Source organism: Nerophis lumbriciformis, linkage group LG06 (assembly GCF_033978685.3).
Source record: "Nerophis lumbriciformis linkage group LG06, RoL_Nlum_v2.1, whole genome shotgun sequence".
Lineage (NCBI taxonomy): Eukaryota > Metazoa > Chordata > Actinopteri > Syngnathiformes > Syngnathidae > Nerophis > Nerophis lumbriciformis.
This window is the reverse complement of record NC_084553.2, coordinates 24,677,289-24,749,377: the sequence shown is the minus strand read 5'-3', so window position 1 is coordinate 24,749,377 and position 72,089 is coordinate 24,677,289. Positions and strand designations below refer to the sequence as shown.

The following is a 72,089-nucleotide window of genomic DNA, read 5'->3' as shown; positions in this document are numbered from 1 at the left end:
TTAAAAAGAAGAACACTTTATTAATCGTATTATGTGACGTCTTTTTAGTGTGGTTTGCTAGCTGCACTAAAGCGAACCAACAGGCCCTCCAATGAGTGGTTAAAGCGGCAGGGAAAATTACAAGGACGATACTCCCAGAGATGAGTGCCATGTACACAACTCGCTGCCTAAAGCGAGTACACAACATCCTGAAGGACAGATACCACCCAGCACATGGCCTCTTCAACCTGCTACCCTCTGGAAGGAGGTATAGATTGATTCGCGCCAGGACCACCAGAATGTCTCACAGTCTGTATCCCCAGGCTGTGAGACTGCTAAATGAACAGCCTTCCCCTTTACTGCCCCGGACCATCTTATTACCTCACTCTTTACCACCTCAATAATTGTGCTCTGGACATTGCCTTGCTGCAACATCAACGTAACACCCATCAGACATCTGACTGTTCCCACCCCCACACCCCTCTATTCGCAATCTTCTTGACAATGCTAAACTGTAAACTATGGTCAACCTGCACTTCAATGCAGTTTCTATGCCACTGGACAAAGCTCAAACAAAATCTCGTTGACATGTATGACTTAAGTGTTATTATGACAATGACAATAAAGGAATTGATTGATTGATTGATTGATTGATTGATTGATTGCCCCTGAAAATCTTAGGGCCCCAGGCAACTGTGGACATTTGCCTAATGGTAAGCCCGTTGATGCTACAGTAAGCCAAATATTATACTGTACTGAACATGCAAGAGGGGAACTGGTTTCCGCTCACTTAATCGAGGTATGTTAATCTCATCTTTAATTTAATTTAATTTTAATTAATGCGTTTTTTCATGCAATAATGTGTTGTTTTTAGTGTATGTAAATATACTGACTGTTATTCTACCTGCTGGCTTTAGATCAGTTTCATTTTTTAACATGCTTTAACATCATTTTTATACTTGCAAAACTGAACATTTTAGAAAAGGAGTAGGAAGAAGCGGAGCTTATTTGAAAGTCTACCTAACAATGTGGCCAGTGAGGGTTTTTTTGTTTTTTTTTTACAATGGAAGAGTTTTCCTTCCTTGACTTCCTTGAACTTGAATTTTACTTGTCCACAAAAAACATACATGATCTGACTTTGGTTTATGAGTTTTTATTCATGATTGTCCACAAAGGCAAGACAAATTTAAATGGCATTCCTTGGTGACAGGGTCTGTCCTGCTGATGGTCATAAATTACAGAGAGAGTGCAGAGTGCTGACAGGCAACCATACAACTAAAAAAACTGTCAAGGTCTGGATACCATAAAGCAATTTTTTTAGCCCATTAATCCACCTCATTCACTTTTTGCCACCATCTTTTTCCCATCAGTCCACAAGGTTCATATTTGTGACAGCGTGTCCTTCATGACACTCAATATCATCAAAAGGAGGAACAAATTAAAGCCTCTCAAAATATCTACCTTATAGGAGTATATTGATTTAATATAGTTCCATAAGCCCTTGCACCTACACGCGACATGCAATTTGGAAATAAATTGGCTGATTTAGATAGAGGCATGGAGGGGAGTAGGGGGTGGTGAAAAACGATGTAAACCTGATCCGCCGCTACTGTTGAGTAAGGTGACATTGCACAACAAATCACTTGCATGAAGAGGGAAAGAAAACCATTTCTATTTCTAAAAAGTAATTTTGTTTGGGGAAGGTGCACTGATTGCCACATATGTGAATCCATTCCGCTCTCTACTGGAGGTGCTTGAGCGCTTTATAAAAGTCAATGTTATATTTTGCTGTTAGCATAATAATCAGAGGCCAGACTTTGATCCAATGAATAACACAATCTCATTTATTCCAGAGTACACAATAGAAGGCAGGCTGCAATCGACTGTCTATCCAGTGTTGTGCAGTTGCAGCAATAGTTGATTTTTTGAAGCAGCGCTTGTCTAATGTGTTTTAATCGAGTCCAATGAAGAATAATTAAGTCATTAAAGGCTTGATAGGAGAGAAGCGGTGTAAATAGCTAAAGGGCAAAGCTGGTATTAACAATATGGAAGAGTGTGGAGAGTGCGCTCAGTATACCTGCAGAGGGGCATCAGTGGAACGAGACAAAGCAGCAGCAAGAGCAGTACCAGTACAGTCTTATACAGCAGTGTTTCTTTACCATAGGGATGTGGCCCATTGTTGGGCCGACAAAAAATATCTGTCTCATAGCCGTGGTCCATATGGGCCACTGCATTACTTGGTCGTAATACACTGTTCTGCCACTTGTGGCAGTAATGGCACTATCAAACAAACAGGAGCTAAAGTCATAGATCCATCCATTTTCGACCACTTATTCCCTTCGGGGTCGCGGGGGGCGCTCAGCTACAATCGGGCTGAAGGCGGTGTACACTCTGGACAAGTCGCCACCTAATCACAGGGCCAACACAGATAGACAGACAACATTCACACTCACATTCACACACTAGGGCCAATTTAGTGTTGCCAATCAACCTATCCCCAAGTGCATGTCTTTGGAGGTGGGAGGAATTCGGAGTACCCGGAGAGAACCCACGCAGTCACGGGGAGAACATGCAAACTCCACACAGAAAGATCCCGAGCCCAGGATTGAACTCAGGACTACTCAGGACCTTCGTATTGTGAGGCAGACGCACTAACCCCTCTCTACCACCGTGCTGCCCTTAAAGAGAAGTTTCTTAAAGGGGTCATATTAAAAAACACTTCCTTATGGTCTACATCAGTGGTTCTTAACCTTGTTGGAGGCACCGAACCCCACCAGTTTCATATGCGCATTCACCGAACCCTTCTTTAGTGAAAAATAAAATGTTTTTTTTTTTCAAATTCAAGACAAAGTTATATGTTTTTGGTAACACTTTAGTATGGGGAACATATTCTAAGTAACAAAGACTTAATTTAGAGTTATTTGGTGAGGGTTAGGGTTAGGGTTAGAGGGTTAGGGTCAGGGTTAGAGGGTTAGGGTCAGGGTTAGAGGGTTAGGGTTATAATAAGGCCATACCGAATAATGCATTAATAAGTACTTAATAATGACTAGTTAAGAGCCAATATTTTACTAATTTGCATGTGAATAAGCAATTAATTAATGGTGAATATGTTCCCCTATACTAAAGTGTTACCATGTTTTATTACTGGTGCACAAAATGAACCGTGCATGAACATCACCTTGTTCAAAGAACAAAACCAACACAGTGCCCGACTCACTGAACCCCTAGGGTTCGATCAAACCCAGGTTAAGAACCACTGGTCTACATAACATGTGATGGTGGTCCTTTAGTGATATTATTATAAGCCCTAACACAGACAAACTTAGACTTAGACTTAGACTTCCTTTTTATTGTCATTAAAATTTGAACTTTACAGCACAGATAAGAACGACATTTTTTACATAAGCTCATGGTAGTTAGTGCAGGATAAAAAAGCAATAAGGTGCATATATAAATACATAAATATATATAAATAATATATAAATATATATATAAAATAAATAAATATATATAAATATATATACGTAAATAAATAGATTACTGTACAGATAAATATATTGCACTTTTTCACATGCGTCCACGTTTATGGATGTATGTTATATTGTCTTTTTTATTCTAGCGAGTTAATCCATTTTGGGGGGAGTTGAGGGGATAATTTAATTATGATGCGTTCAAGAGTCTTACGGCCTGAGGGAAGAAGCTGTTACAGAACCTGGAGGTTCTGCTTCGGAGGCTGCGGAACCTCTTTCTAGAGTCCAGCAGTGAAAACAGTCCTTGGTGGGGGTGGGAGGAGTCTTTGCAGATTTTCTGAGCCCTGATCAGGCAGCGGCTTTTTGCGATCTCCTGGATAGGAGGAAGAGGAGTCCTGATGATCTTTTCCGCCGTCCTCACCACTCTCTGGAGAGACTTCCAGTCTGAGGCATTGCAGGCTCCAGTCCAGAGAGAGATGCTGTTGGTCAGCAGGCTCTCTATAGTGCCTCTGTAGAATGTGGTGAGAATGGGGGGAGGGAGCTGTGCTCTTTTCATCCGACGCAAAAAGTGCATGCGCTGCTGAGCTCTTTTTACAAGAGCTCCGGTGTGTAGGGACCAGGTTATATTGTCAGTTATCTGCACCCCCAGGAACTTGGTGCTGCTTACTATCTCCACCGCTGTGCCGTTGATGTAGAGTGGAGTGTGGCTGGACTGGTGCTTCCTGAAGTCACCGATGATCTCCTTGGTCTTGTCGACATTCAGGACCAGGTTGTTGGTTCTGCACCAGTCAACCAGATGTTTCACCTCCTCCCTGTAGTCCATGTTGTTGTTGTCACGGATGAGGCCCACTACCGTCGTGTCGTCTGCATACTTCATAATGTGGTTAGTAGTGGACCTGGCGCAGCAGTCATGGGTCATCAACATAATCAATGCAACATTTTGGTTCAGACCAGTGATGTCATTGTGGTTTGTGCAGCCTTTTGAGGCACCTGTGATCAAGCGCTATATAAATAAAATGTGATTGATTGAAAACGTAGGCAGCGCGGTGGAACAGGAGTGTGTGCCTCACAATACGAAGGTCCTAGGTTCAATCTTGGGCTCGGGATCTTTCTGTGTGGAGTTTGCATGTTCTCCCCGTGACTGCGTGGGTTCCCTCCGGGTACTCCAACTTCCTCCCACCTCCAAAGACATGCACCTGGGGATAGGTTGATTGGCAACAGTAAATGGTCCCTAGTGTGTGAATGTTGTCTGTCTATCTATGTTGGCCCTGTGATGAGGTGGCGACTTGTCCAGGGTGTACCTCGCCTTCCGCCCGAATGCAGCTGAGATAGGGTCCAGCACCCCCTGTGAACCCGAAAGGGACAAGTGGTAGAAAATGGATGGATGGATGATTGAAAACTTTGACCACAGTATCACCATTACCTGACATGTAGACTACAAGGAAGTGTTGTAAATGTTAAAAAAATATATAATATGACACCTTTAAAGTCGAATTTGTCACACCGCGGTGAGGGATGTCTTGTCTTGGTTTCTTCTGTCTTGTGAATTGCATGTTTTACTTTGAAAAGTAACTCCTCTCGTGTGAGATCACTTGCTCTTCCTTTTGTGTCATCAGTCTGACGTCATCCCTGACCCCTGATTGTTTCCACCTGTTCCCCATTACCCTCATGTGTTTTATAAGCCCACGCCTCCCTTGTTCTGTGCCAGATTGTCTCGATTATTCATGCCTCTCCAGCGTCCATGTCCATTTCTTGCCTCGTCTCACGTTTGTATACCCTGATCCTGAATTCCTTTGTTGCTATTTTGAGTTTTCTTTTTCTCCTCCTCAGCAGAGTGATTTTGTGTTATTTAGTTTTACAACCGAAGTGGTTAGATTTCAGTTTTTCTTATAGTTCTTTCTTCCTCAAATTTTTGAGTGACATTTTTTGTTAACAATTATTAGATTAGAGAAAGTGTAGAATTTTCATGTCCATTGTTTCTTCCTCCTGTTGGAGCGTTTTGTGTTTATATAAATTTCATAGAATATACGTCGCCTATTATAGTTCGTCATTGTTTTTTTTGTGTTTTCCTCCCGTCGGAGTGATTTTCTGTTGTTCCTTTTTTTTGGAACCTTTTTCCGTCGACTAGTTAAGTTATTGTAGAATTGAATTGCCCTGATTCTGGAGGTGAAAGGAAGCTTTCAAAATAAAAGCCTGCTGATATATTCCCTCCTCTGCATCTGAGTCCTATCCTTTTGACCAAGCCTGACAGAATTGTATCCAGAAACTAATTTCCTCAGTTTGTAAACAAAAAAAAAATGTCAAAACATGTTTGTGATAATAAAGAATATTGATCTAATTACTGTGGTATTGGCCATTGTTGTTATTTGGAGCGATCTGTGCACGTTTGTTTACATTCAGGACCTCTAGCTTAGCAAATAGCATAGCTTATTGTATTCTCCTACTGTGTGTAGTGTAGCATGTTAAGCTATTCTTCTTCCTCCAGTCATAATACTTGGAAAAAACTTTTTTTTTTTTTTGCCACCAAGGAAGTGAGGATTGCTGACTTAGAAGTGGCTTTGCACTGTGTAAGCTGTTAGCTCGCTCGTATAGAGGCTATAGTGCGTTAAGGACTCGTTTGTTTGCTTGTCTCTGTCAAATTTGCGGCACACAGCTAGAATGTGTCATCAACATACATTATTGCGACACAGCGGTAGTAATAAAAACTCTATTGTCAGCCAAATGTATATCATTTATATTATATATTGTCTATATCGCGCAACCACAGTGATTGTGAATGTATTCTTCACTCAAACATGAGTTTTGTTCTTTATCTCCTAAAGAACAAACCTAAATGCAAGAAGACCACTACTTCATACTTGCCAACCCTCCCGGATTTTCCGGGAGACTCCCGAAATTCAGAGCCTCTCCCGAAAACCTCCCGGAAGAAATTTTCTCCCAAAAATCTCCCGGAATTCAGCCGGAGCTGGAGGCCACGCCCCCTCCAGCTCCATGCGGACCTGAGTCCAGTGTGCGCACACAAGGAGACGAAGCAGAAGAACGAGACCGTAGTCAAAGAGCGCAGGGGAGACACTTCTCCAGGGCCGATGTATGCTCGGGGCAACACCCTTCACCTTACCGGCAGTGGGTCTCCACAGCGGACGACTTTAGGGTGAATGATGAGTCCAGCGATTAGTTGCAAATCTTGTTTTATTGATTGCTTGCACACAGCCAATCCAACACAAAACCAACTAGTCCCTCCCCGCACTCACGCTACCGCTCCCTCTCTTCTCTCGCCCACACACTCACTGACGTCACTCACCTCACATGCTGTCACTTATTAAAAGGCCACACACACACATACTCTACTCTCATAACACAGTACAGTTAGTAGAACAACTGTGTTTTCATTACTGTGTATTTGATAGGTGCCATTGCCCCGGAATTGTATTGCATTGTACTTTCAAGTACAACAATGAGTAGATGAGTGTCATGTGTGTGTATATGTGTAAATAAATGAATACTGAAATTCAAGTATTTCTTTTATTTATATATATAATAAAATAAATAAATATATATATAGCTAGAATTCACTGAAAGTCAAGTATTTCATACATATATATATATATATATATATATATATATGAAATACTCGAGTTGGTGAATTCTAGCTGTAAATATACTCCTCCCCTCTTAACCACGCCCCCAACCACGCCCCGCCCCACCCCCGACCACGCCCCCCACCTCCCGAAATCGGAGGTCTCAAGGTTGGCAAGTATGCACTACTTTGAATTATCATTGGAAAAATTAAATTTTGATCATATGGAAAAAAGTGACATAACCTGTAGATTAAAATGAAAATGGATATCCTATTCCTTAGCCACGGTTTTTATTTGACTCTGTTAAAAAATCACAGCGATATGAGGTGACAGTAATTTTAACATTTTGTACAAAAAACAATACACTACAACAGTGTTTTTCAACCTTTTCTGAGCCAAGGGACATTTTTTTCATTGAAACAATCCCGAGGCACACTACCAGCAGAAAACAAACAATGAAACTTAGCAGCCGGTATTGACAGTAAAAAGATGTTCTCGCAATTGTTGGATATGAATTCAAACCATAACCAAGCATGCATCACTACAGCTCTTGTCTCAAAGTAGGTGTACTGTCACGACCTGTCACATCACACTGTGACTTTTTTCAAATTTTTTGGTGTTTTCCTGTGTGTAGTGTTTTAGTTCTTGTCTTGCGCTACTATTTTGGTGTTGATTGTCATGTACGGATATACTTTGTGGACGCCGTCTGCTGCACACAATGTAAGTCTTTGCTGTGGTCCAGCCTTCTGTTTTTGTTTACTTTACAGCCAGTTCAGTTTTAGTTTGGTTTTGCTTAGCCATCCCTAAGCTTCAATGCCTTTTGTCTATTTTTGGTTTAAGCATTAGATACCTTTTTACCTGCACGCTGCCTCCCGCTGTCGTCTGCATATTGTGATCACAACAAACCATATTCCGGCATCTACACTCTTAGAAATAAAAGTGCTAAGTAGAACCATATAAGGTTCTTCGGCTCGTCCTCATAGGAGAACCCTTTTTGGCTCCAGGTAGAACCTTTTTATAAAGGTTCCACCTGGAACCCTTTTGGAGGGTTCTACCTAGAACTGTGTGTGTAAGGTTCCACCCGGAACCCCCCATGAGAGGTTCTACAAAGAACCCACGCAGGGAGTTCCACTAAGAACCCTTTCATGTTTCAAGGGTTTCATCTAGAACCCACACAGGGAGTTCCACTAAGAACCCTTTCGTATTTCAAGGGTTTCATCTAGAACCCACACAGGGAGTTCCACTAAGAACCCTTTCGTATTTCAAGGGTTTCATCTAGAACCCACACAGGGAGTTCCACTAAGAACCCTTTTGTATTTCAAGACTTTCATCTAGAACCCACGCAGGGAGTTCCACTAAGAACCCTTTCGTATTTCAAGGGTTTCATCTAGAACCCACACAGGGAGTTCCACTAAGAACCCTTTCGTTTGTCAAGGGTTTCATCTAGAACCCATGCAGGGAGTTCCACTAAGAACCCTTTCATGTTTCAAGGGTTTCATCTAGAACCCACACAGGGAGTTCCACAAAGAACTCTTTCATGTTTCAAGGGTTTCATCTAGACCTGACACAGGGGGTTCTAAAAACATCCCTTTTCAAAGGTTTTCACCGATAACCGTCTTGTCTTCTGAGGGTTCTATAAAGAACCATATTGTATTCTACAGATCAGTTTAGTTCATATTATATTGTGGTCATTTATCATGTTGACATTGAACAAACATTCAAAACATTTTAAAGAGAAAAACATTTATTTAAAGATAGGCACCATTATTGGCAAATGTTTTCAGGAAGTATGTCCCTGGTGACACAGGATCTTACCCATGCTTTCAACAATCCCTGAAGAACTCTTTCTTCCAAAAACGGTTCTCTGGATCAAAATAGTTCTTACTGGAACCCTTAGTGTTAGTGAGAACCCTTTTAAAACCAATTATTCAGAAAAGGGGTTTTAAAGGGTTCTCTGGATCAAAATGGTTCTTACTGGAACCATTAGCGTTACCAAGAACCCTTGAAAAACCCTTTCTTCGGGAAAGGGTTTTTCAGAAGCAAATGGTTCCAGTTAGAACCTCAGCCCTTGTAGAAGAACCCTTTTAGAACCCTTATTTCTAAGAGTGTACAAAGCAATTAGCTACCTGCTACCACCTACTGATATGGAAGAGTATAACACGGTTACTCTGCCGAGCTCTTGACAGCGCAGACAATAATTGCTGGTTTGCAAAAAATATTTTTAACCCAACTAGGTGAAATTACATAATTTCCCACCGCACACCAAACAATATCTCACGGTACACAGTGGTTGAAAAAACACTGCACTACAATATTATAGGATTCATGAGAAAAATCAGCTTTCTTTAACTGTATTTGATTAAAATAAAATGCCTTAAGTCTAATGCTGTGAAACCTTTCATCCAATGCCAGTGAGGTTAGATGTACGTCCTGTTTAGTCTGTATCTGTTTTCTACTCTAAGGGTTTGCTGCTTTGGTCTTCCAAGATTTAGATTGTTGGCATTAGCAGTACAGTGTTAACCAGAATATAAGACAGTCTTAACTAAAAGAAGACCCTTCTTTTTTTCCCCTGTTTTTGGATGATGCGGTATTATATTTTTAGCTCTCTGACGAGGGGCCGGCTCCTGGCATGAACACTCTTTCTATGTGGTTGTTTAGGCTCACAACCACTGAGGCTGCCACATTGGAATATTTCTTTATTGGTTCAGTTGCTAAAATAGACTTTCTTCAAATAAAGAAATGAGTGAATAATATACAGTATGAATTATCTTTATTATGCATCTTAAATATGTGTTTATTTAGTAGTATTAGTAGTAGTACGCAGAGGTGTGGACTCGAGTCACATGACTTGGACTCGAGTCAGACTCGAGTCATGAATTTGATGACTCTAGACTCGACTTGACAAAATGTAAAGAGACTTGCAACTAGACTTAGACTTTAACATCAATGACTTGTGACTTCACTTGGACTTGAGCCTTTTGACTTGACAAGACTTGCTACTTTCCCCAAAACCCAAAGATTAAAAAGTTATTCAGGAGCGCTCCGTATCTTTCATTTTGTACGTTTGTGTCTATCAGTGTGTGTGTCCAACAGCGTGTGTGCTCTCAGTACAACAGCCAATCAAATTAGATCTACGTTGTTTTCATTCCACAGCATTCATCCAATCAAATTGCAGGACAACCACCGAACAAGAGTTGTCAAACAATGCGGCAGTGAGAAAAAATTATGCCAAAGTTGGTTTCGTTCGGGTATAAAAACTACGACTCGGTCAACAAAAAACGAATTGCAGTATGCTAAACATGCAGTTCGAATATTACAGACGGAGACACAACAACTTCCAACTTCGTTCGACATTTGAAAATGCATAAAGAAGGGTAAGTTTTGAATGTAAGATAACGTTTATTGGCTAAGTAACATGACTTTTATTTGATGTGTAGTTAAATCAGTGAGGCTGTAAACTCACTGCTAACGTTATAGCCATAGACATCTTATAAGTAGACGCAGCATCGAGCGCTACTGCCTACTGGCGCTGACGAGACGCGTGGCCGCCATCTTGGAGTGGTGATCCGCTCCACTCAGTGCAATTCATTTGGCAGGAGCAATGAACTGTCAGCGCATTTAATTCATCTTACCTCACTGAATACCACTGATTTTCATACGTTTTTTTGTCATTCTGTAAAGGAATGAGTTAAATGTTTAAAATGACTGGTTAATAGTGCTATTATTTAAGTGCAATGTCAGCACTATTGTTTTTCCTGCAATTTCAAATGCACTTGTTTTAATAAATAAATACAGCGTTTTAAAAGCATACACAATCTGTGTAAATATATTAGTCCGTGGTTAAAAGGACTTGAAAGTACTCGAAACTCAAAATGCAGGACTTGGGACTTGACGAGACTTTCCAGTCTTGACTTTGGACTTGACTCGGGACTTGCCTGTCTTGACTCGGGACTTGACTCGAGACTTGAGGGCAAAGACTTGAGACTTACTTGTGACTTTCACAGTTTGATGACTGTTTCATTGATCAGCATGATCTTAAAATTGGCATCAAAACTCCTCAGTTGTTTGATAACTTGCCCAACCTTTGGGACACTTTTTGGAGAGGGTTTCTGTGTTTGGGCTGCAGATTTCCAGTTTACTAGTAGTTTGAGTAACAGAAAGAAATGCTCTGACTTGTTGTTTTGCATGTATACATTTTGACACCCCCAAAAATAGGTTTACATGTCTTTTTTTGACTTTTTTTCTCAGGCAAAAACAACTGTCTCATATTGCACTCGAGAGTAATTGCCCAGCTTAGTGTGTACTCGGATGTTTTAGTTCAGTGATAGTGCAATTAATAGAACAGGAGGGAAGTACAGGTACTTTTTCAGCCATATCAAACTCTGAGTAACTAATATTAATAATACATGGGTTAACATTTAATTTCGAGTTGAAAAAAAAAATCATTACATGAACTCGTAACGTTAGTTCAGTTAGTATTGTTATGTGTTTAGCTGCTCTGCTGCCTCCTGCTCGCTGTTGCAGCACCTGTTTTTTGCAGTTCCCAGGCTGATCCACTCTAGCACACCTGCAGCCAATTTGTTTCTGGCCTCTTAAGCCGTGCAACCAACCCCTATCGTTGCCAGTTGATTGTCGATGCTTCACTCACCTCCAAGGACGTTTACACTCGCTAGGCACTCACTGTGATCCTCATTCCCGTCTTGGCTTGACTCACACTTACATTCTAAGTGGCTTTGTCACAGTATAGTTGTGCAGTTTACTTTTCCACTCGGTCTGAGTGCATTTGTGTTCCTCACTCCATTTGAGTGTGTCTTCTGTTATTTGTCCACTCCTTGTGAGTGCATCTTTTGATATTATGTTATTTTTGGAAACTCTTTGCTTTGTGAGGACAAAAGAGGGATAATGAACGTATTTTGGTTTTAAACCTAACAATACATGTGGAGCTCTAAACACTGAAGCGCTACTCCGCAAGCAGTGCTTTAAAACATAGCTAGCTAATAACTCGCGAGCGGTTATCATCTCTCCAAATTGTTTTAGCTACTTCTAAATCATTAATCCTCGCTTCCATGGGGACAAATAAACTACTTTTCTCACAAATATTATCCCTGCAGGACGAGGAATAGCTAAACAAGCTTTACTACACACCGTAGGAGGACAAAACAGCTCACTGCTAACAGCAAGCTAGCGCTTCTGAATGTAAACAAAAGGGTGGGTCTACACAAATATTGATTGTAACGATATCAAGTACAACAGCCGTATCTACTCGCTACTACAATAATTACATTGAGATATTTTATCACCACATAGACGTTTTGTCCTTTTTAAAAAAAAAAAGTGTTTATAAACTATGGAAATACTGTACGTCCCTGGACACATGAGAACTTTAAGTGTGACCAATGTATGACCTTGTAACTATATGGTATCGAATAAATACCCAAATTTGTGGTATCACCGAAAACTTATGTATCAAACAAAATTAGAAATAAATAAAACCGAATAAGTGATTCCTATATTTTAACAGAAGATTACATGAAACATATTAAAACAGAAAACAACCAGATATTAACAGCAAATGAATAAATAGATTAATAATAAATGTTCTACCGCTTGTCCCTTATAATTTTGACAAAGTAATAGAATGAAAAATGACACTATATGTTACTGCATATGTCAGCAGCTAAATTAGGAGCCTTTGTAACCTGTTTGCTTACGTACTACTAAAAGTGAAGTTACCTAGTATGTTCACTATGTTGTTTAATGCCAACATTGTTCTTGATTGTGATAAGAAACATATGGTGTTAATTGTGTCATAAGATTTTTTTTGTTAAAATAAAGCCAATAATGCCATTTGTTGTGGTCCCCTTTATTTAGAAAAGAAACAAAATATATTTTAGTACCGGTACCGGGACAACCTGAGTAACAAGAATAGAAAAAAAACAAGATAAATAAATGACATATGAATGAAATACAGTATACTATGCTTTAAAATCCCCAGAGAAAGCTAACAAAAACCCTACTCTAGAGTATTAAAAAAAGTTCCTGCTGCAAACTATTTCTTATTTTACATAAAAGTTTGTTTTTTTGCATCATCCTAATAACGTCTGAACAGTTGCAGTTATGATAACACACTGGTTTTGTGCGAAGATAATCAGCAGATAATTAACATAATATGAATTTAGTGCTCAGACTGTAGCAGATTTTTGAACCTGTGTTTTTCACCCTGTTTACAACTGGCATTAACATTAAAAACAGGTGTGAAGTGCAATCTAAAACTTGACTTTTTTTAGCCTTCCTCGATTCAAAATCATCAATTACATCATTATAGTAAATCTGTTGTGCAACTGTATGATTGATGCTGATGATGGCAAGTCCAGACTGAGGACGTCTGTGTGAATTTGCACTTGTGTTGCAAACACAAATTACACTAGTATGCCTCTGGGTGAAATTTGTTACATGACATGATGCCTCAATTCTTATAGTTGCTAGTCCAGCAAAACAAAAAACCAAATACAGTCTTCTTCTGTGGGCCAAGGCTAAGAACAACATATTAGCAAGAGGCTAATGAATAGCCTGTAGCCTACAGTCACTCACGTCACTTTATAGAAATCTGCATGGCTTTATCTGGTGCTCATTACTCTTCTTTTCCTTTCTTCTCTTTCTAAACAGGGCACTTGATGGCTTTTTTGGTCTTTTACTTTGATCCGTGGTGAAAATGAAGACTTGACATCATTATTTTTTCATTACCTTTTGCCAACGCCGTCCATTCGATCATCAATCAACCAGACTCGCTTGAGTCACGTAGATGACTGCACAGGTGGGTTGTCCCGATACCATGTATTTCGATACATTTGACACTTTTCAAAATAAAGAGGACCACAAAAAAAATTAATTACCGTATTTTTCGGAGTATAAGTCGCACCGGAGTATAAGTCGCACTTGCCGAAAATGCATAATAAAGAAGGAAAAAAACATATATAAGTTGCACTGGAGCCCGGCCAAACTATGAAAAAAAACTACGAATTATAGTCCGAAAAATACGGTACCGTACTTACTTTATTTTAACAGAAAATCTTATGATACATACATTGCTTATTGCAATTAAAGAAGAACTGTGTCATTAAATAAGATAATGAAAATACTAGACATTGTAGACAACGTATATTTTAGTAGTAAACAAACAAAGGCTCCTAATTGGTTCCTGACGTATGCAGTATCATATTGAGTCATTTCCCGTTCTATAATTTAAAAAAAAATGATGATGGATTATTTATCTATTTGTTCATTTACTGTCAACACCTGCTCACTTTCTGTTTTAACATGTTCCATCTACATTTATGTTAAAATGTAATAATCAGTTATTCCTCACTTGCGTAAGGTTCAGATGATATGACAAAGTTTACTATCAGTCCAATACCAAGTAGTAACAGGATCATACATTGGTGATATTTAAAGTCCTCATGTGTCCAGGGACATATTTCATGAGTTTATAAACAATAAAAAAAAAGACAAAAGATTTTGTCATAATAAAAGACATCAACGTAATCATTGTAATATCGACTATGTACGGCTCTTGTACTTGGTATCATTACAGTGGATGTCAGGTGTAGATCCACCCTTGGCATTTGTTTACATTGAGTAGTGCTGGCATGCTGTTAGCGGTTAGCTATTGTATCCTCCTACAGTGTGTAATGCAGCATATACTATTCTTCGTCCTTCAGGGTTGATACTTTGTCGCCATGGAGGCAAGGATTAGCAATTTACAAGTAGCTAAAACACTGCCGACTGCGGATGGACGTTAACTGCCAGCTACCCAACAGCTAACAAGAGAAAGAGCTAAGCACATCTTGCAGTGACTCTTCAGTGTTTATAGCTTCAACTTTATCATTAGTTTTTGAGACAAAATGCGTCCATTCTCCTTTTTGTTATTCCCACAATGTGACACAATGAGCAAATGTGGTGTCTTCTCTATATAAAAAGGGTCCCTGTCGTGAGTGTGGTATTTAGGGCACTGTTTTGTGTATGCGCGCATTGATCTGAGTTCATGTGTACCGGTCGAGGGAGGAGTTCCGGAAGTGTAAGACTTAATGCTGGCATTTGAGCTGCAGAACAAAATAGAGAGAGTCAAGAAGCAATGTTGCAAGTTATTCTTCGGACATAAATAACACATGGTGTCAGAAATAAAGCGACGCGGACGTGGATCATGGCAAAGTTTAATCGTCCCGAAAAACTGGACTTTACCCGACCGGAGCAGTGGCCAAAATGGCGGCAGCGGTTTCAAAGCTACCACATGTCGTCAAATTTAAACCTGAAGGAAGGGGACGTGCAGGTTAGCACGCTGCTCTACGAGCTTGGCAAAGAGGCTGAGGAAGTGTTCAACACTTTTGTGTTCGCGGAGGATGAAGATGCTGACGACTATGGGACTGCGTTGGAAAAATTAAACACCTACTTTATTCCTAAAGTGAATGTTATTCACGAGAGGGCTCGCAGAGCGCAGAATCAGCGGAGGAATATATCCGTACCCGCTACGAGCTAGCGGTAACATGCCAGTTCGGTTCGGCTAAAATAGAGAACATTCGGGATAGACTAGTCATTGGTATTGTAGACAAGGAGTTATCGGAAAAACTACAGTTGACAGCGGACCTAACACTGGAAAGAGCAGTGGAGATTGTGAGACAGTCGGAGCAGATAAAAGGACAAATAAGCCAGCAGGCTAGAGCCAGCTCGACCGACGCTAGCTACCTCCGCGATATGATGCTGTACCGTACAGCGTGAGCACTGCCAGGACAGTATCCGCACACCTGCGCCCCAAAGTTAAAGCTGAACTAGAGAGAATGGTGAAGTTTGACGTCATTGAGGAAGTAACAGCACCAACAGATGGTGCGCCTCAATGGTCCCGGTCCCTAAAGGAACAGCTGATGTAAGAATCTGTGTGGATTTTAAGAAACTGAACATCCATCCATCCATCCATCTTCAACCGCTTATCCGGAATCGGGTCGCGGCGACAACAGCTCCAGCAGAGACCCCCAGACTTCCCTCTCCAGAGCAACATTAGCGACTTCCTCCTGGGGAATCCCGAAGCATTCCCAGGACAGAGAGGAGATGTAATCCCCCCATCTGGTCCTTGGCCTGCCGCGGGGTCCCCTCCCAGTGGGACGTGCAACGAGGACCTCCCTAGGGAGACGCTCGTGAGGCATCCGCACGAGATGCCCGAACCACCTAAGCTGGCTCCTTTCCAAGCAAAGGAGCAGCGGCTCTACTCCGAGTCTCTCTCGGGTGACTGAACTTCTCACCCTATCTCTAAGGGAGATGCCAGCCACCCTTCTGAGGAAACTCATTTCGGCCGCTTATATCCGCGATCTTATTCTTTCGGTCATGACCCACACTTCATGACCATAGGTGAGAGTAGGAATGTAGATAGCTCGGTAGACCGAGAGCTTTGCCTTCTGGCTCAGCTCTCGTTTCGTCACAACAGTGCGGCAGAGAGACTGCAATACTGCCCCAGCTGCTCCGATTCTCCGGCTGATTTCCTTCTCCATCTTTCCCTCACTTTGCAGATGATGTGGTCCTGATGGCACTTTCGGTTCGTGACCTTCAGCTCTCACTGGATCGGTTCGCAGCCGAGTGTTCAGCGGCTGGAATGAGGATCAGCATCTCCAAATCTGAGGCCATGGTTTTCAGCAGGAAACAGATGGATTGTACAGTCCAGGTAGAGGACGAGACTCTGTCCCAGGTGGAGGAGTTTAAGCATCTTGGGGTCTTGTTCACGAGTGAAGAAACTGAACATGGCAGTTAAAAGGGAGAGGTATGTCTTATCCACCATAGATGACATACTGCCACGGCTGGCAGAATCCCGAGTATTCTCTCTGCTTGATGCGGATAGTGGCTTCTGGCAAATCCTGCTGGAGAAGGAAATGGCCAAGCTGACCACATTCATCACTCCCATGGGCAGGTACTTCTTCACGCGGCTCCCTTTTGGGATCTCCAGTGCACTGGAGATTTTTCAGAGGGAGATGTCGGTGCTGTTCAGATGCCAGGAAGAGGTTGAGGTGTACATGGACGATATTTTCGTCTACGGCAGGAATGACAAAGAGCACGAAGAGAGACTCCAGAATGTCCTGCAGATCCTGGAGAGTGCAGGTTTAAAGCTCAACGATAGAAAGTTCCGTCTGCGCCAAAAGCAGCTGAACTACCTGAGGCACCTCATCGATGAAGAAGGCTTCCGTCCCGACCCCTCAAAAGTAAGTACCATCACAGAACTGCAGCCGCCAGATGACATGCCAGGCCTCCGGAGGTTCCTGGGCATGGTTCATTATTTAGGTAGACACCTGCCCAACCTGTCAGAAGTGATAAAACCACGACCTGCTGAAAAGTGACATGGTATGGACCTGGGACGCAGCACAAGTCGACACTTTCAACAAGGTGAAACAACTCATCTCCACAGCACCCACACTTGCATTCTATGATGTAAACAAACCCACAATAGTGAGCGCAGAGGCAAGTAGCTTCTGGCTGGGTGGCGTGCTGTTACAGCGCCATGTCGAGGCACTAAAACCAACAACTTTGTGCTATAGAACATTGACTGACGCAGAACGGCGCTATGCGCAAATAGAGAAAGAGTGTTTGGCAGTCGTTGGGGCCTGTGAAAGATTCTCCACCTACCTGTATGGATTAGAAAGCTTCACAGTACAAACGGACCACAAACCACTAGCCCCACTAATCAACAACAAGGATCCCGATATGGTTCCCCTGAGGTGCCAACGCCTGCTCATGCGCTAGTGAGATACAACCCCACTGCAGAATATGTGCCAGGGAAAAAATTAACAGTAGCTGACACACTGTCCAGAAAGCCACTACCTGTAATACAGAGTGGAAATATCAGAACTGACCTGGGATGTTTCGGTGTTCGAGGATGCAGCTCACGCAGCACGGCCAGTGTCGCCCTCCAAGCTGGAGCGGATCAAGCGAGAGACGAACACTGACCATGACCTGCAGGTGGTGAGTAAAGTGCTGACAGATGGGTGGCCAAAACATGTGGGCAGCGTTCCAGTACAGGCCAGAGCATACCACCAATGGAGTAACAGCCTGTCAACCTCAAAAGGACTTCTGTTGTATGGTGATCCAATTGTTATCCTGCACAGTTATCCCGCACAGTATGTCGTGAGAGGGCACGAATGAGTGTGTGGTGGCCAGGATTAGAGAAGGAGATCCAAGAACTGGTGACAAAGTGCCCTGAATGCATGCAAATCAGACCGACACAGGGGGAAGGAGCCTCTGATGACAACACTGCTACCTCAAAGGCCATGGTAGAGGGTCGCAGCTGGCATCTGTGAGTATGAAAAGAGAACCTACTTTATTGTCATAGACTATTTTTCTCACTATTTGGAAAAACAAACTTACCCGACTTACCTGCGATGAGGTGGCAACTTGTCCAGGGTGGACCCCACCTTCCGCCTGAAAGCAGCTGAGATAGGCTCCAGCACCCCCCGCGACCCCGATAGGGACAAGCGGTAGAAAATGGATGGACACTTACTCGACATGACCAGGGGGACCACTTGTGCGCGTCTGAAGAACACCTTCGCCAGGTGGGGATGCCCAGGTGAGCTACACACAGACAACGGACGGCAATATATTAGTAAGGAATTTCAAAACGTTTCTGTTGCTTATGACTTTAAACACATTACCTCCAGACCGTACTTCCCCCAATCCAACAGTGAGGCTTAAAGGGCAGTTCAGACGGCGAAAAGGATTCTTCGACAGGCCGACCCCTTCCTGGCTCTTCTGAGCTACAGAGCCACACCGCTACAAGCCACGGGTGCCAGCCCTGCACAGCTCATGTTGGGCCGCCAGATTAAGACAACTGTGCCCACAGTTGACAAAATCCTCGCCCCAAGGTGGCCTGACTTCACTAAGGTGCGTAGAGCTGATGCCAAGGCGAAGGAGAATTACAGACGCACTTCCAACAGGCTCCACTGTGTCAGACCACTACCACCTCTCAGAAGAGGAGAGAGAGTAGTGGTGAAACTCGACGGGGAGTCAAAATGGGGGACAGCAGGGACAGTCCAACAACCACACACAACACCAAGGTCTAACCTGATTCAGACAGTCCGTGGAACACTACGGAGGAACAGGTGCCACCTGCACACAACCTTCTTTCCTGTTCAACAGCCAGACGAGACAGAGAGCACACAAGCGAGTGAACAACTATCATCACTTCTGTGCTCACATCCAGATTCACCTGTCAGAGAGACTGCTCCAGCAGAGCATGAGGGACATGATCAGGCTCAGGTGACTTCCAGAGGAAGGATCATCCGCCCACCTGACAGATTTAAAGACTTTGTATGTACCTAACACATAGCCAGCCAACAACGGAGCAGAATAATCTCCGGCAGCTATGGAGATGAATGGGCAGTCTAACCCACTGTGAGATACAGTCTGGTGTGCCGTGGGAGATGATCTAATTTCACCTATTTGGGTTAAAAATATTTTTTGCAAACCAGTAATTATAGTCTGCAAATTATGTGTTGTTGTTGAGTGTCGGTGCTGTCTAGAGCTCGGAAGAGTAACCATGTAATACTCTTCCATATCAGTAGGTGGCAGCAGGTAGCTAATTGCTTTGTAGATGTCGGAAACAGCGGGAGGCAGCGTGCAGGTAAAAAGTTATCTAATGCTTAAACCAAAAATAAACGAAAGGCGAGTGCCCCTAAGAAAAGGCATTGAAGCTTAGGGATGGCTATGCAGAACGAAACTAAAACTGAACTGGCTACAAAGTAAACAAAAACAGAATGCTGGACGACAGCAAAGACTTACTGTGGAGCAAAGACTGCGTCCACAATGGACAGCCGAACATGACATGACAATCAACAATGTCCCCACAAAGAAGGATAAAAACAACAGAGATATCCTTGATTGCTAACACAAAGCAGATGCGGGAAATATCGCTCAAAGGAAGACATGAAACTGCTACGAGAAAATACCAAAAAAACAGGAAAAGCCACCAAAATAGGAGCGCAAGACAAGAACTAAAACACTACACACAGGAAAACAGCAAAGAAAGTCCAAATAAGTCAGGGGGTAATGTGACAGGTGGTGACAGTACACCTACTTTGAGACAAGAGCTATAGTGATGCATGGTTGGTTATGGTTTAAAGTTGTATCCAACAATTGCGACAACGACTTTTTACTGTCAACTGAGTTTCGTTTTTTAATGATTTCTGCTGGTGGTGTGCCTCCGCATTTTTTCAACGCAAAAAATGTGCCTTGGCTCAAAAAAGGTTGAAAAACACTGCTCTAACACATAACCTCAGAGAAATAATAGAAAAAAAGGGAACAGAATGTAGATGTGTACTGTTAATGTTATTATTCTTCTTGCACTACAGCACTTTCTTGTCCTGTTTATAAATGGCTGACAAGTGAAATTGTTAATATGTTACAGTGTTCCACTAATCTACTGTATGTTAATCATACTTAGTTGAATTGCTATTCTCCCTTTTTGTTACCTTCCTCTGTGGTATAATTATTAGGATAAGGGACACTGCAGGTTATTGTCTGAATACATCTAATGTCTTTGGCTCAAAAGCGGGGAGAGTCGTGAGTGTGGTATTCAGGGGACTGTTTTGTGTATGCGGGCATTGATCTGAGTTCATGTGTACCGGTCGACGGAGGAGTTCCGGAAGTGTAAGACATACTTGCCAACCCTCCCGGATTTTCCGGGAGACTATTGAAATTCAGCGCCTCTCCCGAAAACCTCCCGGGACAAATTTTCTCCCGAAAATCTCCCGAAATTCAGGCGGAGCTGGAGGCCACGCCCCCTCCAGCTGCATGCGGACCTGAGTCCGCTTTCCCACGATATAAAGAACGTCTACAGTAAAGCAGTCCGTCTGCCGTAAACAGCAATGTTGTGACACTCTTAAACAGGACAATACTGCCATCTAGTGCATTTGATGAAAGCACTTTTGTGCGTGCCACACAGCAATGCATCATCAGCATGGTTAGAAAGATAGTGACAGAGAATAGAACAAGGATGGACAATTCAACCCTTAACTCAACAATGAGTCGATGAGTGTTATGTGTGTGTATATGTGTAAATAAATGAACACTGAAATTCAAGTATTTCTTTTATTTATATATATATATATATATATGTATGTGTGGGAATAAAAATCACAAGACTATTTTATCTCTACAGGCCTGTTTCATGAGGGGGGGTACCCTCAATCATCAGGAGATTTTAATGGGAGCATTCGCATACCATGGTTTATATAGGGCACAGAGTGGGTGGGTACAGGCTGGCCTAGGGGCGTGGTGATTGGCTCATGTGTTACCTAGGAGGTGTTTCCGTCTATGGCGGCATGTTGTTACAATTTCGCTGCGCTTGTTGAGGGATGACAGGTCTGGACGGTAAATAATAAACAGTTTCTCTTTCAAGCATAGGTTGCATCTTTTATTACCACTATTGTAAGGTGTGCTGGATGCAAGAATTTGCCATGTTATTGAATATTCAACATTATTGTCTTTGAGGTCCCAAATGTGTTTGCTGAGTTCTGTGGTATTTCGCAGGTTTTTGTTCCTGAAAGAAGCCTTGTGATTGTTCCATCTGGTTTTGAATTCACCCTCGGTTAATCCTACATATGTGTCGGATGTGTTAATGTCCTTGCGTATTACCTTAGATTGGTAGACAACTGATGTTTGTAAGCACCCCCCGTTGAGGGGGCAATCAGGTTTCTTTCGACAGTTACATGCTTTGTTGGTTTTGGAGTCGCTCTGACTGGGGGTCGACGGCTCATTTGCAATTGTTTTGTTGTGGTTTGAGATGATTTGTCGTATATTGTTCATGCAGCTGTAGCTTAATTTAATGTTATTCTTGTTGAATACTTTTCTTAGGTTGTTGTCTTTGGGAAAGTGTTTGTCAATCAGATTGAGGAATTTGTGTCCAATGTTCGTTGAGACGTTTTTGCTGTATGGGGGGTTGTACCAGATGATGTCGTTTCGTTTTCTGTTCTTTTTTGGCTGGTTTCCTGGCGTGGGTTCATAGGTGAGGGTGAAATTGTATCCGCTTTCATCAAGGGCTTTTTGGTACGGGGGGGTTGCTTGGTCAAATTCAGCTTTGCTAGATGACAGCATCGATAGCCTTTTATTGATTCCGGTAGGTATTCTTTTCGTGGTGGTGGGTGGGTGGTTGCTGTCATGGTGCACGTATTGGAGTGTTGTGTTGGGTTTCGTGAACGGTTGGTGGCTGTTATTTCTCAGGTTGAAAGTGACGTCAAGGAAGTTGACGGTTTGCTTGTTGGCTTCAATCGTGATCCGTAGGCCGTTCTCTTTGAAAATTTGGCATATGCGCTTCTTGGTATTCTCGCTGCTCCTTGGCGAGGCGCGACACACTGCCAGTCCGTCATCACGGTAAATACCAAGGTTCAGATTGAGGCTAGCGAGCTGGGAGAGGAGGAAACTCCCAACGAGTTCACACGTTTCTGCTCCGTCAAAACTTCCCATAGTGACGTCAAATGTTGCATTGTTCTTTTTTTGCCATGGTGTACTGTTGTGGATGAGAATGGAGTTTTTTGCGTGGATGATGATGTTTCTTTCGTTGCCTTTGATTGAGTCGTAGTCTGAGGCGAAGTCTAGTGCTTGAGTCAGTAGGTCTTGCGTGATGGAAGGGTAAAATTCCTCGATATCAAAGGAGATAAAGTTGTGCTGTTGTTTGTCTTGGATGTTGTTGAACCATTTGATTACTGCTGCTGTATTTCTCCATTGGTTGAGTGGTGTTTTGTCCTTGATTTTTGTGTTGACTCTGTCCAGGATTATTTTGCTGATTTTTCCTATTTCAGATTTAGTTGGGTTTATTAGTCGGCATGTTGGGTTATTTGCGAAGTTGGGTTTGTGGTCCTTCAATGTGATGAAGGCTTCCTTGTTGGCTGTGGCGTCCACCCTGTCCTCAATGTCCAGTTCAGCCGCGATCCTTTTATTTTATATATATATATATATATATATATATATATATATAGCTAGAATTCACTGAAAGTCAATTATTTCTTATCGCGGGGATATATATATATATATATATATATATGTGAAATACTTGACTTGGTGAATTCTAGCTGTAAATATACTCCTCCCCTCTTAACCACGCCCCCGCCCCAACCACGCCCCCCGCACCCACCCCCACCCCCCACCTCCCGAAATTGGAGGTCTCAAGGTTGGCAAGTATGGTGTAAGAGTTAATGCTGGCATGTGAGCTGAAGGACAAAAAAAGAGAGTCAACAAGAAGCAACGTTGCAAGTTATTCTTCGGAGATAAATAACACAGTCCCTGATGGAAATGAGTGGTAGTAGTCTAAAATACTGTCAAGTTTTGTTGTGATTTTTATTTTTTGCGCGTGCGGCCTCACTTAGATTGCTGCCTGGGTGGTCGCCCACATTGCCCATGGCAAAAACCAGCCCTGGTCACATTCTGGCTTGGGTGTAGCTGGTCGTGACCCACGGATGCAGAGACTGCAGGCCAAGTGCAGGTAAAAATGTAAAGAAGGATATAACAATGCAAAAATACGACAATACAAAAAAAGTGCAGCATTGAAGTGCATTGGAAACATCGGGAAAGCTATGCAGCATGGAGGTACACAGCAAAATCGATTCAGCCCAGTCCAAAGGACAGAGCTGGCCTAATAAGGAGCCTGATTAGAAACAAGATACAGGTGTGTCCGGATTGCCAATCAGGGATGGGTCAGGGAACCAGTTCTCAGACTAAATCGGTTGCAAATGGAGGAAAAAAGTAAGTGGAAACAATATTAAGAGCGTTGGACAGGAAGTAAAAAATACATGACACATAATGACTGTCATGTGAGATCATATAGTAACATACAGTGGACTTCAAAGTAGCAATAAAGATGTGATTAAGAAGTGCTGACTTTCCATGTTTTGCACAATTTAATGCAAATCACCCCCTTTTTTAGGGGCTTTAGAGTGATCATACAATTAACCTAATTGTAAATGCAACCATCATGCATTCATAGGCAACATGAACCCATTATTTAACATCACCAAATTATAAACTTTGTCTTTTGAGATGTTGACTGTTGTGTCTATCATTTGCTGCTTTCAACTTTGTCTTCACTAAGTGAATACTGAATACTGACTGGCTAGTCTTAAAATATTACATATATTTGCCTTCCAAAAGTGCTATTCAACTCCTGAAAAATGAGTTATTAGTTGTAATTCCCAAATGGTAAATTTACATATTTTTGTGAAAGCTTTGAAATGAAAGCTTAGAGTTCAAATCCTGGGGTGGTGTACAAAAACCCATTCTGTATCAAACATTGCAGCATGACCAATTTACTTTCAACTTTTTCCCAAAAAGAGGTATCTGCTTTATTCCACACACAGCAATAATCTGTGTTGGCATCATATGCTGCCTGGCAGTGATAATCTATAATCCATTCATCCAAAGAGGGCACACAAATGCATATTTGTTTCCTAGGATTAAAAGCTTATAGCGGCAGTACGGCATGGCCAATAATGTTCATCCATGCCAGCTACCACTACATTTGTATCACTTTTGTTGAACTTTGCATCGCATGCATTTTAAATGTAACAATATGTTTTGTCGCTATTTTCACAAAGTCAGCTGGAATAGGCCAATGCTCGCCGGTAACCCTGAACAGAATAAATGATAGAAAAATCAATGAATAGTTGTGAGAAAACTCTATCTATTATGATGTAGTGGATGCCAGGTAGTGTAGATGTGCGATAGTACGCTGTGTAGACCTTACTTCTTAAAGATTTAAGACACGAGCTGAACAATGAGTTGACAGTCCGTAGCTTTTAGCTCATTGGTTAGCACTGCTCGACTTAACTCTCAATAAGGGGGATTTGTGGCCGCTGATTCATGCAGAGCTGGACTGCGTAATATGACCACTGTTATACACACAATACGTTTTATTGGCTCATCTGTGAGTTTTTTTTTAATGACCCATTTAATGCTGCCAACATTGGCACTTATTTCATAGTTATGGATTTAAAAAAGTATGTCTTAAAGTAATAATACCCCCCAAAACAACCCTCAACTCAATTGAGAAATTCTTCTGCAAGACGCTCAGGTCCGGAGGAATCTTGCTGTCTTGACAGGACATTTGCTGCTGGATACTTGAGGGACTCTTGAGACCAGTGGAGAATCACGTGCCTGGTGGTTCTTTCCGTCAAAGACATTGAAGATATCTATCTACTTGGAACTGTACTAACAGGTCATCTGCTGATTAGATTGCGTGTTGGTCTATCGATCAAATTCGGAAGATGATGGGAGCCGGTCAAGGAGCCCAAAGACTGCCTGTCGTGATGAATGGGTTGGGCATAAGATTGGAAGCAATTTAATATTGCGTAGTATGAGTTTCGGTAGCATCTTCATCCCGAATCATGACATTTTTGCACATAATTTGTAGAAATTATTGAATATCAAACGCCCCTTTACAAAACACAACCAAAATAGAAAAACTTTGTCCTCTGCTGCGTTGTCGCTGCGATGCCAGATGCATTGTTGCAGGTTGTAGCAATACAACTTAAGAAGGGGTCAGCATGCACACATATCCAAATGATGGGAATATGAGAAAAGTATGGACCGCTTCAGTCAAATTGACAAGCCAAAATGGAATGGACCAAGCAACAGGAGTGTAATTTGGAGTGATCATTTTCATAACTCTGATTTGGTTGAAGAAGGGCTTTGGTCAGAGTTTGGATGGAAAAGATCTAACAGCCTCAAGCCAGATGCAATCTCGAAAAACAGGAGCACCCTTTAGGGGAGAAAGACTGAGTCAGAACCCACAGAAAAACAAAAAAAAGACCAGCCATGCAATCAAAAACGAGAGAAAAAGAAGGTTAGACACTAGTATTTCATTGTGTGTCCTCTTCTACTGATATATTCCTTAAGATACTTAAGGAAATGCTGAAAGAGCATGATGAAACTAGCTTTAGTGTATGTGGAAGAGCATGGGAAGTCTGGAAATGGTGATTATTTTGTAATTTGTTTTTTGCTCATAATGCTAACCATCCCAGTTTTGGAGCAATCATGAACCAGGGCAACAAACCATACAAAAAAGGATCAAAATAATAGTTTTATATTCATTTAGCGACACTGTCTTTGCAGGGAAATGGGCTCCAGTTCTGTAGATGATGTCACACCAAGAGGGGGCAGCATATCAAGTTTGGCGATGGAAGGGGTCGTTCCATGGAGAGTTAGTTATTTACCCGCTACCCAAAAAACGAATAGACATTATGGGAAATTACTGCCAGATTAATTTTCAGTGGAAAAATTTGTAATGATAACTCGTTAGTCAAATTTGTACCCCGCCTTCCGCCCGAATGCAGCTGAGATAGGCTCCAGCACCCCCCGCGACCCCGAAAGGGACAAGCGGTAGAAAATGGATGGATGGGTGGGTGTAATTTTAGTTCCAGGACATATTTTTGTCATTGACCATGTTTACTTCTGTTGATTCCTATTCACCAAAAAAACATTTCTCAGCAAAACCGAAGATTGAACCTCAAAACAAAAATTAAAACTAATATCCTTATCCATTTCCTAATGCACAAAATTCAAGACAATAATATTTTTTTAGTTTGCTGAGTCTAAACGAAGAGTTCTGAACCAGTGTTTAAACCTCGGCCTGGCCGTCTGCCTTGTGGCCAGCAAATGAAGCTGTCACACGAAGGTCACCAGTTCACGGTCCAAGATTAAAATGGTCAGCAAACCATTGCTTGAGTGAAATGAAATCTCGCTTCGCTGCAGAAATAACATAGCAATAGAGTTAAGTGGCTTTCTTGTAATATTATTATTACTAGAACAGGGCGTCAAGCAGCCCCGTAATCACTGGATCATACAATATTGATTTTGATATAGAATTTATTGTTATGGAGGATATTAATTCTTCTTAACCTCATGCAGTGTGAAAATATCTGTTAAAAAAACCCTGCTTTTTCTTACTTCAGGCATATATATATATATATGTTACATATTACACATTTTATTAAAAGGATCTGTGTGATGATAATAATCCTGACTTTTATGTCATACATCTTTACCTATACATTACAAGCTACACTTAGCTATTATTTAACTTTTTGTCTCATCTTTTTTTTTTAACGACAAGCGTAAATGCAACCTTAGCAAACAATAGTGAAGACGTTTTGATGCTACATTGATGCTAACAGTGATCAGCAAAGCAGGATAATCAGAAATATACTGTAAGTCATCAACAAATATGATCGATTAAATATGATTTTGTTGCGCTTGTAACGCGAAAACAAGACAACTTGAAGTACCTTTTGAGACACAAAAACATGTGTCGTTTATTCCATCAAAGACGAGACTGAATGGCTGCTTACATCAAAGAGACTCAAAATGGCGGTCACAACCAAACCCCACCTTTGGGTAAATCTCCTGATAGTCACTTAAAGGGGCCGCACCGAATTAGATAGATAGATAGATAGATAGATAGATAGATAGATAGTACTATATTGATTCCTTCAGGAGAGTTCCCTCAGGAAAATTACTCTTAACTGTATACTGTATATGAATGCTTAACAAGAACAACATTGTTATGTGCACAATAGAACAATGACAGTGAATAATGACGACAAAGTCAAGTAAACAGGTGTGGTGAATGATGTCCTTAAAGGAAACGCTACACACGCCCCCCCAAAATTCACCATCACAAAAGAACTAAACAGTCAATGAACAGGGGGACGGACTGGTCAACCAGACCGCCGGACTGGTAATAACGCCAGAGAGTCTGCAGGGGGGATTGGCAGGATATCTGCACTGTCTAAGGTCCCGGGGGCCTGCGTAGAAGGATGCAAAACATTATCATGGGGCCCAGATAGAGCGGGCAGACGACCCCGGCACAGGGGTTCTGCCATGGTAACCGGCTGACTAAGAGCCAAGTGGGCCGCTCTAAGCCGGTCCATCGTGATTCTTTCAGACCGACCCCCGATATCCAACAGGAAATGCTTGTCTCCGCTCTCCAGGACGCGATATGGCCCATCGTAAAGAGGTTGAAGGGGGCCGCGGTGGGCGTCAAGCCGAACAAAAACAAGTGCCGCTCTTCGTAAAGAAGCGGGAACATGAGACGCCGTAAGGCCATGTTGGGAAGTGGGGATGGGGGGGTAAACCTTTGGGGGCATCGAGGAGAGCAGCTCGCTGCCCATCGGCGGACCAAGGTGCCGTAGTGCTAGGAATAAAGTCATCTGGCACTTGCAAAGGCTAGCCATACACCAACTCTGCCCAGGAAAACTGCAGGTCTTCCTTGGGGGCAGTCTGAAGCCCCAGCATCACCCAAGGGAGTTTGTCTACCCAAGCGCTGTCTTTTAGGGACGCCCTGAGCGCTGCCTTCCTGGTGTGTGGCAGTGGACATTTGAGCGCTGGCATGCCACGCATGTGGCAACCCAGTCCCTAACGTCTTTTTTCAGTCCACGCCAGACAAATTTCGCAGCTACCAGACGCTGGGAAGGTTTCCTCCCAGGGTGGAAAAGGCCATGGATCGAGTCAAACACCCGCCACCTCCAAATGGCGGGCACAAGGGGCCGTGGTCGACCCGTAGCGACGTCACAAAGGAGCGTAACCCCTGTGTCCTCAAATGGCTGCAGCCTTCAGAACTCGAATGTATGGGTCGTCGGCTTGATCAACTGCCATCTGTGCAAAATCGAGCCCGACATGGACTGTGCCCGGCTCAGGAGAGGTAGTCAGGAACGACATTGGTCTTACCAGCAAGGTGCTGGATGTCTGTCGTAAACTTGGAGACGTAGGAGAGGTGCCTCTGTTGCCGAGCCGACCACGGTTCCGCCGTCTTGGCTATCGCGGAAAGTGAGAGGTTTGTGGTCCACAAAAGCTGTGAAAGGCCGTCCTTCAAGCAACGAATGGAAATGACGTATGGCCAGATAGAGGCCAAGGAACTCACGGTCAAATGTGCTATATTTCCGCTTGCAGGGGCGCAACTGCCTGCTAAAGATAGCCACAGCTTGCCAAGTGCCACCCACCCACTGCTCATGCACTGCACCTACAGCATAGTTTGACGGGTCCGTGGTGATTGCAATAGGAGCATCAGGTAATGGGTGTGCCAGCAGGGTAGCGATACTAGAGCAGACTTAACCCCCACAAAAGCACTGAGCCGCGCGTAAGACCAGTGCTTTGGAGCAGCCCCTTTAAGAGCATCAAACAGCGGCCGCATGAGGTCAGCTGCCCGGGGGGTGAAACGATGGTAAAAATGTACCATGCCAAGGAACTCCTGAAGAGCCTTAACCGTGAGCAAGCGGGGGAAGTTTGCGATGGCAGCAACCTTCGCTGGAAGGGGAACTAATCCACACTTCGTGACGCGATGTCCAAGGAAGTCGATTACAGACAACCTGAACTGGCACTTTGCCGGGTTAAGAATGTTAGCGGTTAGCCCGTGTTGGCTAAGGTGCCGAAAAAGGGTCCTGAGGTGGGGCACATGCTTGGCCTGAGAGGTGCTCGCTACCAGGATGTCATTCAAGTAGACAAACAGAAACGGCAAGTCACGTAAAACAGAGTCCATCAGCCGCTGGAAAGTCTGTGCGGCGCTCTTAAGGCCACAAGGCATCCGTAAAAATTAGACCGCTGTCTTTGGGATATCAGAGGGGTGGACTGGCACCTGATGATAGCCCTGGAGGAGATCTACCTTAGAAAAAACTGTTTTCCCAGCCAGGTTGGATGAAAAATCTTGTATGTGGGGGACCGGATAACGGTCCGGGGTAGTCGCATCGTTGAGTCTGCGGGAATCAGCGCATGGCCGCCAACCACCTCCAGGCTTCTCCACTGTGTTGAGGGGCGACGCCCATGGGCTGTCTGAGCGGCGAATGATCCCGAGGCGTTCCATGGTCTCGAATTCAGCTCTAATGATAGAGAGCTTTGCAGGGTGCAGGCGCCGGGCTCATGCATGCCCAGGGGGGCCCGTGGTGACCATGCTTGGCGGTAGCTGACGAGAACGTGGGCTGCGCCAGGGTAGGGAACTCTGCTAAGAAAGACGTCCGTGGTGGGTAGCATGCTGGAAAGCCTGATGGAGTCTGTCGCGCTGAGACTGCACTTGTACGAGCAGGACGTTATCGCATCCACCAAGCGCCTGTTTTTTACATCCACAAGAAGGCCGAAAGCACAGAGAAAATCTGCACCGTCACTTTAGCAGTCACAAAGTTCCAACTGAAACGCTGTCCACCAAAACTCAGCTCCACGTACCGTATACCGTAAGTGCGAATAGGGCTGTCATTGGCCGCTTCCATGGGGGGGCCATGGGACTCAGACCACATGTCCAACCTTGATGCTGGCAGGACGCTCCTCTGCGCGCCCGTGCCACACAGGAACTGTCGTCCAGAGAGGGAGTCCTGGATAAAGAGCAGCCTGCAAGTACTGCCGACGCTAATGGCCACTGCTAAACGCCGGCCCTGGCGTTTCCCGGCGGCGGTCCACTAAAACTGCACGGGGGACGGCACAGCCAGGCTTTGGTCCCGAACCTTGCATGGAAAAAACAAAAACGAGAATCCGGTTGCCGCCTGGGGGGCGCAGCAGCAGCAGCAGTGAGAGTGGAAGAATCTGCCATGGGTCTTTCTGCCCCAGCCGGAAAGAATGCAGCCACATAGGTCGGTTGGGAGGCTAAAAAGAACTTGTCTGCTTCAGCAGCAAGATCGCGGCAGTCCAAGGTGGCCGTGTTGGCTAAAGCAGCCCGCAAATGAGAAGGCAGGAATCTCAGGAAAAGCTACACAAAGAGGAATCCAGGCCTGTGCTCTCCTAAGAGGTCTAGCATTTTGTCCATTAGTTCAGAGGGCTGCAAGCCCCTGCAACGAAAAAAGGCGGCTAGCTCTCTCCGCGTCGGAAAGTTTGAATGTCATTATGAGGTGAGTCTTCAACGTAATATACTTGTTCCTCTCCAGTGGATACGTGAGGACGCTAATCACTCTGGTCGCCGTAGCGCTCTCGAGGGAGGAAACAACATAATAAAACTTTGTGTCGTCCTCGGTGATACCACGCAGGGGGAACTGTGCCTCGGCCTGGGCAAACCATGCAGTCGCGGAAGATTCCCAGAACTCAGGCAACTTCAGAGAAACCGCATTCACCGTCATTGTCGATAATATTCACTGAATTCGTTCAGTGAAGGTCACCAGTGTTGCGCTTGTAACGCGAAAACAAGACAACTTGAAGTATCTTTTGACACACAAAAACGTGTGCGCCGTTTTTCCATCAAAGACGAGACTGAATGACTGCTTACATCAAAGAGACTCAAAAAGGCGACCACAACAAACCCACACATTTGGGTAAATCTCCTGACGGTCACTTAAAGGGGCCGCACCGAATTACTCACTCTTAACTGCATACTGTATATGAATGCTAAACAAGAACAACATTGTTTTGTGCACAATAGAACAATGACAGTAAACAATGACGACAAAGTCAGGTAAATAGGTGTGGTGAATTATGTCCTTAAAGCAACCCCTACAATTTCACAGATTTTGAAAATATATAGGAAAGTAAAATGTCTTTGAAAACATTTTTATTTCCAAAAAACGGTCTTGAAAAAGAGGGTGTGTCCTATTGCTTGGATTTACATGACCTCACGTCCGGCTCACGTGGTGGTCAAGCCAGTGTCTGTTCCCAATGGGTACTTGGCGCCATTTAGCCTTTTTTGAACAAAAATGCCCTATACTTGCGATGTTTTCGGCTGTACGAAACATTAATAATAATAATAATAATGGATTAGATTTTATATCGCGCTTTTCTATTATTAAATACTCAAAGCGCTCACAGAGAAGTGGGAAGCCATCATTCATTCACACCTGGTGGTGGTAAGCTACATTTGTAGCCACAGCTGCCCTGGGGTAGACTGACGGAAGCGAGGCTGCCAGTTTGCACCTACGGCCCCTCCGACCACCACCTATCATTCATTCATCATTCATTCACCAGTGTGAGCGGCACCGGGGGCAAGGGTGAAGTGTCCTGCCCAAGGACACAACGGCAGCGATTTGGATGTCAAGAGGCGGGGAGCGAACCTCCAACCCTCAGGTTTCTGGCACGGCAGCTCTCCCGACTACGCCAGAGTTAATCGAGAGGTAATCAAGAAGGGCGGAAGAGTACAAGATCTTACGAAAGACGACGAGAAAGTACCGTTACACGCACTCCAGTCAAAGAGAGCAAAGTCGAGTTTGCAGTGATCGCTTCGTTAAAGGATGGTCTGATATATTTTTAACCCTGTATACTTTACTCGTTTAGTATTTCCCACTGAAGTATTATCTTGATATTGTTTGTATTCTAATTTATAACAAAGAGAAACCAGAAAGTCAGGGTTGATGATACTTTGTCAGAAAAGGTACTTCTACGTCTCCCCTCTTGTTTATTTTGCACACAAATGTGTCAGAGCACATATGGCAACAGGACAAAAATCAAATATGGTGATGATTTAGTAATTGTTAGTTTTTTAAATGGATATGCATTCACGGGTGTCAGTTTGGTGCTATATCGTCGCAGTTTTAGTTTGTTTAAATGGATGCGTCCTTGCAAGACGCAAAGTTGAATCATAAAATGCAACCTTACCCGAGCAAAATCGATGCATAATTATTAGGGATGTCCGATAATATCGGCCGATAAATGCGTTAAAATGTAATATCGGAAATTATCGGTATTGTTTTTTTTATTATCGGTATATATATATATATATATATTTTTTTTTATTTTTTTTATTTTTTTTTATTTATTAAATCAACATAAAAAACACAAGGTACACTTACAATTAGTGCACCAACCCAAAAAACCTCCCTCCCCCATTTACACTCATTCACACTCATTCACACAAAAGGGTTGTTTCTTTCTGTTATTAATATTATGGTTCCTACATTATATATCAATATATATCAATACAGTCTGCAAGGGATACAGTCCGTAAGCACACATGATTGTGCGTGCTGCTGGTCCACTAATAGTACTAACTTTTAGCAATTAATTTTACTAATTTTCATTAATTACTAGTTTCTATGTAACTGTTTTTATATTGTTTTACTTTCTTTTTTATTCAAGAAATTATTTTTTAATTTATTTATCTTATTTTATTAATTTTAAAAAAAAGTACCTTATCTTCACCATACCTGGTTGTCCAAATTAGGCATAATAATGTGTTAATTCCACGACTGCATATATCGGTTGTTATCGGTATCGGTAATTAAAGAGTTGGACAATATCGGATATCGGCAAAAAGCCATTATCGGACATCCCTAATAATTATCCAGGAGAGTCTTGATACAAATTTCCTTGACCCAGCCACACACAAAGAAGTTGTAGACCTCCATGCTTTTCCAAGTTTTCATCTGTTTTGTCATGTAGAATGGCGTCTGGAGCACAATAGTTCGATATGCCTGGCAACTCCACCAACATATAATCCTTAATATGACTTGACAAATCATTTTTTGATAAAGTATAGGGATCTATTCTATTGTATACTTTGCATTTTTTGCTTATATCTGCTTTTTGCAGGAAGATTTAAGCCTCTTTTGTACTCAGATAGTTTGCATGCCGCTTGCAACAGCCATCTTGGCTTGGTTGACCACCACTTTTTTTCACTTCCGTGAAAAAGTCACGTGACGGAATACAAGCAATATTGAGGGTCGCCTTATACTGTATCTGTGTCAATAGAGTAATATGTTTGGTTACTCAGGAGAAACAGCACAATGTAGCAATCAAGTATTTGACCAAATCATGCAATTCTAAAAGGTTTTCCTCAGTATTCAAAACACCTTTTGGTATTCTTTGAAATATACATAGGGGAGTTATCATCCCTGACCTGGTTTCTGCTAATAAGTCCCTTAGGTCCCCACCTACTTGATCTTTGTGCTTTTGGGCTTAAATTAAAGGCCTGAATGCAGGGCTGCCATATCCTTAAAATGTCTAAACATTATTGGAGCAATGTCTAGGATGGTTGAAAATTCAACAGGTTTTATTGTCGGAATTTTTATACTTTTCAGAGGTATATATATATATATATATATATATATATATATATATATATATATATATATATATATATATATATATATATATATATATATATATTTATATATATATATGTATATATATATATATATATATATATATATATATATATATATATATATATATATATATATATATATATATATATATTTGTGTGTATATATATTTATATATACACCTTGGAGACCTACTGCGGATATGGGTACGGCCTGGCGCGAGATTTACACCTTTTCCCCCGGATATATATATACACAAATGTTCGGTAAAATGAACGTAAACAATACTGAACCATCCTAGACATTGCTCCAATAATGTTTAGACATTTTAAAGGTATGGCAGCCCTGCATTCTGGCCTTTAATGCATATATATATATATATATATATATATATATATATATATATATATATCCTTATCTATACATATGTATATTTTGAATTTTGGTATATGACCCTTTCATGCTCTTTAATGTGTTTAGGACCACTAATTAGTTGACTGGCTAGACAATCAAATCGACACGCATGTTTCTCTAAAAATTTATTAATTCAAAATTTAACCTTTTGGAAGATTTGAAAAAATAAACACTGTATTTGTTAAAGTAAAAACAGCAGTATTGACATTTCTGCAGCAAAAGCAAGGAAAGGAGAATTTGGTTTGTACTAGCCTGCACTGCCACTTGCTGGTAGAAACTGCGAAGCACAACAAATATATTTCAGTATCATCTGCTTTGACCGCTCAAGTGCTGCATTCAAGTGTCCTTCTATCAAAATAGGAAATTCCAAACTCACACTAGGAAACCTAACAGTAAAATGTAAGCCTCAATTTGAGCATAGTAGTTATGTACTTGAAGGATATGGTGTCATAATTTTTAAGAAATAATCATAATTTCATACAAAACAACTAATAATAATAATACTGTGCCATAATTTGTAATAGATTATAATAAATAAATACATTAGTACATTATTTGTAATCAATACAAATAAAATAGATTGATATAAATACTATGGTGTCATATTTTTGTTATGAATAATAACACTTAAAAAATAAAAAAATGATAAAGTGTCATAATTTGTAATACATCAGTGATTCTCAAACTGTGGTACAAAGGCTTGAAGGGCACACATTGGGTAGTTATAGTCCACAACCACAGTAACCAACCATAATATATAGTGTCTCACAAAAGTGAGTATATCCAGAGGCGTAGCACCAAATTATGGGTCAACATAGAAAAGACTCCGTAATGGCCCACCAGCCCACCCTAAACCCAACATCACACACTTGGTATGTTTACATGCACTAAAGCAGCGATTCTCAAACTGGCTCCAACTAGTAATAGGCCAAAGAATCACTTGATGAAAGTACAATACAACTGTTTGACTACTCCCTGTTATTACAAACTACACAGTGAATTGTTTTGCTGATTAACAAGTCATTGACATTGTCTAAATTGTTGTAATTGGATGTTTAATTTTTACATCAGTAAATAAAATATGAATACCGATGTTGTGAATGATCTGAATGAATGAGATGGATGAGGTCTTCAAGTCCTGTGATCTGCCGCTATTTATGTTTGTCTACCCACTAACAAAACATATTTACAATATTTTTACTCTGTATAAATATTTTTTTGTCATAGACAAGTGCCAAAATACGTCTATGAAGAGGTTTGTCCAGTAGTTCTCTCTCTGGCGTCATTTTACATAGCTAAAGTGTCTTCTTTGAGAACGATCTATATACGATCTGTATACTGACAGAGAGGGGTCAGCGGATGCTGAAGCGCATACTGCAAAGAGGTCGCCGACTTTCTTCACAGTCAGTTGCTACAGAGCTCCAAACTTCATGTGACCTTCCAATTAGCCCACGTACAGTACACAGAGAGCTTCATGGAATGGGTTTCCATGGCCGAGCAGCTGCATCGAAGCTATACATCACCAAGTCCAATGCAAAGCGTTGGATGCAGTGGCGTAAAGCACGGCACCACTGGACTCTAGAGCAGTGGAGACGCGTTCTCTGGAGTGATGAATCACGCTTTTCAATCTGGCAATCTGATGGACCAGTCTGGGTTTAGAGGCTGCTGGGAGAACGGTACATTTTGGACTGCATTGTGCCGAGTGTGAAATTTGGTGGAGGAGGAATTATGGTGTGGGGTTGTTTTTCAGGAGTTGGGCTTGGCCCCTTCGTTCCAGTGAAATGAACTTTGAATGCTCCAGGATACCAAAACATTTTGGACAATTCCTTACCCCCAACCTTGTGGGAACAATTTGGAGCGGGCCCCTTCCTCTTCCAATGCGAATGTGCACCAGTGCAAAGCAAGGTCCATAAAGACATGGATGACAGAGTCGGGTGTGGATGAACTTGACTGGCCTGCACAGAGTCCTGACCTGAACCTAATAGAACACCTTTGGGATGACTTAGAACAGAGACTGAGAGCCAGGCCTTCTCGACAAATATCAGTGTGTGACCTCACCAATGCGCTTTTAGAAGAATGGTGGAAAATTCCTATAAACACACTCCGCAACCTTGTGGACAGCCTTCCCAGAAGAGTTGAAGCTGTAATAGCTGCAAAAGGTGGACCGACATCATTGAACCCTATGGGCTAGGAATGGGATGGCACTTCAAGTTCATATGCAAGTCAAGGCAGGTGGCAAAATACTTTTGGCAATATAGTGTGTATGTATATATATATATATATAATTCAATCAATCCAACCTACTTTCTTTATATAGCACATTTAAACGACAAAAATGTTTCCAAAGTGCTGCACAAAAATATTAAAAACAAGATTCAAATATTGTCCTTAGCTTGTCCCTTTTGGGGTCGCGGGGGGTGCTGGAGCCTATCTCAGCTGCATTCGGGCCAATGACTGAATAAAAACTAAATAAATGAATATAAAACCAATATAAAAATAAATATGATTAATAACAATTTTAAAGGGATATATTTATATACATATATATATATATATATATATATATATATACATACATAAATATATATATATATATATATATATATATATATATATATATATATATATATATATATATATATATATATATATATATATATATATACAGACATATACATACATACACACCAGTGACGTGCAGTCAGGGGAGGCAGGTGAGGCGGGGCCTCACGTGCCATCATGGAAAGAAAAAAAATGTAAAAAGAAAAAAAATTAATTAAATTGTTTTTGATTATACTATAAAGTTATTTTCCATTTAACTTCACCAGATTACTTTTATTCAAAATCGCTGAATTTTCATATTTGTCGGTCAAATACTTAGAAGAGACTTGCGGTGATCATCAGCCAGTTGAGCCTCACCATGGATTGCGCAATGACTCGGCTAACTCCTGGCCTGCTGTGCAGTGAGACCGTATTGCTATATGAATTATATTATACATTTCCATAGTTTAGTTAGCTGAGGTATATAATGTACAGTGTATTTTGTCAACAACTGTATGTGTGTAACGTATTTCTTGTGCCGAGCAATCATAAAACGGCTGCGAAGATGCACTGGCTGAGGCTCGCAGTAATCCCGCCTCATGGTGGTAGAGGGCGCTAGTGATCCCTTCATCCCAGGGATCATTTTTGCGACTACTCGGCTGCAGAATAAGTGACAACAAGCAGCAACAGTTAGCGATTGTTTATTTTTGTCTCTCGCCTGGACTTTTAACATGGAGGATTACATATCTAAAATAAAACAGTTTTTGTTATGCCCGTTTGATTGTGGACTATTACTGACACCTTGTGGCGATGGGAAAATGCTGCGTGTCATCAGTTTGGGCACTTTCGGTTTACGATGTTAGTTCCATTCATGAGACAATAAGAAGTAGACAAGTTGTGTTACCTCTTACAAGCCTTGGAAAAGATAAGTCTGTAAGTAAACTGTTTAACTTGTTCATGTGGCTCAATATGAAGGTGGAAAGTGGCTAAATTTGATAGTAAGATGTGTATTGAAAAACGATTTTTGTGCACTAATTTAATGGATGTTTGAGGACTTAAAATGGCTGCCGGTCATGTATTTCCACCAGAGAAATAGTTTCAACACTCAGCAGTGTTTGTTTGATGGTGGTGCTGTGTATTTGTGTGGAGCTGATGTTTACATATTGTGTATTGTATTTCAGTGTGTTGATTGAATCATATAGCTTATACATTGTCATTGTGTGTATTTCTGTTTTCCAAAAAAATAAAAAATAAAAGTCCAGTGCAAGACAAAGCAAGATCAACAACAATAAAGAGCCTAAATGGATTCATCTGCTTTGGAACTTTATTAGAACGTCCTGGATTGGTTGTTAGCTGTCTGCCAAGCTGTGTAACCTCAACACATATTGTGAGGGCAGAACAGTTTTCTAAACTGGACTTTCAATCGAAGCAGGAGGTAATAATTAAAGGAAGATCTCTGTCGAGACAGAGAGACTTTTAAAACTGAAGAAAGATAAGGAAGACTTCTATAAACAAGTTATCAATGCTTTTGTTCAGAAGGAGCGGCGCATGGACTTCATTTATAAGTAAAGGTAAGACCATAATAAAGTTTTTTTTTTATTAAATGTGCTTTTTTGTGTGCTACAGTTTGTATGTGTAAAGTTAAAGTTAAGTTAAAGTACCAATGATTGTCACACACACACTAGGTGTGGTGAAAATTGTCCTCTGCATTTGACCCATCCCCTTGATCCCCCCCTGGCAGGTGAGGGGAGCAGTGGGCAGCAGCGGCGTCGCGCCCGGGAATCATTTTTGGTGATTTAACCCCCAATTCCAACTCTTGATGCTGAGTGCCAAGCAGGGCAAAATGCTGGTATGAGCTTTTAAACATAACCCATTAACTACTGCCAATCAAATGGTGAATAAGATACTCTTTAGGGTTCATATGTTTGTAAATCTGACTGTGATGAAGTCAGTGCCTCACCAGCCATGAACCTCACCGCACGTCACTGATACACACACATATATATATATATATATATATATATATATATATATATATATATATATATATATATATATATATATATATATATATACAGACATATACATACACACACACACACACACACACACACAGGTACAGGCACACACACACACACACACACACACACACACACACACACACACACAAACACATATACACATTGGTAAACCAACAAATCCATACACAGATACACAGGCCTGCGGGGCAGCGATCATGTCCCGGCACCCGCTGCCCACTGAGAACCAGCCGATCACCTCCGCCCCCGGGCGTGAAGGACGGCGTGGCAGAGCGCAAGGGCAGGCCCACCCAACAAGCCAACCAACGTGACAATAAACGAGAACGAAGCTGGCAAGTTTGCCATCCCCGACAACCACCAAGTGCACGCACTGCCACAAGTCACAACATTGGCCACCCCCCGCACCGGACCCAGCAGCCACGGGTGCCCACACCCCAAACAAACGATAGCAGAAACAGCGGCTGCAAAACCCCCAGAGAGCCAGCACCACCCGATCAAATCAAAGCAATTGAAAAACCACGACCGACCCCATCAGGAGCAAGGGTGAAGTGTCTCGCTCAAGGACACAACCGACACGACGAGGTTGGTAGATGCTGGGGATTGAACCAGGAACCCTCAGGTTGCTGGCACGGCCACTCTCCCAAACCCCATGTATGTAAACATAAATACAATTAAACATAAAAAAATGTATAAAAGCCTCGCACCCTCAGCGAGGTTTCTGCCCGGGAATGGCAGGCCACCAGGCCCCGCAGCCCACGCCGGCTGAGGAGGCAATGAGGGCCGCGCCATACTCCCGAACCCCAACCCACCCATGCATGTGTATAAGGCCCCCAGAGTGTCTACTGTGTAGTTAAAATTAGGAGGTCAGTCGTTACAGTCGACCTTCAGTCCCTATTGATGTGTGTACTGTAGCGTGAAGGAGATATGTATGCTTGTGGGAACTAATAATGAAATTAAAATTGGGGGACATCAAGGCCATGGTGGGTCCCAACCATGCCGAGCCCCCCAAACCCTAAGTGTCTAATATGCAGCTAAAATTGAGGGATGGACGAGTAGAGGACAAGACAGGAGGACTAGAGCCCCATAGAGGCATCCTCAGCCCCCCGCAAGGCCTCCCCGCAGGACAATCCCTCAAAGTTGAAACCCAAACCAGCCAGCAAGTCAACGCCAGCCAACCCCCACAACTCCATAAGCACATAGCCACCAATCACAGTCCCCCGACCACTCCAACCCAACACAGCAATGCCAACCGCCGGTAGCACCACAGCAACCACCACCACCACCGCCCATTCACAGTACAAACACCCGCGGCCGCCGAAACCAAAAACAAAAGAGCGACCGACACCGCAAACCGCAACAATGCACACACCCAGCTACCACGTAGGCCACCAACCTACCGACCCCAAATCCATCCACAGCCCAGACAATCGAGCCATTGGACATCCACCCCGACCAACCAAACACCCCAACGTGCTGCCGACCATGCCCAGCGCCACAACCCCATAGAGAGACCAGTACGCAGCCGCTCCGGGTAGGGGAGGAAATTATCTGCAACTCAGCGCCCAGGAGACACCCAAGCCAACCCACCACCAGTCCGACCGTCCCCCAGCATGCCCGTAGATCCCACCTACATCCACTCCACTAACCCCTCTCTCAAAAAACCCCCAAAAAACAACAGGCCTGGTCGCCAACAGGTACCAGCGCCACCAAACCCTGCAACCCTTCCCGCACGTCCAGGCCCCCCCGCTCACCACCCACCAGGCATCTCATCTGGCAAAAGGCCATAAGGGCCCAGCTCAGCACCCACAGCCGGCATGCCATGGCACCTCAGCAGACTCGGCGCTGTGATCAGCAATGCACACCGGGGCAGCGACACATATATACGTACATACATACATACATACACACAGATTTCACCATATATATACATACACATACACACACACACACACACACACACACACACACACACACACAGGCACACATATACGCGCACCCATATATACACACACATTGCCATTACCGAAGGCAGTAGGCCAGCAAGAGCCGTAGTTGTGACAGCATAAATGTTGCGGCTGCTAAAGCAGTGGTTATTAGTAGCTTGTTGACAATGAGTCAGAACTTCAAATTTTATAAGGTATTGATCGGACATTACTTTAGTGTACGGGAGTACCATAACTTTGGAGGTAGTGACACCCCGGACAAGGACTAGATCTATCGTATTACCGCTGCGATGCGTGGGTTCATCTATTATTTGTGTAAGATCACAGCTGTCAATTATAGTCTGGCGCGCCATGCACGGAGGGTCTGACGGTGTATTCATATTGATATTAAAATCCCCCATTATAATCATAATATCTGCGTGCGTCACTAGATCAGCGACAAACTCTGAAAATTCACTTATAAAGTCCGAATAGTCCAATAGATAACAGCCAGATAGAGAGGTAACGGTGCGACAGACCTCATAGTAAGCATCTCAAATGATTTATATGTATTACTTAGGTTAGGGCTAAGGTTAAGGTTTTCATTGGATATTAGTGCGACCCCTTTAAAGGGGACAGGCAATATGTGCACTCGTATAGTTAGGAGGAGATGCCTCGTTAAGCAGGAAAAATTAATCTGATTTTGGCTGGGTTTCGCTGAGACCAATGACGTTAAGATTGCTGTCTCTAATGACCTCATTAACTAATAACGTTTTGGGAGACAATGATCTGATGTATAAAATACCCATATTATAGGTAGTGGGCTGTTTTGAGGAATTTTTGGTATCCGTAGTACTGATGTTAATAATGTTACGTTTATTTTGTGTAATGCGCCTTAAATAATTTTTATCACATCTAGGAATTGATTTGATGGGGGTCTTGAGATTATTTGCTTGGTGCTGCGATAGATTCAACGCGTCATAATTTGCCAACTCAGTAGAATGTATGTTCACCTCTGGCACAGTCCATCCATCCATCCATCCATCTTCTTCCGCTTATCCGAGGTCGGGTCGCGGGGGCAGCAGCCTAAGCAGGGAAGCCCAGACTTCCCTCTCCCCAGCCACTTCGTCCAGCTCCTCCCGGGGGATCCCGAGGCGTTCCCAGGCCAGCCGGGAGACATAGTCTTCCCAACGTGTCCTGGGTCTTCCTCGTGGCCTCCTACCGGTCGGACATGCCCTAAACACCTCCTTAGGGAGGCGCTCGGGTGGCATCCTGACCAGATGCCCGAACCACCTCATCTGGCTCCTCTCGATGCGGAGGAGCAGCGGCTTTACTTTGAGCTCCCCCCGGATGACAGAGCTTCTCACCCTATCTCTAAGGGAGAGCCCCGCCACCCGGCGGAGGAAACTCATTTCGGCCGCTTGTACCCGTGATCTTGTCCTTTCGGTCATAACCCAAAGCTCATGACCATAGGTGAGGATGGGAACGTAGATCGACCGGTAAATTGAGAGCTTTGCCTTCCGGCTCAGCTCCTTCTTCACCACAACGGATCGATACAGCGTCCGCATTACTGAAGACGCCGCACCGATCCGCCTGTCGATCTCACGATCCACTCTTCCCTCACTCGTGAACAAGACTCCGAGGTACTTGAACTCCTCCACTTGGGGCAAGATCTCCTCCCCAACCCGGAGATGGCACTCCACCCTTTTCCGGGCGAGAACCATAAACTCGGACTTGGAGGTGCTGATTCTCATCCCAGTCGCTTCACACTCAGCTGCGAACCGATCCAGTGAGAGCTGAAGATCCTGGCCAGATGAAGCCATCAGGACCAAATCATCTGCAAAAAGCAGAGACCTAATCCTGCAGCCACCAAACCGGATCCCCTCAACGCCTTGACTGCGCCTAGAAATTCTGTCCATAAAAGTTATGAACAGAATCGGTGACAAAGGGCAGCCTTGGCGGAGTCCAACCCTCACCGGAAACGTGTCCGACTTACTGCCGGCAATGCGAACCAAGCTCTGACACTGATCATACAGGGAGCGGACCGCCACAATCAGACAGTCCGAAACCCCATACTCTCTGAGCACTCCCCACAGGACTTCCCGAGGGACACGGTCGAATGCCTTCTCCAAGTCCACAAAGCACATGTAGACTGGTTGGGCAAACTCCCATGCACCCTCAAGGACCCTGCCGAGAGTATAGAGCTGGTCCACAGTTCCACGACCAGGACGAAAACCACACTGTTCCTCCTGAATCCGAGGTTCGACTATCCGGCGTAGCCTCCTCTCCAGTACACCTGAATAGACCCTACCGGGAAGGCTGAGGAGTGTGATCCCACGATAGTTAGAACACACCCTCCGGTTCCCCTTTTTAAAGAGAGGAACCACCACCCCGGTCTGCCAATCCAGAGGTACTGCCCCCGATGTCCACGCGATGCTGCAGAGTCTTGTCAACCAAGACAGCCCTACAGCATCCAGAGCCTTAAGGAACTCCGGGCGGATCTCATCCACCCCCGGGGCCTTGCCACCGAGGAGCTTTTTAACTACCTCAGCAACCTCAGCCCCAGAAATAGGAGAGCCCACCACAGATTCCTCAGGCACTGCTTCCTCATAGGAAGACGTGTTGGTGGGATTGAGGAGGTCTTCGAAGTATTCCCTCCACCGATCCACAACTTCCGCAGTCGAGGTCAGCAGAACACCATCCGCACCATACACGGTGTTGGTAGTGCACTGCTTCCCCTTCCTGAGGCGGTGGATGGTGGTCCAGAATCGCTTCGAAGCCGTCCGGAAGACGTTTTCCATGGCTTCCCCGAACTCCTCCCATGTCCGAGTTTTTGCCTCCGCGACCGCTGAAGCCGCACACCGCTTGGCCTGTCGGTACCTGTCCGCTGCCTCAGGAGTCCCATGAGCCAAAAGAACCCGATAGGACTCCTTCTTCAGCTTGACGGCATCCCTCACCGCCGGTGTCCACCAACGGGTTCTAGGATTACCGCCACGACAGGCACCAACTACCTTGTGGCCACAGCTCCAATCAGCCGCCTCGACAATAGAGGTGCGGAACATGGTCCACTCGGACTCAATGTCCAGCACCTCCCTCGTGACATGTTCAAAGTTCTTCCGGAGGTGGGAATTGAAACTCTCTCTGACAGGAGACTCTGCCAGACGTTCCCAGCAAACCCTCACAATGCGTTTGGGCCTGCCAGGTCTGTCCGGCATCCTCCCCCACCATCGCAGCCAACTCACCACCAGGTGGTGATCGGTAGAAAGCTCCGCCCCTCTCTTCACCCGAGTGTCCAAAACATGAGGCCGCAAATCCGATGACACAACTACAAAGTCGATCATAGAACTGCGGCCTAGGGTGTCCTGGTGCCAAGTGCACATATGGACACCCTTATGCTTGAACATGGTGTTCGTTATGGACAATCCGTGACGGGCACAAAAGTCCAATAACAAAACACCACTTGGGTTCAGATCCGGGCGGCCATTCTTCCCAATCACGCCTCTCCAGGTTTCACTGTCGTTGCCAATATGAGCGTTGAAGTCCCCCAGTAGAACGAGGGAATCACCCGGGGGAGCACTCTCAAGTACTCCCTCGAGTGAATCCAAAAAGGGTGGGTACTCTGAGCTGCTGTTTGGCGCGTAAGCGCAAACAACAGTCAGGACCCGTCCCCCCACCCGAAGGCGGAGGGAAGCTACCCTCTCGTCCACCGGGTTGAACTCCAACATGCAGGCTCTGAGCCGGGGGGCAACAAGAATTGCCACCCCAGCCCGTCGCCTCTCACTGCTGGCAACGCCAGAGTGGAAGAGAGTCCATCCCCTCTCGAGAGAACTGGTTCCAGAGCCCTTGCTGTGCGTCGAGGTGAGTCCGACTATATCCAACCGGAACTTCTCTACCTCGCGCACTAGCTCAGGCTCCTTCCCCCCCAGCGAGGTGACGTTCCACGTCCCAAGAGCTAGCTTCTGTAGCCGAGGATCGGACCGCCAAGTGCCCTGCCTTCGGCTACCGCCCAGCTCACATTGCACCCGACCTCTATGGCCCCTGCTATGGGTGGTGAGCCCATTGGAGGGGGGACCCACGTTGCCTCTTCGGGCTGTGCCCGGCCGGGCCCCATGGGGACAGGCCCGGCCACCAGGCGCTCGCCATCGTGCCCCAACTCCGGGCCTGGCTCCGGAGGGGGGCCCCGGTGACCCGCGTCCGGGCGAGGGAAATCTGAGTCTCGGTTCTTGCATTTCCATAGAAGTCTTCGAGCTGCTCTTTGTCTGATCCCTCACCTAGGACCTGTTTGTCTTGGGAGACCCTACCAGGGGGCATGGAAGCCCCCGGACAACATAGCTCCTAGGATCATTGGGACACGCAAACTCCTCTACCACGTTAAGGTGGCAGCTCAGAGAGGAGTCTGGCACAGTCACTACAGAAAAAACATTATGTGAGTTGTGTATTATTTTACGAGAAATGCTATGTGTGCAGGAATTTTCCAGCCGGTCGCTGGTTAGTTCTAACTTGACTGACTCCACACCCGGACTAACAGACGCTGTAATTGCCTGTTTTCGAGCTTGCTTTGGCATAGTTAGTCCTGGACTCAAATAGTAGTCTATATTTCTGGAGTGATGGTGCCTTCCCGGTTAGGGTGAAGGCTGTCTCTCCACAGCAATATAAAAATAAAAATTTATATTTTTTAATCTATCCTGTCCAGCCACTCAGGCAAATCATATTGTTGATATATATGTCCAAATCTGCTGTACAAATTTACTTAAGAAAAGAGAAATGTTCTCTAGTTGCCTTATTTGTATTTGACTTTCTTAAATTTTTTGTGTAGAAACCAAGCCAATTTTCTTTCAAGTAATATAGACATTTATCAGAGCTGTTTGTCTATTTAATGGAAGAATTTGGGAACCATAAAACTGGCAACCAATGTTAATAAAAAAGTATTGATTTTGAATCAAGAATTGTTTTGAATCGAGAATAAACTCTGAATCGACTCGTTACCCCCAGGAATCAAATCAAATCGTGTTGTGCCCAAAGATTCACAGCCCTAGTTGTTACAGTGGCCAAAACTATTAGATGTTATAGTTCACTGTAATAAATTAAAAATAAAATGTAAACATTAAAAAAATGATATGGTGTCATAATTGTTCATAAAATAATACAAAAAAATAAAATCATTAATATTAATAATTTGTAAAGAACAAAAAAGTTTCCCATTGTAATGCAAATAACACATTTTTTTGTGTCCGATTTCCCATCAAAGTGACCAGCATCCTGTTTAAAATGGCCAGCGATGTCCCTCTTTGTGGATTAGTCAATAATACGCCAACCATCTTCTGAAGGCCGCTCATTTAATCTGTTCTAATCTGAGCAGGACATCAGCAGATGAGTGAGGACAGCTGTGTACACTGGATTTGATGTTCAAAGGAAATCAACGCATGACAGTTGTCAAGTGAGGCAACATGTCCATCACTACCTGTCAGAAGGTTACTTTGATATCATGCTCCGTCCTTTGCGTGTCTCTCTTCTTGCCCAGGCTATTTTTACCCAGAGCCAAAAAAGAAATGGGACAGCCACAGGGTAAGTACACTTTATCACAGCATCCTCCATCCACCTTCAGTGCTGTTATTAGAGCTGCTGCCAGCTGTTACATTAGACAGCAGAGAGTGCTAGGTCATCATAATGTGCACATCATGATGTTACGTAAACACCAATGGGTTCTATTATGATCATTATTCATTGTATCATTTGAATAGCTATATCTATTATACATAACATATTTCAGTGACTGCATGCTGTAATCATTTATTATGATCCTTATTGTCATTCTGTTAAAGTAGTTAGAAAAAAACATGACTATGATTATGCCTATGAATGTATAGTGTGATTGTACATTCTGCTACAATGTAATGTTCATAAACAATGATTACAATAAGGTACACACTGCGCCTTCAAACATCGATATTATACTACAAATGTTGCACATGACAATACATTTGTACAATTAAAAGACCACCCCTGTTTTATTTATGTCATTTAATAGCAAAACATTGCTGAAAACAAAGGGCTACCTAGAGATATAAAAAGCAAAACACAAGAAAACACAACAGAAAAGGAACATTTTCAAATACTGTGTGTCGATATGCATATATTTGATCATTATTATTATTACTATTATTTAGCCAAACAGAGGGGTTCCCAAATCAACATAGAAAAACGACAACAATAAAGCATATAAAAACATTCCAATCAGCAGAGTAAACAAAAATCTCAGATAAAAATGACAAAGCCCTCCGCAATATTAAAATTATTTTTATTATTTCTATTTTTGTTGTTGGAGTGCGGTCTTATATATGCCACACTCCCTGGAATACCAGACTTGGAGGATGTTCATTCATTCATTTAATTTTATAGAAAAAAGGAGATACTCTGCTGTAATAGACATTATCCAAAACTATAGTCATTTCAAATGACGACTTTCTGATTTTAAGAAACACTAAAATAAAAAATCAAGACAAAAATTGTGGTTGTCAGTAAATGTTCAATTTTTAGATCAAGCTGAGTGGAAAAAAAAAACATGGCATCGTTCAGTACAGAGGAAAACATTTATGGAATCTTGAAAAACAAACAAACACTACAACACATCACTGGCACTTGGTTGCACCATCTGTGGCTTTTAAAAAAAATCAAATCAATCAAATCAACTTTATTTATAAAGCAGCTTGCCGTCTCAGAGGCATGAAGTGACAAACAGTACTCTTCATCAATTAACTGTAAAGACGAGGGAAAAATGCTTGCAGCGTGATCCCAGAGGCCTGGTTCACACAGCAGGTCAATTCAGATTTTTGTGCCCATATGTAACATGTATCAGACTTTTTATGTCAATGGGAACAGTGCAATTCCGAATGTTGTATATCCAACCCAGGCCTCTTTTGTTATGTGGATATAAAAGTGAAAATTAAAGTACCACTGATAGTCACACAAACACTAGGTGTGGTGAAATTACTCTCTGCATTTGACCCATCCCCTTGTTCACCCCCTGGGAGGTGAGGGGAGCAGTGAGCAGCAGCAGTGGCCGCGCTCAGGAATTATTTTGGTGATTTAACCCCCAATTCCAACCCTTGATGCTGAGTGCCAAGCAGAGAGGTAATGGGTCCCATTTTTATAGTCTTTGGTATGACTCGGATATTAATAAATCTGATACAGTATAAGCGATGCGACTGCAGTGTGAACGCTCCGGTCGCATTCATCCAACCAGAACGCCATCACAAAGCGATAAACGTCGTAATTCTTTGCCAAAATTGCTGGTTAAAAATAATTAGTTGACAAATGAGCAGAAAACAGACTAAATGTAATGTTTCAGGAAGTCATGTCAATGTTCCACCACTCATGTTTCCGAGTGCTCACCGACACGCTCTTCAAAGCAGACGTGAAAGTAAAATGTGCCGCAAACAGCCAGAGCCAAAATACTTGCCCTCTTCTGTTTTAAAATTCTACGCACAGTAATTCAAATGTTGACTGTAATTGCACGCAATCCTTGAAGTTGCCACGAATGCGCCAAGGCTGAGATGGACTAGAATTAAAGCCATGTTTACTTCGGTAAACACTGCAGCACGTGTGATGTCATGACGTCATGTCTGCATGCAGGTCAGATTGTGTTCACTTTAGACATTGCACTTTTTTGTAATGTGAACGACGACATAAAAAGATTGGATTTGACAAAAAAAAAATACGAATAGGACATCCGACCCGGCAGTGGGAACGTAGCCAGATACAAAATAGGCAGGGCTGGAAAAAATAGGAGCCGGTTTCACAACCAGGAACAGGTGTGTCCAAATTGTCAACCAGGAACAGGTGTGGGAGCCAGCGTTCAGAGGGCAGGAAAAAACACACACAAGAAGTCAAACACAGAAAACCAGAATACAGGAACTGAAAATAACACCATGCACAAGAAAAACTACACAAGTCCAACCACAGCCATGGAGGGTCATGACATTACCAAGTCTGATGATTCCATAATTTTTGTGCATTATATTTGTCAGGTTCAAACACTGATGACATCTGTTAAACAGACAAGGAGCAAGGAATCATGCAGAGACAGAGTTCAATTTGGCTCAATGAGGAGAGACGTTTGGGACTGTACTCTTAGTTACAGAACCAACCTGCGCTCTAAGGCAGTGGTTCTCAAATGGGGGTACCCACTACGCGGCATGGCGTAGTGGGTAGAGCAACCGTGCCAGAAACCTGAGGGTTGTAGGTTCGCTCCCCGCCTCTTACCATCCAAAAAAAAAAAAAATCGCTGCCGTTGTGTCCTTGGGCGGGACACTTCCCCCTTTGCCCCCGGTGCCACTCACACCGAATGATGAATGATAGGTGGTGGTCGGAGGGGCCGTTGGCGCAAATTGCAGCCACGCTTCTGTCAGTCTACCCCAGGGCAGCTGTGGCTATGAAAGTAGCTTACCACCACCAGGTGTGAATGAATGATGGGTTCTACATGTAAAGCGACTTTGGGTACTTAGAAAAGCGCTATATAAATCCCAGTTATTATTACTTGAAGGTATACCAAGGGGTATGTGAGATTTTTTTTAAATATTCTAAAAATAGCAACAATTCAAAAATCCTTTATAAATATATTTATTGAATAATACTTCGACAAAATATGAATGTAAGTTCATAAACTGAGCATCAAATCAAGTATGCTATTCCATTCATTACCATAAACCCAGAGTTTCCCCCATGCCATGATGGTTTGACCCTCACTAAAATGTCTGTCAAAAAGAACTGTGAAAAGAAATGCAACAATGCAATATTCAGTGTTGACAGCTAGATTTTTTGTGGACATGTTCCATAAATATTGATGTTAAAGATTTCTTTTTTTGTGAAGAAATGTTTAGAATTAAGTTCATGAATCCAGATGGATCTCTATTACAATCCCCAAAGAGGGCACTTTAAGTTGATGATTACTTCTATGTGTAGAAATCTTTATTTATAATTGAATCACTTGTTTATTTTTCAACAAGTTTTTAGTTATTTGTATATCTTTTTTTCCAAATAGTTAAAAAAAGACCACTACAAATGAGCAATATTTTGCACTGTTATACAATTTAATAAATCAGAAACTGATGACATAGTGCTGTATTTTACTTCTTTATCTCTTTTTTTCAACCAAAAATGCTTTGCTCTGATTAGGGGGTACTTGAATTAAAAAAATGTTCACGGGGGTACATCACTGAAAAAAGGTTGAGAACCACTGCTCTAAGGTAATAGTCCCACGTGCTCCTCTATTTATTTGGGAGGTCCCTGGTTACATCACTGAGGCCGCCTCTAAAAGGAGTGGTCACACATATCATGCAAAGCAGCTCCAGTACGCACTATACGTTACAGAATGTGCTGGGGGCCTTGTGGTTTCGCCTTGTCTCTGCTTCGTCTGCGTGCTGTCGTCTTATCTTTGTTGAGGTCCTTGAAGTCCTTGGCTGTTAGTGGGCTAAGACAAACTAAATATCTGCGGTGAGGCCACCCCTCATATGCCGTGGCTGATAACAAGTTTTGTCCTTGCACAGATAGAAAAGTACGACTTGAGCGCATTAGCTAATAACTACAGCAACGACCTTTAAGAATAAGAGTTGTGTGATAACTTCCACATAATTATTCTAACAATATTACTGTACTATTATAGTTTTGGTAATTTGTAGTTATTTTATATATGCTTCACAATATTCAAATGTTCTATTTACTTTTTTTATTTAGAATACTTGTTTTAACATTGCTCTATTATCAACCACTTGTTGTCCTCTGTAGCAGGCCCTGGGTTCCACCCTCCAAGGATGCATCAGGTGTCCTTGTCGGATGACCCGGAGCAGTGGGCTGTGGACCCTTTCCACTCCCTGACACAGAGCATGGAGGCCACTGCCAGAATCAAAGGGATCGGACGTGGGAAAAAATACAACCTGATGGCCCAAGTTATACCCATTTATGGATTTGGAATTCTTCTTTACATTCTCTATATCATTTACAAGGTTAGCGTCAACACAAAGTCCTGATTGAGGTTTTGATAAAATGGACGTTTACTTCTACTTTTCTATGTTTACAGTTGACCTGCAAGGGCAAGAGTACTAAATCAGGAAAGTACATTATGAGCACAGTAGAGAGGAATACCAGTAAGTACTTCTGTCTTGTAACCTGTCAATTAAAAGTTGTGTGAAATAGATTCCATGCCAATATTGAGTTTTCTCTTTTGACAAACACTGAAGCACACGATGACGAGTTTGCCAGACTCCAGGAGCAATTACTTCAGACAGAAAGGATGATGGCGAGGATAGCTGCCAAAAACAGTCGGGCTTCTGGAAGGTCAGTTGTACGGGGGCCCAAACGCTCCACACAGAGAAATAATACACACAAACGTAAAATAAATGCAAAGAGAAAATGCTGCAAATTAAAAATGACACAAATAAAAATGGTAAATAACATGATTTTATTGTTATTGCTCGCAGTATACAAAAAACTTGGTTCAGAGCTCCAGGTACACTGACATGTGAATTGGATTACACACGCACAGATTGAGATACATATAAATTATTTTGCGACAATAATACTACTTCCACCCCTGTTTTTAGCAGCATTAGGACATGTTAAGAGAAATACTATAAATGTAGAAATAAAGTAAACCTAAAATATGTTAAAAAATGTAATTTGTATAAAACATGTTAAGAAAGTACTCTTAAAATTAAATTAATGCAAATATACTGTACAGTACATATAAAAGAGTTAGGCAGTGATAGAAAGGTGCGGCAGACTATAGCAGCATTAAAATATTGTACACAATAAAATGCATAACGTACCTACTGTAGAGTATCTATGTATGTATCTATAGAAACACTGCAGGAACAAAAACAAATGTAAAATAGTGAAGTGAAGTGAAATACATTTATATAGCGCTTTTTCTCAAGTGACTCAAAGCGTTTTACATTGTGAAACCCAATATCTAAGTTACATTTAAACCAGTGTGGGTGGCACTGGGAGCAGGTGGGTAAAGTGTCTTGCTCAAAGACACAACAGCAGTGACTAGGATGGCGGAAGCGGGGATCGAACCTGCAACCCTAAAGTTGCTGGCACGGCTGCTCTACCAACCGAACTATACCGTCCCAATAACAATGTTGAAACTTTACAGAATACAAATAGAAGTTTACCAGGAGAGTCACACCAACATTATTAATCAATTGTTCTTTTATATTGTAAAAAATGAAGGCTAAATGTTGAACAAAAACATAAACATGTAAAATGTACCTTTTCATTTTGCCTCTTCAAAAGTCAGCCAATGTTCTTCCGGGCATTCTGCTTAAAAACGGACAACTTCAGTTATTTTGTTCCGTGAACTCGCTGCATTTTTCTTATGCGGTTTGATTTTTGGGGGTTTGTGTGTGTGTTTAGTGTTTGCAGCTTTTATGTTCTGATCTTTCAGCATTTATGTGATCCTAGTATTTTTCAATTGCATTTGTTTTATTGTATTTTGATCATTTCTGTATTTTGGAGCGTTTGGAAGTTGCTGCACATGTGCCCCTTATTAGCAACTCTTAGCAATTGTACAACTCTGAACACACACAAAAAACAAAAAGCTTTATCGTTCTGGTGAATTGATCTCGTTAAATTACAAATACATGTTAAATATTGACCAAACAGAGGGATATGTTGTGTCAAATACTAATTAATAGCAGTAAGCATTAAGGGAAACTGCACATTGTCATGTCTGTGTGATCATGTTTTGTTTTAGTCATGTTCGGTTTTGTTTTTGGCCTCTTTGTGCACTTTTGTTTGGTTTGTCACCATAGCAACCCATTTGTTTTCACCTGTCATGTCACGCACCTGTTTCACGTTTTGAGTCACGCACCTGTTTTCACTGATCATGTCACTGCTATTTAAGCCGGTCTGTTTCTGTTGTTCGTCCTGGTGACATTATCTATCCTTTCTACCTCTGCTACCTTTCATTCCATGCCATAGTTTTCATGCTGTTTAATGCCACAGTAAGTGTTGTTTTCGTTTTCACGTTCATCGTCTCTGCCTTTGTGCAAGTTTTGTTTCATTAGTCAAGTTTGTTCTCCGCCATTGTGCGCGCCTTTTGTTTGCTTCCTTTTTTTGTAGTCTGTTAGTGTTTAAAATAGAAATGTACTTACATTGACGCCTTGCCCGTGCCAACTTTCCGTTGCATTCCGGGAAAACAAACCCCAAGGTCCACGTATTGACACACATTGTCAGAATGTTTTATCAATCACAATCCTTATGTCAGACAAGCACACATAAGTAGTTGTTGTTTTTTTATGCATTCTGACTTGCAAATAAACACTAGCAAGAGTCAGCTAACAATGAAGGTAGAGAGATTTGCTCTATTCCGCCTATGAAGCGCCCTGAAAAACATTAAAAAACTCCCATCATTTTCTTATATACACTGTAAGTATATATGTAATGTAGTAACAAGCCCACTCATAATAGCATGTAATATTTACGTATTTTTCTCATTTTAAGTATATGGTGGCGCATTAGAAAGTCCGCCCTGAGATCGGTAGGTCGTGAGTTCAAACCCCGGCCGAGTCATACCAAAGACTATAAAAAAATGGGACCCATTACCTCCCTGATTGGCATTTAGCACCAAGGGTTGGAATTGGGGGTTAAATCACCAAAATAATTCACGGGCGTGGCAACCGCTGCTGCTCACTGATCCCATCATCTGAGGGTGATGGGTCAAATGCAGAGGATAATTTCACCATACCTACTAGTGTGTGTGTGACAATCATTGGAACTTTACCTTTAACTTTAACAAATTTCACAGACGCATCGCAACGTTCTGTATTTACTTCAACAAAATACAACTATTCCTAACATTGGAACACTTCATGAGAGCCAACAATAAACACTACTTTGGGACACATGATTATGCAGAACCTTATATCTTAGAGCCTGAATATACAGAGGATGAGCTACAAGTTTTAGAAGCTGACTGATAAGTAGATCCAGCAAGTAGCACGATTGCTAAGTGCTAAACAAAAAATACAAACTATGAACATGTAAAAATGATCCCTTACTGTGCAATGGCTGCTCTCAGTGGGATGCCGACTGATGGGATGTTGATATCTCCCCGTTTGGATGAAGAATCAATCATATTCCTCACGCAGGTAGAAAAAAAAGGGTTTGTGTCTTTGTCGTGTTCTCCTGGTCTAAGTTGAATGTCAAAGTTGACCAACTTCTCAGTTTATGGCCAAAACCCTCTACTATACAAGTGAGAGGTATAATTTATAATCTAGAATACACTTTTACCAACTCAGAGGCGATACAGCAGCTCACCAGTTTAGTATGTCAATACTGTAGCTGCATAAGTTACTGTAACTCACTGGGATCACGGTGCCACTAAAAGTAGTTCCTCTGCGTTAGCGCTTATAATAACAATATCACTCATATTTGGTTAATATGCAGGTCACAACATGTCAATGGAATATTGTGGGTGTACAAAAAAAAATAGAAAGACATTTGAGTTTATGTCTTACATAGGGATTGTGAATGATGGGGACAATTCCAAAAGAGTGCATTCCCCTTTTAAATCTTGCACATAATGCAGGAGCGTTTCTGTTTTGCACCACTGTTGCCCTCCAGTGGCAGACGCAGGAAAAGTAAGACGGCGCCATCAAAGAAAGAAGAGAAGCTCCTCAGACAGCTGAGACAAATCACACAGAACATACAAGAAGGTCGTCTGGAAGCTGCGTCCCCAGAGATGGAAGCTGAAGAAGTCCCTTATGGCGTTGATTGGGAAGGTACAATACCTGTCCTCTGTCACACACACACACACACACACACACACACACACACACAAACACACACACACACACACACACACACACACACACACACACACACACAAATATGCTTTGCGTTTGTAATACGCAAATAGCAAACACTTTTCATTCTTTTACAATCACAGATTTTAACAAAAATTTGATCTTCGGCTTAGTACATGTCAAAAAAAAAGTCTGAGGTTAAGCGAACTGCAATGCCAAAGAACAACCTTATTTTTTTCTGTAAATCTTAACCATAGTTGTCTCCAAATTTGTAGACGTATTGGAAGTAGATAAATACTCATTCGTTTTTGGATTTAATTGCCCTTGATTTTAGGGGGCTCTATTACAGTTTTTTACAGTCGCTAGGACACATTTCCCAATACTTAGGTCACTTTTTCAGAACTCTTCACACAGTGAGCACAACTGAAGTATCAATGGGCTAAACTGAGGATCAATTGCTTTGGCACAAAATGCATTCAATGACTACATCTTTCAAATTACATTAATTATTTTCTCAATTCGACACAACAACCGCCAAAACTCTGTGTACTTACAGGCTAATTTGCACATGCTTACATACTGTTTTCAAAACTGTTCAACTTATGTTCAAAACAATAGCATAATACAAACTTGAATAAGACAGGAATTTGCTACAATTCTACAGTAATATTTTAATGAAATATATTTTAAATCGTAACATTAGATGCTATAATTGAATGCAATGAACGCAATGAATGCTGGATGCCTGGACGTATCAGCAGAAGATTGCCAGGGATGGATCAGAAGATTATTTCCGAGGTGTATTGCCCTATAGTTGACATAAGATGTGATGTGGATGACAACCTGTGGCCAAATGGAGAAGACTGAGTAGATTAGCACTACTATTGTATCTGTATCAGTGGATGGTGTGTATACAAATTATTGTATTTTGGAATTACTCAGTGCCAAAAAAAATACAAAATAATAAAAGACATAAAATATATTGAAGCATTCTGCATCAAGTCTGATTCATTCCAGTAACATATATTTTGCTGTGAATTATGAACAGAGATGTCCTTGTTTTACACAAGAAAACATGTAAAATACTAACTGTTAGTGTTTTTTAAGTCATTGTTTTGTGGGTGAAAAAGTGTTTGTTGTCTGTCAACCTGTGTTAGTGTTCTGGAAGAATGAGTTGATTTGAGACATGTATGAAGTGATTTGGTAGTTTTAGTGCATTTTGAAAGGGAAATGAACTGATGTGACGAGCTGAAAGTTGGTTTGGAGAACTGTGTGAAGAGCAGTGTTGGGTTAGTTACTGAAAACCAGTAACTACTTACAGCTACTAGTTACTTTATTTCAAAAGTAACTCAGTTACTAACTCAGTTACTTACACCAAAAAGTAATGCGTTACTGTGAAAAGTAACTATTTAGTTACTTTTTTTCTCCCCCTTTTTTTAAGGTTCCCATTAATGCCCTTTTAGCCTTCATTTCAGTACTGTTATTGCACTGGAGAATAATACAATCTGTTGATCAACTTGGCATGTATTTGCATCACTGAACTCAGAAAGCAATGTGGTCTACATACAACACACAAAGACAAAGATATGTTTCAAAGGGCCAATTTATTTCAGGCCAGAACAAATTGACAAAACTATTTTAAACAGCTGCAACATAATGGCACTTTGACTTTAACTTTAAGTAGATAGGATCTTTGATCCAAGACACAACTTACTTTTAACTAAAATGTTCGTTTCTTTGTGCTCGACAAAAGAAAAGTATTGAGAATGTCTCCATGTTAAAAAACTCTACTTTGTTAGTTGTTATGAGAGTAGCGTATGTTTGTGTGTGGCCCTTTAAGATATGACAGCATGTGAAGTGAGTGACGCGAGCGACGACAGTGAGTGCTGCAGGTGCTCTCGCTTGGTGGATGGCTGCGTCCAATAAAGTCACAAAGTTGCAACAAACCGCCGGCCTCGTCATTCACCCTCAGCTGTAAAGACCCACTTCCGGGTAAAGTGAAGGTTGTTAGCCCTGAAGTACCGGTACATAGGCCCTGGAGGAACGTCTCCCCTGCGTCCCTCAACTGCGGTTTGGGAGCCCCCCCCCCCCCCACCCTGCCCCCACCCACACAAAGCACGCCTTTTCTTTTCCACCGCAGCTTTCCAATAAAACACACTCAGATCTTCTGTTTCTAGCCGATACTACATAAAAAATAACGTAAAATAACGCAGTAACGCATCGTGTAGTAACGGTAACTGAGTTACTGAATATAAAAAATAACGCGTTAGATTACTAGTTACCGCCGAAATTAGCAGCATTACTTTGTAACGCGTTAGTCCCAACACTGGTGAAGAGTTTTGAAAAAGTGACCTAAGTATTGGGAAATGTGTCCTAGCGACTGTAAAAAAAAAAACTGTAAGTAAACGAGTCAAATTTTCTTGTGCCATGTATGACAATTTACAAATTTAAAATTTACAAATATGGTCGTCCCTTCTCACATTGTCCTTCAACTGTTACAACCTTCGGCATGTATCATGGAATCACCAGACTTGGAGAATGTTCATTCAGTTGTTTAATTTTGTAGCAAAAACAGATAACAGATGTGACACAAAACTATAATAATTTCAAATGGCAACTTTCTGGTTTTAAGAAACACTAAAATAATTTAAGTAATAATTTAATATAAATTGTGATAGTCAGCAACAGTTTCATTTTTAGAACAAGCAGAGTGAGAATTATAAGGAATTACTAATTTTGAGGAAAACATTATGGAACCGTGAAAAACAAACAAAAACTCTACAACACACAACTAGTACTTTGTTGCACCACCTCTGACTTTTGTATCAACTTGCAGTCTCTGAGACATGGACTTAACACTAATCTTCACCAATCTTGCTCCAATTTTCGGTGATTGCTGTTGTCAATTCAGCTTTGTAGGTCGAAGTCTTGTCATGGACCATTTTCTTCAATTCCCACCACAGATTTCCAATTCAATTGAGATCCAGATTATTTGCAGGCTATGACATGGATCTTATGTATCTTTCTGCAAGAAAAGTTTTTACAGTTTTTGCTCTATGGCAAAATGATCATCTTGAAAAAGTATGTCATCACCCACAACCATCCTTTTGATACATGGAACAAGAAGAGTGTCCAATGTGTCTATGTAAACTTGTGCATTTACTGAAGTTGTAATGACAGCCATTATTACTAGCCATGTCATTACCTAACTGCAGTCTAATATCAATTACAGGGTACATTTTTTCTTCAGGCAGTCGTCTTCATAAATCTCATTGGAACGGCACCAAACAAAAGTTTAGCATCATCAGCTTTCCCAATGTAGATTTGCGATTAATCACTGAATATGACTTTCATCCTGTCATCCATAGTCCACGATTGCTTTTCCTTAACACATAGTAAACTTTTTTGTTGTATGTTTAAACGGTAATGACGGCTTTCGTTTAGCTTTTCTGTAATTCAATCTCATTTTCTTTAGGTGGTTTCTCACAGTTCGGTCACAGACGGTGACTCCAGTTTCTGCCCATTTAGTTTTTAATTTATTTGTTGTTTCCAAGACATTTTTACTTTAAGTTTTCTGTCTTGACGCTTTGATGTTTTTGCCTTGGTCTATGCTTGCCTTTTACGACTTTCCTATGTTGTTTGTACTTAGTCCAGATTTTAGACACAGCTGACTGTGAACAATCAACAATTTTTTCCACATTGCGTGATGATTTACTTTCTTTAAAGAAGTTTGATCATTCTCTCCTTCGTTTAAGTTGACATCTCTAGTGTTGGAGCCATGATTCATGTCAATCCACCTGGTGCAACAGCTTTCCAAGGTGTGAACACTCTTTTTAACTGCAGACTAATGAACATATTTAATCTGATGCAGGTGTTTGCTTTGGAAATGAACATGTACAGGGTGATAAAAAAAAAATTTCCTCTCAAAATTGAGTGATTCCATGAATTTCACTCTGCTTGATCCAAAAATGAAACTGTTACTGACCACCACAACTTGTTTTGTAATTTATTTTAGTGTTTCTTCAATTGAGAAAGTTACCATTTGAAATGACTAAGTTTTGTGTCGTGTCTGTTATCTGCTTAGAAAGGAAACTGCATGAACATACGACTCGTTTGGTGATTCCATGATTTTTTTTGTTAGGTGTTGAATATTGCAGTTTGCCTTTTCATAATTAAAAAATATATATTTAAAGCATATTTCAATTGCAGGCTATACTGTATGGAGTAGCCGTTTGTCATTGCATAAAAACGTTTTCACATTAAACTTTTTAACAACAAAAATCAAGGGGCTACTGCTTTAGACTTAGACTTAGACAAACTTTAATGATCCACAAGGGAAATTGTTCAAGACATCTGTTCAAAAAATGTACCATGTGTAGTGAACACACGAATGGTAAAAAGTCTGTCCAAACCAATATCCAAATTGAGCATAAACGTGGTTTATTTTTAGAGAAACGAGTAAGCAAAGAACAAACACAATTTAGGTGTGTGGAGGGAGGTGTGGCCAGCGCGCTTACAGGAGCAAAGATCACCGCCTCTGTCTATGGTGCTGAGGACAAGCACCATCGGATAGGGGCGGGGCGGTTGCCGACGGCGAGACACAGCTGGCAGGTGATTGGATTTCACAGGTGGTACGTGTTAATCTAATCATCTGTTGTCTAACAGTAAGCGGCCGAGAGCAGGAGGGAGAGAGGATATGGGTGTGGCTGAAAAGTCACGACCTGCTGGAGAGAAAAGTGTGAGAAATTCTATGGACATTAAAACATTGTTAAAAACTGCAAGCTTGGCTCTTGGGCCGTGTATAATAGTGGAACGGATAGGAAGCGACTTCCACATCTTAGACTTAGACTTAGACAAACTTTAATGATCTGGCGCCCAATGTTGGACAAAACAATGTCTACACCGAGCCCAATAGAGGCACTGGGGCAGCTCTTAGCAGAGGTGTCCACAGCGAACCACCGGCAGGTGGAGGCCATGCACGGGCAAATTGCGCAGCAGAGCTAGATTCTGCGGGCGCTGACTGAGAGGGCCGGAGCGGGGACACCCGCGGCAGCGAAGCCAACATTTGCGGCTGTGGGAATGCACCGAATGGCGGAGACGGAGGATCCACAGAACTTTATGGATATGTTTGAGGCCACAGCAGGAGCATGCGTGTGGCCGGAAGAAGAGTGGGCGGTACGGCTGTTACCGCTACTGGCAGGAGAGGCGCAGCGAGCAGCACTCAGCCTGCCACCAGTGTCCCGGGTGAGTTATCGGGACATGAGGAGGGCGGTACTGGACTGGACGGGAGGGTCCAAAGAGGACCACTGGCGCCAGTTCCGGGCAATGCGGCTCGGTCAGGAGAAGCGGCCTTTTGCCCTGGGCCAACAATTAAGAGACGCGGCGACACGATGGCTGCAACCCGGACAGGTCGCTGATGTTATAGAACAAATTATATTAGAACAATTCTTGGAGGTAATCCCGACGCGGACGTCCGCCTGAGTCCGCTACCACCGTCCTCAAGACGTGGGAGCGGCAGTGGCCTTGGCGGAGAACCACCTGGCTGTCCATTGTGAGAGGAGGAAGGAGGAGAAGGCCACGGAAGCAGCGGAGCGTACAGTTCCGGCGCCGCGCAGGATGCGTACGCCGCCGGCCGAGGGAGCCCAGCCGTGGCCAAGGCTGCGAAACAACCCTGCTGTTTTTTCTCCCGCTCAGGGCCAGGCCGCTGCTGACGCTGTGTTTCCCCCGCAAATGGCGCCTCGAATGCCTGGGCAGGCGTGCTGGAGGTGTGGGCGGCTCGGACACCTGCAGCGGGAATGTCTAACCGCGGAGGTGGGACAGGTGATTCGGGTTGTCGACCCTTCGGCGCCCTCCCTCGGGCCAGGGGAGACGTACTATGTACCGGTAAGGCAGATGTGGAAGTCGCTTCCTATCCGTTCCACTATTATACACGGCCCAAGAGCAAAACTTGCAGTTTTTAACAATGTTCTAATGTCCATAGAATTTCTCACACTTTTCTCTCCAGCAGGACGTGACTTTTCAGCCACACCCGTATCCTCTCTCCCTCCTGCTCTCGGCCGCTTACTGTTAAAGACAACAGATGATTAGATTAACACGTACCACCTATGAAATCCTATCCGATGGTGCTCGTCCTCAGCACCATAGACAGAGGCGGTGACCTTTGCTCCTACAAGCGCGCTGGCCACACCTCCCTCCCCAAGGTGCTTTTCTTATTCTGGTAAAAAAATACAAAAATCCAAATTTTCCCACCTAAGTGCATGCTGGTCTCAAAAGTGCCTAAATAAAACAAAACCAAATAAAGAAGAATACAGCTAAACTAACCAGATAATAAACTCACATCCTGTACATCTGATCTTAATGAAACAAAATACATTGATTCAAATCTAAATACTAACAACATTAATGCTAAACTAAACAACAGTATTCCAGTAAGTGAATAGCTCCAACATTGTGTGTCCTCATTAGGTTCACCGGTGGAGTGGAGCCTATGACAGGTTACTTTGGGTTAGCGGTGGGGTACACCTGGACTGTTCAGCTGTCAATCAAATGACACATTAAACTATAAACAGCCATCCACACCTACGGATGATTTCACACTGCCTAGTTATAACCTGCACTTTGCTATTCTAGTTCAATTAAACATACAGTCGCGATCAGCTCAATTTTTGTTTCATTTGACCACATAACCTTCCTCTATAAAGTCTTATCTTTGTCCATGTGATGTCAGATGAAACAAAAATTGAGCTGTTTGGCCACAATACCCAGCAATATGTTTGGAGGAGAAAAGGTGAGGCCAGTATTATGCTCTGGGCCTGTTTTGCTGCCAATGGAACTGGTGCTTTACAGAGAGTAAATGGGACAATGAAAAAGGAGGATTACCTCCAAATTCTTCAGCACAACCTAAAATCATCAGCCCGGAGGTTGGGTCTTGGGCGCAGTTGGGTGTTCCAACAGGACAATGACCCAAAACACATGTCAAAAGTGGTAAAAGAATCGCTAAATCAGGCTAGAATTAAGGTTTTAGAATGGCCTTCCCAAAATCCTGACTCAAACGTGTGGACAATGCTGAAGAAACAAGTCCATGTTAGAAAACCAACAAATTTAGCTGAACTGCACCAATTTTGTCAAGAGGAGTGGTCATAAATTCAACCAGAAGCTTGTGGATGGCTACCAAAAGCGCCTTATTGCAGTGAAACCTGCCAAGGGACATGTAACCAAATATTAACATTGCTGTATGTATACTTTTGACCCAGCAGAATTGGTAACATTTTCAGTAGACCCATAATAAATTCATAAAAGAACCAAACTTCATGAATGTTTTTTTTGACCAACAAGTATGTGCTCCAATCACTCTATCACAAAAAAATAAGAGTTGTAGAAATTAATGGAAACTGAAGACAGCCATGACATTATGTTCTTTACAAGTGTATGCAAACTTTTGACCACGACTGTATATTCTGTGAAAATGAACCACTCTTGTCCCACTCTTACAGGCTACCCAGAGGAGACATACCCTGAGTATGATGTACCCCATTATAAATATGCATTTGACAACGTCGCTCTGGAGGAGCCCTGCATCAACCAGCCCACTGCGGAGGCCTTGGCAGAAAGAATGGAGCAAGAAGAGGAAGAGATTGCAGCAAGGAAGCTTTCCATCGTACAAGAGGAAGATGAAGACGAGGAGGAAGAAGACGAGGACGCTGAAGATGTGGAGGATGATACAGAGGAAGAAGAGGAGGAGGAGGAAGCAGAAGCTGAGAGAAGACTTTTGCTGAGTCCTCGTCGTGTATCCCACACTGATTCAGACACAAAGCAGGAGATATTAGGTCTGCAAGAAAGCAAGGAGCTTCTAGGCCACGATGGAGGCAAGAAGCACATCAGTTTCAACGAGCGCAGAGATGTCTTTCACTACCCTAAAGAGGGGGCCGATGAGGAGGATGTGGATGAGGACGATGAAGGGACAGAGGTGGAAGAAGAAGAAGAGGAGGAGGAGGATGCAGATGAGGAAGATCCAGTGACCGAGGCGGAGAGTCTTGAGTTTAGTAGTGCCGTGTGTGTCAATCCTGAGGAAGAAGCAGAGCAAGAAGAAGCAGAAGATTTGTTCATGTTATTATCTGTGGAGAGTCTCACCAATGTCCATGTTGATAGTCCTAAAGAGGTCAGTGGGTTGAGGATGCGGAACAGGAGGGAGACGTGAAGGACTCGGTTGAGTCCGAGACTCCTGATACAGTGTTTTTAAATATTTTTGACCTATTGACTCTTTTTAATGTCAATAAAGAGATGTTTTATGTACTCATTACAACAACCATTTGTATTACAGTTCATCTTCTCAAAGGGCAATACAGTACTACACAGTAGACATGAAACAATCAGTGTGCAGCTTGTGTAGCAGTGCAAACTTACTCTACCTAGAGGAGACTGCAAAAAGTCAGTGTTCAAAAACAAGAAAAAAAAGAAAAAAATTAGGGGTATTTTATTTGAACTAAGCAAAATTATCTGCCAATAGAACAAGAACATTTGGCTTGTCAAGACTTTCCAAAACAAGTAAAATTAGCTAACCTCAATGATTCCAAAAATACCTTAAAATAAGTATATTCTCATTAATAACAAGTGCACTTTTCTTGGTCGAAAAAAAAGAGACCTTTTTGCTCAATATGTTGAAAAATATTCTTAAATTAAGTAAATGCAAGTGCCATTATCTTGACATAATGATATGCGCTCGGCATCATGATTTTTTTTTCATGCTTGAAGTAAGAAATTATTACTTTAAAAAAGTAGTTTTATACTTGTGAGTGTTGATGACACAGCTTTGCAACAGTTGATATTCTAGTTTCAAGCATGTTTTACTCAATATAGGTCATAACATCTCAGCAACAAGCTGTAATATCTTACTGAGATCATTTAGGACCAAAACACTTAAAACAAGTAAAACACTCTAACATTAAATCTGCTTAGTGAGAAGAATTATCTTATCAGACAGAAAATAAGCAAATATCACCCTTATTTGAGATATTTAATCTTACTTAGATTTAAGTTTTTGCAGTGTAGTGGGTTGAGCGGCCGTGCCAGAAACCTGAGGGTTGTAAGTCCGCTACCCGCCTCTTTCCATCCAAATCGCTTGGGCAGGACACTTCACCCTTGCTCCCAGTGCCGCTCACACTGGTGAATGAATGATGAATGATGGGTGGTGATCAGAGGGGCCGTAAGCGCAAACTGGCAGCCACGCTTCTGTCAGTCTACCCAGGGCAGCTGAGGCTATGAAAGTAGCTTACCACCACCAGGTGTGAATGAATGATGGGTTCTCACTTCTCTGTGAAGCGCTTTGAGTGTCTAGAAAAGCGCTATATAAATCTAATCCATTATTATTAAACAGCTGTCGACACAAGTGAGTCGCAGCATGGTGGTTATAGTCAGGGGCGGCACAAGTGCAGCTAGCACTGGGGAACTGCGGTTTATTGAGGGAAGCTCCAACATGTACTGTGGCATTTTGAAACAGAGCAGGAGCTCCCACCTTGGGAAAGCATTTTCCAACATGAACAAAAGGGTTGATAAAATATGAGGGGCGTACTAATTTTTGGGAATAAACAGTATTTTATCTTTCATCCACAAATTCTCAACATTTTGACCAATTCAGGTCTGTTCCACCTCAGTGGATATAAAAGCTCGCAAATGCATCATGAGTAAAATGTTGGACTAATGAGACCTTGCATTGTGATATTGTTTATATGTTGTCCAGACTGAGTGAGTCAAATGTTAGATTTTTTTTTTTTTTTTTTTTTTTTGTGTCCTGTCCAGCTTCTCAGGCAAATCATATAGTTGATGTAGATGCCCATGTCGGCTGTTCAGATTTACTTTACAAAAGAGAAGTGTAGGATACTTCTCTTGTTGCCTTATTTGTATTTGACTTTATTAAATGTATTTATATTATCATTTAGTGCAGCCGGGCCGGAGCAGGAGGGGATAGAAAGAGAAAAAAAAAAGAAGACAGAGGGGGAAATTGTGGGGACAAGAGGGGGATTAGACAGAGAGACAAAAACAACAACAGCAAACAACAACAACAACAACAACAACAACAACAACAATAGAGCAACATCAGCAAATATGACATGTACAAATATGATGGTAAAAGTAATAACAAATAAGCAGTTAGCGAAAAATAAAAAATAATACAGAAATGACAATGAGCATTATTACACTACAAATGGATCAATACAAATACCAATAGAAATAGCGCTATTGATAATGAACAATACCAATAATTTACCTTTATTATCAACAATACAGTTGTTTAAATGCAACAATATATATACGTAATGATAACTTGAGATACGAAAAAATGCAGAAAAATGGAGGGGGAGAAAGAGAAGCAACCTACATTAACCTTGTAGATTGTTATAGTCACAATAGGTTAAGCTTTGTCAGTGTGCCATGTGTTACACCCAGTTTACCCTAGGGCAACAACGTTAATATATGTTTGATGAAACGTGATTATGTGCATGAGTGTAAGTATGCATATGTACTTGTATATGTACAGAATGTGTATATGTGTTTGTACAGTGAATGTATATGTACAGTATGTGTATGTGTATGGTTGTATATTGAATGTGCGTGTGGATGTACGAACATTAGGTAGGTAAATATGTACTGTATTTGTGTATGTATGTGGGAGCGTAGGTACCTATGTACGTATGTGAGCATATGTGAATTTGCATGTACAATACATTCGACTCCCAGAGTGCGTGGGAGCCAGAGCACGGCCCCATCACCCCCGAGAGCCCAACCCACAAACAGGAGGCGTGGTGCCCAGGGAACCAGGGACCACCGCCCCCACGCAGCCAAGCCGGCCAGCGACAGGAACCCCAGAGCCCGACCCACCGTACCGCCCACAAGGGTCAGCAGCAGGCCGCAGACAGACGCACCCGGCAGAGGACAGGGCACGAGAAAAGCAGGGGACAGCCAGACCCCAAGCCAGCGAGAGACCACACCCCACACGGGCAGAAAGGCGAGACGCCCCGCCCGAGGGACCCAGAGACTCCCCGCAACCGGACGGGAAGACCGCCCCCGCCCCACCGGCAACCGGGCCCCCACGAGCCCACCCCCCACCCCCGGAGAGCGCGGCGAGGCCAGCCCCCGGCCACCCCACCCAAATCGGCCGCCGCAGGACCACCCAGGCACAGGGCCACGGGAACCACCCACCCCACCCGCAGGGACCCCAACGATGGAGATGGAACAACCAGCAACCGCCCCGCCGAGCCCCCCCCCCACCCCCGAGGGAGGGGAAAAATTAAAAAATAATATTAATAAAATATATTTAAAAAAAAAATAATAATAATAATTAATTAATTAATTAATTAATTAAAAAAAGAATTAAAAGAAGATCACAGACATGCTGACAAACAAGGTCACTACCCCAGCAACTGGCCGACTCGCAGCACCTCGGAATACCTTGCAGCACCAAGCTACCACAATAGACGCAGGGACTAGGCCCAACAGGCCCCAACCAAGACGGGCACCCGGAAGGGATGGACAGCGGGACCCAGGAGCTCCAGACACGCAGTTCGGATGCAGTAGCCTGAGGCGTCGACCCCCGTCTGACAGGCAGGCCCAGAGCGTACCCCCAGAAATATACATACATACATACATATATACATACACATACACACATACATGTATACATACCCACACATACACATATATACATATACATACACATATGTACACATACACATATATATACATACATACATACACACACATATACATACATATACACAGTTCGTCAGCCCCGACAGCCATCACGCGCGCGCGCTGCCACCAGTCACAACATCAGCCACACCCCTGCACCAGACCCAGCAGCCACGGGCGCCCACACCACAAACAAACGGCAGCAGAAACAGCAGCCGCAATAACCCCAGACAGCCAGCACCAGCCAATCAAATCAAAGCGATCAAAAAAAAACTGCGACCAGCAACCACACGCCACCAGGACCACGGAGACCAGCCGGCGCCAGCCCGCCAGTCAGCCCGAACGCCAACACGCAAACAAGAGACACCAACACCCCCCCCAACCAAAAGGCCCCCCACCCCAACCCAAACCCGCACAAACACACCACCGCCCAAACAACCGAGACACAGCATCCAGACCAGACACGGGGGCTGCGCCGCCACCACATCAAGTCACCAACAGAGACCCCACAGCGCGAGGTCGGGCCACACGGGCACGGACCCCACCCAACAGGAAGCGAGACCCGCGCGACGCCACACACAAATAAATAATAAGATTTAAAAAAATAAAAATAAAAATAAAAATAACAATTTTAAAAATAAAATAAAATAAAAATAAGTAAATAATAAAAATAAAAATAATAAATACATTAAAAATAAAAAAAATATATAACAATAATAAATGAATAAAAGCCTGGCAGGCCACCAGACCGCAGTCCCCGCCGGCCGACGAGGCAATGAGGGGTGCGCCGAACCCCAAACCCCCCATGCATGTGTACAAGGCCCCCAGAGTGTCTACTGTGTAGTTAAAATTAGGAGGTCAGCCATTACAGCCGACCTCCAGTCCCTATTGATGTGTGTACTGTAGCGTGAGTGAGATATGTATGCTTGTGGGAACTAATAATGCGATTAAAATTGGGGGACATCAAGGTCATGGTGGGTCCCAACCAAGCCAAGCCCCCCAAATCCTAAGTGTCTAATATGCAGCTAAGATTGAGGGATAGACGAGCAGGGGACAAGACAGGAGGACTGGAGCCCCATTGGAGGCATCCTCAACCCCCCGCCATGCCTCCCCGCACGACAATCCCCAAAGTCCTATATATGTGTGACTGTGTGCGCTATAAGTAGGAGGAGTAGAGGGCCCGGACATCCCCCCAGTCCACGCGGCCGACAACCAGGAACTACGGCCAGGAGGCCGCCACCCCCCGCCACAGCCCGTGACCCACACCAGACCACTTTAACGGTAATGTTTATATGTTGTCCAGACTGAGTGAAGATGTCCACACACTTCAAATGATGGATTTTTTTAATGAATAAAGCATTATAGTAGGACAGCAGGTTGATACCATGTGTGCTTTGATACATTATTTTTTTACTTATTAAAGTATAAAGCAATATTTAAAAAAATAAAAGCTTTGCCAATGAAACAGATAAAATACTAAGACTGAAACTCTATCAGAGAAGCAGAAGAAACCCAATTCATGCAAAATAGTGGCTTTTCTAATAGTGTGTCTATTTCAGGTTTTTTTTTCTGTTTTTGGTTGATTGATCAATATATGCTCTCTGCACCAGCTACGTTCGCTTTCTTGCTAAATTAGCTTTCCCGTTGTCAGCTCTATGCTACAGCTTACGTTTTCACCTCTACGTTTTGGACCCCGGCCTCTGCGCCTCCGAGCGACACGCTTGTTGTTTTTGTATTTTTGCCTCTTATATGAAATAAAAACAATCTTACTTGCACGCTGCTCATGCTGCTTCCTGTCCTTTTCTGCATCGTGAGAACACCACCGTCCACACCAACATCAGTGTGTGTAAATACTTCTTGAGCACATTCAACAATACTACAATAATAACAGTGATACTTTTGGTCAAATTAATGGTGATATGACATTTTCATATCATTACATCCCTACTGTATTTTTACACACATCAATAGAATAAGACATATGGACGTACTGTCTGCAGGTTAACCATACTGACATCTACGCAACAGTAAGTAAGCCAGAGCTTAGTACATACACACATATATATATATATCATATATATATATATATATATATATATATATATATATATATATATATATATATATATATATATATATATATATATATATATAAAATACATATTCATATATATATATATATATATATATATATATATATATATATATATATGTATATATATATATATATATATATATATAATACATATACATCTAGGGCAGCACGGCGGAAGAGGGGTTAGTGCGTCTGCCTCACAATACGAAGGTCCTGAGTAGTCGTGAGTTCAATCCCGGCCTCGGGATCTTTCTGTGTGGAGTTTGCATGTTCTCCCCATGACTGCGTGGGTTCCCTCCGGGTACTCCGGCTTCCTACCACCTCCAAAGACATGCACCAGTGGATAGGTTGATTGGCAACACTAAATTGGTCCTAGTGTGTGAATGTGAGTGTGAATGTTGTCTGTCTATCTGTGTTGGCCCTGTGATGAGGTAGCGACTTGTCCAGGGTGTAAAAGCCTTCCGCCCGATTGTTGCTCAGATAGGCTCCAGCGCTCCCCGCGACCCCGAAGGGAATAAGCGGTAGAAAATGGATGGATGGGCATATACATCTATATATAATATATCTATATATATATATATATATATATATATACATCCATCCATCCATCCATCCCTTTTCTACCGCTTATTCCCTTTGGGGTCGCTGGAGCCTATCTCAGCTACAATCGGGCGGAAGGCGGGGTACACCCTGGACAAGTCGCCACCTCATCGCAGGGCATATATATATATATATATATAGATCGGCCCCAGTCCACAAAAGATCGGCCCCAGTCCACAAAAACACTTCAACATCACACCCAAGTTGATTGGGCATACACGCACGCACCCGACCCTTCCCCAACCACCGCCTTCACCACCGCTTGTTTGCTCCAACTCCCCGTCCCTCTGTTGCGAGTTTGTTGTGACTAAATGTAACGTGTTTATGTTTGCATTGCAAATGAGGTTTTTTCCCTTGGACTCAGTCTGGACCCCCTCTTGCGGATCCAGCCTTTGACTGATATTTTTTTACTCTCCCTCTTTCCCAATATCACCTTTTTCTCACCTTTTTTTAAGGAGCGCCGTAAAAATGGCTGCTCCGTCGGCAGTCTTGTCTTGTCTCCCTGTAACGTATGTCTGCTCTTAGTGGGACTGTGCGGAAAATATACTTTTCGGTTCTTATGTGTCTTGTGCATGTTAAGAATTGACAATAAATCATCTTGAATCTTGAATATATATACACATATACACACATATATATACATATGTGTGTATATATATATATATATATATATATATATATATATATATATATATATATATATATATATATATATATATATATATATATATATATATGTGTGTGTGTGTGTGTGTGTGGCACAGGGGTTAGTGTGTGTGCCACATAATTCGAAGGCCCTGGGTTCCCTCCAATATATGTATATATATGTATATATATATATATATATATATATATATATATATATATATATACCCTTCTAAATTTATAACACTCGTTGTATTTAAACGGGACAGTGGCCAAGATGCCAATTGTGTACCCCCAGTGCAGTTATACACAGTTCTTACTAAAACTAGTTTGTTTCTTCATATGCCCATTTTATTCATGTATTATTCAACATTTGAAAACAATGCTTCATTTCAGCTAAAATAATAACAGAAGGTTAGTGTGAAATGTACCTATTGATATAATAATGGAGCGCACCTCTTGTTGTGAATTTAGTCATTGAAATGTTCTGCAATAACCTTCATAAAAGTGTATTTAAGACAACTTCAAAGATGCGTTATCCTTTAAACTTTATATTTTAGCCGACTAAATGTACTGTAATTTTAGTAGACTAAAACTAGACTACAACTAAAAAGCAATTTAGATGACTAAAATATGACTAAAACTAAAATTATTTTTTGTCAAAAGACTGACTAAAAACAGATTTAAAAATTGCTGTCAAAATTTACACTGCTGTACATGCAATGTTATAATTTGCACACGCAGTTCAGTGTGATATTTGAATCTTAGTAGATCAGGCACTTAGCGCAGTGTTTCTTAACTATAGGGCCAAATTTGGGCTGAGAGAGCCCCCCAGAAAGCCGCCAAAAAGATCTGTTTCTCAGCTGTGGTCCATATGGGTCGCTACGGTACCCAGTTGTAATACACTTTTCCACCACTTGTGGCAGTAATGACAACAATAAACAAACAGAAATCTGGAGCTAAAGAAGTTTCTTAAGTGCAAAAAAAATATTTCTAAAGTGGTGAAGCTATATTTTCATTTGAAAACTAGTATTATTGACAATTTATTTAAGAAACATGGAGTATAATAATTTATTACCAATTTGGTTAGAATGTATTCATTTTAGCAATGCGTAATCACTTGTATGTGCATTTATTTGTTTATCAGTTTTATGTTTTTTATGACCTAAGCCTAGATCATAATCTTTGTGATTAACCCATACTTTCATATATTTTGACAAGGTTTATCCTGTTAAACTATAAATAGATTAGATGTAGTTATTAAATGTGATTAAAAATCAAGAGTAAGGATACTAATTCATTGTTAGTATTTGAGTATATTTCCCTGTTATGGAAAACTTGGTCCCCAAGGTCAAAATGGTTAAGACACCTTGCCTTTATGTATAGTATAGTGTAAATACCTCAAAGTACTCCCTGCTATTGGTTTACATGCCTCATCATCAAGATATTCACTGGTTTTCAGAGGAAGGTGGCAAAGGTCCCATTGGGTCGATGGTGCATACAGTAGCTTTCAAATCTGACAATTTGGTTAAAGAGGTCTTTTTATGCAAAACCCACTCTTCTTACCTGTTGGTACCTGTTTTATGTATTTGGGATTGCCATAAATCCATAACATTTGAATTCAAACCATTAGACATTGGACATTAATAAAACACTTTTGCCTTGTTCCAGACAAGCCGTTTGGAATAGAAAAATATATGTAAACAAAAAGTGCTATTAATAATATACAATAATTTTTAATTGTATTATTAATGAGACTACGATAAACTTTATTGATCCCTGTGAAAAACTCTAGTGTTATTGTTATCATTAATCATCCATGCCTACTTATTCAATGGTAATACTCTATTTTAAGCTGTGTTCATAATAACTAGAATGGACATACTGTACATGAACCAATGTTATAGTGCTGTTATTCGTTGTGAGGACTGAAACACACAGGGTTGTGGAGCATTTGCGATTAAATAACAGTGACATTTTGGATCACTTTTCTTTAATTCCTCAAAGATAACTTCTGAAATGGACCTAACCCTACGGTAACCACCTAAAACAGCAGCCTTTCTTTTGACAGAAGTAAACACAAACTTAAACTTCCCGAATATTTTATTCATGTTCGTTGTCCTAATCAAAGAAGACTGCCTACAGTACCATCACATAACTATTTACTGTACATCACAAGAGCACAAGAAACAGAAAGCGAAAGAAGCAGCAGGATATCTTGAACACATACGAAAAGCAGACTTCACAGCGAAACGTATCAAGTATTCAAATAGAAATCCAAAATAGTTAATAGGGCACA

At 42.3% G+C, this 72,089-nt stretch overlaps 2 protein-coding genes across 3 annotated transcripts in view; one reads left to right on the top strand and one right to left on the bottom strand.

The window, feature by feature from the left end:
- The first annotated feature begins 46,359 nt into the window (after positions 1-46,359).
- Positions 46,360-63,232, top strand: ric3a (RIC3 acetylcholine receptor chaperone a). The gene is made up of 6 exons (XM_061963515.1): positions 46,360-46,525; positions 50,744-50,961; positions 51,036-51,102; positions 51,196-51,292; positions 54,584-54,741; positions 62,259-63,232. The coding sequence occupies exons 1-6, from the start codon at positions 46,408-46,410 to the stop codon at positions 62,960-62,962; spliced, it is 1,362 nt and encodes a 453-aa protein (XP_061819499.1). The 5' UTR covers positions 46,360-46,407; the 3' UTR covers positions 62,963-63,232.
- Positions 63,233-71,817: 8,585 nt separating this feature from the next.
- Positions 71,818-72,089, bottom strand: part of tub (TUB bipartite transcription factor) — a 209,302-nt gene continuing 209,030 nt past the window's right edge. For both annotated transcript variants that reach the window (XM_061963948.1, XM_061963949.1), the window contains exon 12: positions 71,818-72,089. This exon is cut by the window's right edge and continues 1,164 nt beyond it. The gene's annotated coding sequence lies outside the window, so the exon portion shown is untranslated.

Excerpts from the sequence above, each read along its gene's own strand:
- ric3a (XM_061963515.1), top strand. The coding sequence starts at position 46,408 with ATGTCCATCACTACCTGTCAGAAGGTTACTTTGATATCATGCTCCGTC. Across the intron at positions 50,962-51,035 it reads TTCTCTATATCATTTACAAG|TTGACCTGCAAGGGCAAGAG; the intron begins GTTAGCGTCAAC and ends CTATGTTTACAG. Across the intron at positions 51,293-54,583 it reads AACAGTCGGGCTTCTGGAAG|TGGCAGACGCAGGAAAAGTA; the intron begins GTCAGTTGTACG and ends GTTGCCCTCCAG.